We start from the raw sequence: 70,917 nt of genomic DNA, 5'->3' as shown, positions 1-70,917 counted from the left end.
GGGAGGGCAGCTCTACCGTCTTCACCACAAACCTTTCACCTCCATTTCACTGCGGTTCCTCCGGCTGCCGAAGTCTGGGAGTACATGTCCACTCCCTGCAAAGGTGCGTCTGGAGAGTGGCAGCCGTCACATCCCGTCAGCTGGCACTGAGTGACTCACATGCAGATTGGAAAGTCCTTAGTGGGCTCGGTCAGCTGGCCCGAAGCTTCCCCCAGTCACCATGAGGGGAGGAAGAACGGAGAAGGGATACGGGGGACACAAGTGGCAGGACCTGTGGAGAAGCAAGACGGAGGAGCCGGGCTGGACAGGGGAGCCGGCCCTCCTTTTTCTCATGTGCCAACCTCTTCCCCGGGGGCTCCCTTCCCCTCTTGGCCAGCACTCCTGTTGGGCTCGTCCAGGATGGCATGGTAACTCTCTCCCCGTCCACCAAAGGGCCCAAGGCGAAGTAGACAACCACTGCTCCCAAGCTTTCCAGACAGAGAACAGAAACTTAAAGACAGTTATCCCCGGGCCAAGTTTGGAGATAAGTTTGCAGGCAGGTATCCCAGGAGCAGCCTCAGCCTTGGCACTTTGGCCAGTGGCACTGGGAGCCCAGAGCTCTGCTCCGGGGCATATTCGATGATATAGGGAGGGTCGTTCAAGTCTGTATTTGCAGTCAGATTCCAGATACAGGACAGGCTTTTCCCCGGAGCGCCTTCACCAGGAGCCCATTGGAAGCAAGCAGCCACCTGTGGACGGGAGAGGCAGGCTAAGATCTGGGGTCTCCCTGGGGGGTTACGCGCATCGCTCTGCTGGCAGAAGGGTAGATAGGTCATTCTCTGAAACTCAGAGTCTTCCACCAACGAAACCAGTTCCTTCAGGAATTTTAAGGTGCACAGTGGCCTCAGGGCCGCTAGTAACTGCTCTGTCCCATGTGTCTCCGGGGGTGGGGGTGGGGGCGTGGGGATGGAGGCAGGTGCAAACCCAAGGATGCTAACCTGAGCTCCTGGTGCATAGTAAAAGCCTAGTAAACGTAGCCATTCCAATTTTGTCTGTTTCCTCTCTAATTTGTTTTAAATAAGATTCCCCAGGGCAGAGCCCACAGGACAGGCTTCATCGCTCCTCCCCACCCGGCTGGAGGCACAACGCTTCGTGCACAGGGAACCTTACACAGTGCTTTTTGCTTAGCTGATGAAAGGAGCTTACAGAGGTGCACAGACACACAATTTATAGATGAGGGAATCAAAGTGAGAAGCAAGGTGACTGTTTTTGAGCAAGGACCCAGATTCTGTCCATCCCGAGCCAGGCTGCCCGGGGCTGTCTCTCTCCGAAGGGCCTCTTTGCCCCTCTGCTGCACGTGCTGTGCTCTCCCAAGCTTTGCACAGGTCGCTCCTTGGGCCTGGGGTGTGATTCCAGATTCCCCTCGCTTACGTTGATCCAGGCTCCGACAGGTTTGTCCTCACGACACAGAGAGCCCTTCTCTGGGAAGCGCGCTGAGCCCCCTAAATGCTGGCGAGGGCTCCCCCTTCGCTATCCACAGCCCCCTCCTAAAATAGAAAAGCCCACACTGATGTGCGTTCACGCATTAACTTCTCTACAATCTCAAACCAGTCAGAGGCCGCGCCTGTTTGCTCACTGGCAGCCTCTGGCCTGGCCCCAGCACCTGCCCTCGGCGGCCGTCCCGTGGGTGTTTGCAGATCGAATGCACGGAATATTACAGCTTCCTTTTAGTAAGTGCTTCTCAAGTGCCAACTTCTGCGCCTGCCTCTTCACAGAAGGACCCCAATTCTGAAGACAAATTTATAAGGTAGATAGTAATCATGTCATATTTAAAGAACAGGAAAACATCTTTGAGTCTAGAGCGATGTAAGATCTAAGATTTAAGATTTAAAATTTAAAAACATCCTTTGTAGGGGCGCCTGGGTGGCGCAGTCGGTTAAGCGTCCGACTTCAGCCAGGTCATGATCTCGCGGTCCGTGAGTTCGAGCCCCGCGTCGGGCTCTGGGCGGATGGCTCGGAGCCTGGAGCCTGTTTCTGATTCTGTGTCTCCCTCTCTCTCTGCCCCTCCCCCGTTCATGCTCTGTCTCTCTCTGTCCCAAAAATAAATAAAAAAAAAACGTTGAAAAAAAAAAAAAAAACATCCTTTGTTTAAAAAAATGTTTTTTAATGTTTATTTTTGAGAGAGCAAGTGAGACAGAGCGTGAGCGGGGAGGGGCAGAGACAGAGGGAGACACAGAATCAGAAGCAGGCTCCAGCTCTGAGCTGTCAGCACGGAGCTTGACGCGGGGCTCGAACTGACAAACGACCTGAGCCGAAGGCGGACGCTCAACCGACAGAGCCACCCAGGCGCCCCCAAATGTAAAAGCGTCCTTAATCCTAGAGAGATTAAAAACTGACCTAAAGTCCCACAGGCAAGAAATGGTGGAGACTTGGTCTCACGCCACCAGCTACGGGCCGCTACGCAGAGAGCACATTGTGCGCGGCCGAGATGCTGCCCTGGGAGGCGGGCCTGGGCCGCCCGCAGTCCAGCTGAGGCTCCCGGAACGTGGACAGGGAGTTGAAGGAGGCCCAGGGCTCACATCGTATCCTCCATGAAGCCGTTCCGGGCCCTCGCAAAGCACACTGGTTTCTCTCTTTTTGAGTGTTGGTAATTGACCTTCCTCGACTCCTGGTTTTGCAATTGGTTGTGTCCTGTGCTAACTGGGCTACACCCATTTCTAACTCACAGAGCCCACATCCACCGGGCGTGGCCGGCCGCCTCCTGTCCCCTGTGACTCAGGCACCCAGCGGGCCGGTGGGGACCCAGGGTCGAGTGCGCGCAGTAAGCAGCCGGGCAGCCGCCCAGCTTTCTCCCACCCCACCCCTCCCGCCAGCCCCCGCATTACGTTTAATCCTTCTGCAAATGATTCAGTTTGCCTTCTTCACATGCACTTTGGGCTGCACTTTGGGCTGGAGGAAGGGATCCCCGAGGAGAAAGAAGGTCTGAACCAGAAAAGAGCCCCTGTGCTTGGGCTCCCTGGCTGTTCAGGGAAGGGGCAGCCGCAGGCGGCACCAGAGCTCTCCTTCTGGGGGAACCGTGGGTCAGGGACGTCTCAGGAGCCTGAGCGCCTAACAGGGAGCCTGTGGCCGCGACCCAGGCCAGCCAGGGTGGGACGTGCTGGGCTCCTGGGAATCCCGCCGAGGGCCGTGCACGCTGCCCTCAGCATCACACTGTCCCCGGGGGATGCCAGGCGTGTCAACCTGGGGGCTTCTGAATAACCCTCTGAGGTAGGAAACAGGATTCCAAAGATTCAAATTTCACCTGTTTCTATTCAACACATATCTGTTTAATACCAAGCAGCCAAAGGCAACCTACCTTCCCCAGATCTGACCCTTCCACTGCCTCTCTGCCAACCATGAGCTCCTGGCCTGTGCATTGACCTTGGAGGTGGAGGGCCCGGTGGCCATGCACTTGAGGCAGGAAGGGAAGGGACTCTTGATGCCCGTGCGTGAACACCTTCCAGCACCCAGTTAGGATCCACAGAGGTGCTAACCTGCCTGGATTGCAGGAAAGGTCCGGATGGTACACACTCTGGGCTTTGTGGGCCCTGTGGTTTCTACCGTGACTACAGGCAGGAGGGTTGGAGCCAGGATACGAACTGAAGGTTATCTGAACCTAAAGCCCCTGGGCTTTTCCCTCGCCTCCCCCCAAAAAAAGTGACTGCTTACACTGACATGTGCACTAATGTCAGACCTTGCTTCCGCATGTTTTGAAATGATCATATGTGGGGACACCAGGGTGGCTCAGTTGGGTTGAGCATCAGACTCTTGATTTCCACTCAGGTCATGGTCCCTGGGTTGTGGGATTGAGCCCTCCAGTGGTGCTCTGTGCTGAGATTCCCTCTCTCCAGGGTGCTTTCTTGGCTCAGTCGGTTAAGCGTCTGACTTCGGCTCAGGTCACGATTTCATGGTTCGTGGGTTCGAGCCCCGCATTGGGCTCTGTGCTGACAGCTCAGAGTCTAGAGCCTGCTTCTGATTCCGTGTCTCCCTCTCTCTCTGCCCCTCCCCAACTGGCGCTCTCTCAAAAAAAGAAAGATTCTCTCTCTCCTTCTGCCCTCCTCCCCCACTCATATGCCCTCTCTCTCTGAAATAAAATAATAAACAATTTAAAAAAAACAATTAACTATTTGATCCCCACATGTCAAGAGTGTAACTTATTTGACCCTCCCTATGCTGTAAGAATTACCTTTACATCCAGTTTAGAAATGAGGAAACCAAAGCACAGAGAGTACTAGTTACTTGCCTGGGTAACACAGCTGACCGGGGGAGCTGGGATTTGAACCCAGGCAGGCCGCTCAGAGAGTCTGGGCTCCTTAACTGCGATGTTAAAATACAGGTGAACCCAACAGCCGTCATCAAGATGTTGTGTAAGTCAGCATTAGCTTGGGTGATAAGGACCCAGCGACCTCAGAGTTTAGCGGAAACCCCATGAGGGACAGAGCTGTCAATGCAGTCCTCTTGAATGAGGGGGCAGGTGTGGGGGTGGAGGGCAGCAGGGGACAGGGACAGGCTCTGTGGAACTGAGTCATTCGTTCCTGATCCAGACACCTTCTGTCTACCCATAACCAAAATTTATTGAGCACTTACAAAGTGACTTACCTCATTAAGCACTTTCACTGTCCTAAAAGACAAATTAATCTGCTTTACTACTTAGATGATCCGAGAATATGAAAACTAAGCACGGCTTGAAAAACCACCTAGAGAGTTCCAGCTGCCGTCTTGAAGGAAAGGCTGGCTCAGAATGCCACAGGAAGCCTGACATCTGGTCTCCCACGCTGTACTGTCATTTTCTGGGATGCTTAACAGGCAAGACTTTTCCTTGTTCAGGTGGCAGAGCATCCCATTCAAAGTGGCCCAGGCCACGAAAGGAGAGCTTACTGGCCTCGTACTGGAAGGTCTAGAGCCATTCCCTCAAAGCGAAGTCAGTCCTCTCCATGAGGTGGGAACGGGCACTGACGTCCTGAGGGCAAGTGTGTCCGCCCTTCTCAAAGGTCCTGGGTAGGTGCCTCATCCTTAATTGCCACCATTTCCTCATTACCTCTGCCCCAAATGACTTAGCGCCCCAATGCAGTGAGTGTAAATCCTCTAAAGTGAGTAGTACTTTTATCCCCCACCTGAGAACTCACATTCCCGCCACCAGCTCTGGCAGGGAGTCCTTCTGGACCCGGCCCAGAACCTCAGAGGGCCTCCCTGTCAGCTCAGGCTGAGCGGCATACCCCTGAGATCTGCACGCCCCCTTTTCAAATGTGTTCCAAAGACTCTGGTCTTGGCGGCCAGGGTGGGGTGAGGGGCAGGGGGCGAGGGGCAGGTGCACAGGGCTGCCTAGTGCTGGGAGGGGGTGTCCGCCTCACGTGCACACGCGAGGCCCTCCGGGTGCAAGACAGAGCCCGGGTGGGAGAAGGCGGGGGGCCGGCTGCAGGCCAGGCGCGGGGACCCAGTCTCCCCTAGGGCTGACACGCACACTGAGAAGTCTGGGAATCCTGAATCTGAACCTGGACGTGTACCCCCTAATAAAGGTACATTTGTTCCCAGGGGCAGGGGGACAGAATTGACTGTATTTGACCACTTTTGGCTTGGTTTCTCCCTGTGGTGTTCGAGGCTCTGTGCTCTTCGATGAATGCAGTAACCACTTCTTCCTTGCGAAACGTGGAGACAGTCCACAGAGCAAAGACCAAGCAGGTGTATATGGGAAAGAAACAGACCCAAATCTTGAAAGAATGAGACATGTTGGTAGAGAAGGAACCAGAATGGAAGAGAGGAAGGAGGGAGGAGGCGAGCGGTCATGGATGAAGGGTTGGGGGTGGCAGAGAGGACCAGGGACCAGAGTGGGGAGGGGGCTTCCACATCACCATGGGGGGGGGGGCAGGTGGTACACCGCTTCTGATGTTCCCTGGGAAGCACAAGAAAATTTAACACTCACTGTGAATGTCATGTGGTTAATATTCTGTTTTCTTTGAGGGCTAGTCCAGTGGTTTCCAAGCTGTGGATCCCTGCCCATTGGTATTTACGTTAATAAATAACTACTGTTTCCAATAGACAGGATAGATCTGTAAAGAACAGACAATAGCCCATGGTAAGTATTGCTTCAAGAGATTTGTTTCCATCAGGTGCATGTATATGTATATATATGGGGTCATGATGTAAAATGTTTTTCTTCCTTGGGGCTATTGTCAAAAAGCTTGGAAGTTGCTGGGCTCTCCTAGGTGACACAGTCATGTTTATTTGTGTTGCATGAGCATTAAGTGGAATAATATGCCCAGAATGGTAGTCATGCCCGGCATACAGCTGGCACTCATGTCATTTGCACCCCCACCTACACGATGTGGAAATGGCGTCTTAGAGGTTAATTCTCAAGGACAAATAGCAGCAGAGATAAGCCTGGAATCCAGATCCCTGTTCTCGGTCTGAAGTGATGTACCCCTCTGAGGGAGGTATGACCAGCTAAGAAGAAGCTGACACTACATCCTGTGTGATTTTAAAGGTTTACCTCAGTACATGGCACACAGCAGAAAAATAGTTCTAAGCTCTAAATGATTCCATATAGGAACACTTTTCACTTTTTTATTGAGGCATAAAGTGCAAACCTTTTAAGTAGACAGCTGGATGAATGTTTGCTTTTACAGACTGCTGCATAGCCACCACCCGGATCTGTCAAATCTAGAAGCATCTCTGATGCCCCTTTCAGTCAATGCGCTTTACTACCAAAGTTCAGTCTTGCCTGCTTGTAGCTTTACATGCGCGGATTCACACCGTATGAGCTTTTTCACTCAACGTTTTGTTTCTGAAATTCATTTGCGCCATGGTCTTGCACAGTGCTTCCTTCTTTTTCATTGCTGTCTACTGTTCCATTTCATGAATACAACCTAATTTATTATCCATTATCACCTTGATGGATATCTCGTTGGTTTCTAGTCTTTGCTACTATTTATCTAGTCTTTCCTACTAAAAGAGCTTCCAAGAATGTTCTTGTACCCATGTTTTGGTGGAAACGAGTACCCACTTCTATTGGGTATTTACCCATGTCTGTAGAAGAATTGATATAATTACAGCTTTATATATAACAGAGTTCATCAATGTATTATTTGCAATACAGAAAAAGAAACAACAGAAATCAACAGGGAATAAACAGATCATTAAATATGTAGTCTTGGGCTTCTAGGTGGCTCGTCGGTTAAGCATCTGACTTCGGCTCAGGTCATGATCTCACGGTTCGGTTCGTGGGTTGGAGCCTCGTGTCAGGCTCTGTGCTGACAGCTGGGAGCCTGGAGCGTAATTCAGATTCTGTGTCTCCCTCCCTCTCTGTCCCTCCCTGCCTCATGTTCTTTCTCTCTCTCTCAAAAATAAACTATTAAAATAAATAAATAAATAAATACATACATACTACATACATACATAGTCTTGGAAACCAATACTTATATATGGATAAGTGTCAATTTTTATTTTTATTCACACCATTTACAAAATGAAAGCATCAAATCAATAAATAAAACCATAGCAGAGTACAAGAAAACATAAGCAAATACTTATGTCTGGGCAAGAAAAGAATTCTTAAATATGAATACTGTTTCTTAAATAAGCCACAATGGAAAATAAAGAAAATGTCTGGGCGCATGGCAATTTTAAACTTCTTAAGATCTATTTGATTCCCGGTCAGTGAGCCAAACCAAACAAAAACAAAACAAACAGACAAACAAAACTTCTTAAGATCCAGAGACATAATGAACTAAATTAAACTCACATAATAATTCAGAAAAAAACATGTATACATGTATACATGTGGTATACATCACAAATGGGATAACCTTACTATAAATAGTTCACATAAAGTTTGGTGAGAAAACATTAGCAACCCAAGAAAAAAGTTAGCAAAACCGGAGGAATGGATTTATAAGATAAAATACATGGTTTTTTTTTTTAAGTTTATTTATTTGCTTTGAGGGGGGGGTGGGTAGAGAGAGCCCAGGGGAGGAGCAGAGAGAGAAGATGTAAGGCTTGATCTCACTACCCTGGGATCATGACCTGAGCCAAAATCAAGAGTCTGTTGCTCAAGCAACTGAGCTACCCAGGCGCCCCAAAACACATGTGTTTAATGAACATGAAGACATTCCAACCTTACCAGGAATCAAAAGAGCAAATTAAACCATGGGGACATCATTTTTCACATACCACAAGGTACAAATACTTAGCAATCTTAACACTGAGAGCTGGAGAGAAAGCAGAGAGAGAGGCATTCTTGGAAGCTATCAGGACGGCTTCTCCGGGAAGCAACTCAGTACCAAACTTTAAAACATTTAGTCCCTTTGGACTTGCATTTCCACATTCAGGAATCCATCCCTTGGGAATAATGCAAAATGGAAACAAAAATATATGCATAACACGTTCATCAGAAGATTGTTTATCATGGCAAAATACAAGGGGAGAAGTGATACCTGTCAATCGGAAACAGAGAAAAAGGACTGTATGACCTTATGGTGACTTCATGGAGGATGAGGCAGCCATTAAGTGACACTGTCATGCAGAGGTAGGGCAACTGGCCCAGTGGCACTTCCATCACACCCTGAGGACCAGTGTGAGTAGCCTCACTGGGCAGGACAGACTCAGGACAGCAGGTGCAGTGCAGGGCCCCACCATCCATCCATCACCCTCCAGAGCAGAAGCAGCCGTCTGACCCACGCGGATGGTGGCCGCAGGACCTGTAGACCACGGGAATGGAGAATCACCACTGTGGAGTCTTCAGGACCCTGGATAGTCCCAGGGTGGTGCTGAGGGTGGAGCGAGGAAACAGCCGGGTGTGGTCCTCCCCCCTGCACTTGACACAAGGAAGTTTCTCATGGCCCCCAGGCAGTGAAGGTTGCTGTGGGTTCATCAAGCTGAGTTCCGGATGGAGGTCTGGGGGTCACACTTGCTGGGGGACAGGAAGAACTGGAGAAAGACACAGTACATATCAACAGATAAACGAAAGTCCTTAAGGGACCCCCCCCCCCCAAAAAAAAGTGTCGGACCAAACACAGCAAAGGGCTAGACATTGTTCTTTGGCAGGTGGGAGACCAAAGTGAAGTGAAGTGAAGGGTGGTCACTGTTCCTGCACTCCTCTCTTGAACTTGGTGTTGTGCTGAGCTAAGAAAATGCTCTTGGTACCCAGGAGAAAGAGGATGGAAAGAATGACACTCCCTAGCTCACGGTCAGACGAAAGGGAACAGCAGGAAACCAGCTTGCTCTTGTCCGCGGGTGCCCTCAGCTCGAACCCGGCTGTTTGCGTGACATGATACCGTCACTTGAAGTTCTTCACAGAGTTGAGTCGATGGCAGAAATCTGGCAGACTTCCCTTGCAGCAGCTTTGTACGTTCTCCCAAAGATGTGCCCAGAGGTAGCAATAACGTGTGTGGAGTCACTTCGTGCGTGTTACCATCTTTATCCACTGCATGAGCCCTATCATCACGGCTCGCATTTCACCGGTGAGTCGCTACATGCTCAGGGATGTCATCTGCCACAAGACCAGAGCCACCATTCTGCCCGAATCCAGGGACAGTGGTCCTGATGTTGTGTGTGGGCCTCTGCGGTAGTTTCCACCAACCAGAAGTGGATGGTAAAAAGTGGATGCACCTTCTAGATTTTCCACATATCAAACCTACGTTCTTTGTCAGCTTATTCCAGAGCGTCACCTGTACTTAAATCTGGAAGGGAAGGCAGATTTCTGTTCTATCCTCTGTCTTCCCACATCACAAAATATAATTTATGTGGCAAGTAAGTTTCCTTTCATGTACATGCTCAAGCAGTAAGTCATTCTTTGAAAGTTTTGTTTATCATTATTTACTTTTGAGGGAGAGAAAGAGAGAGCATGAGCAGGGGAGGGGCAGAGAGAGAGAGGGAGACACAGAATCGGAAGCAGGCTCCAGGCTCCGAGCTGTCAGCACAGAGCCTGACGCAAGCCCTCAAACCCACGAACCGCAAGATCATGTGTGACCTGAGCCGAAGTTGGGCACTTAACCGACTGAGCCACCCAGGGCGCCCCTTAAGGCTTTACTTTTTTTTAGAGCACTTTTATGCTTATAACAGCACTGCACACACAGCCTCACCATTATTACCATCACTCACCAGAATGGTACACTTCTTATCCAGGATGCATCTTGCAAAGGAGATTTCAAAATACGAGAAGTATGTTTGCATCGAAATAAGAGCTATCTGCTACAAAGACACCGAGATGATTCTACCGCAGGAGAGTGACAGGGCGGGGGTGGGGGGGGGCGGTTAACCTCTCTCTACCTGTTGACCCCCAGATGGCAGATTTGTCCCTAGCTCTAAAAAATACACAGGCTCTAGCTACCTGGAATTTAAATAAAAACTTAACAAACACATACACGCTTCGTCCTGAGCGGTTTCTGGAATTAAGAATTAGAATAAACAAATCCTACATTGCCGTAATAGCACATGAGAAATAGACTAAGATTTTGTCTATTAATCCCCTTTTTTGCAAAATTACATTTTGGCCCCTAGAGATCCTCAGCTTTTTCTTTCTGATTGGCTCCATTCATTTTTGTCCCTCTAGCGATGGTTAGAAAATAAACCATCACTTTTCTGGAACTATGCATAGAAATATTTATTAAAAACCTACTAATTTGTACTATATACCCACTTCATGCATGTTTTTCCAGAATGCACAATATAGCACAAGAAGTAGCGACGGTTTAGTCGTAAACTTTGACTCCTCCTCCAGAAGACTCAGATTCGCCAGCCTCACCCAATCCCTTCATCAGGAGGTGCTGGGATGGATTCTTCTAGAAACCTTGAGGTCAGTGAGTTCCTCTACAGCTCATAGCCCTGTAACTTGGGGTCGCACTCAGAATGTAGGTTTCCCGGATCACCTCTTTCTCCTCCTCACTCCACCCCCTCCCGGCACCCAAATCCACTGCTCCCCTTCCTGGGTCATTTGATGCCCCTTCTAGATTTTCCACACGTCGACCTAGAGAAACAAGCCTGTGTATATCCTCAGGTGTCAGCCCTCCACTCCCTAGACAGAAGGTCCACAAGGTCTCTGAATCTGTGGCCCACAGATGGTATGACACAGAATACAAAGTCATAACAAACCTTAATGACTATGTATAATGTGCCGGCCCTTTCCCAGGTCATGATCTCACAGTTCATGGGTTCGAGCCCCGCGTCGGGCTCTGTGCTGACAGCCCGGAGCCTGGAGCCTGCTTTGAATTCTGTGTCTCCCTCTCTCTCCGCCCCTCCCCTACTCACACTCTGTCTCTTTCTGTCTCTCAAAAATAAATAAACATTGAAAAAAAAATGTGCCGGCCCTTTATGATTCAAAGGGCTTAATGTATCCGTTCATTTGCGCCTTCCTATAATCGCAAAAATGTTCCAGTAGAGGAAAAAGTATGCAAGTATAGCCCAAAAAGGTAGAATAGGCGGGACAAGAATGTGTCGAGCATCAACCGTGTGGTTCCTTGACAAAGCGGATCCAGGGTAAAGCAGGAATCAACAGCGGCCCAAGGCAGGATGGAGGGGCCACGAACGGAGGTGCTCTGAGGCTCTGGGGTGAAGAAAGCCAGCCAGCCTGCAGCGGCGAGGACGGGAGGAAAGGTCGGGCACCAGTTTCCATGCCTGTTCCAGAATAACCTCGACATTCATCACGCGTGATTGGGGCCACCTGACAGTTGTCTAACGGCACGACCTCTGGAAATTCTTGACCTGAGCACTCAAAGGGACCTGCTGGTATAAACAAGTTGCATCCGCCACAGGTACTATGTGAACAAGTTCTAACAAGCTGTCAGCTTGAGTCGAGGAAAGGGATTCTGACCCATGTTCCTCTCTGCCCCTCCCCCACTCGCACTCTGTCTGTATGTCTGTTTCTCTCTCAAAAATAAATAAACATTAAAAAAAAAAAAAAGAGGGGCGCCTGGGTGGCGCAGTCGGTTAAGCGTCCGACTTCAGCCAGGTCACGATCTCCCGGTCGGGGAGTTCGAGCCCCGCGTCAGGCTCTGGGCTGATGGCTCAGAGCCTGGAGCCAGTTTCTGATTCTGTGTCTCCCTCTCTCTCTGACCCTCCCCCGTTCATGCTCTGTCTCTCTCTGTCCCAAAAATAAATAAACGTTGAAAAAAAAAATTAAAAATAATAAAAAAAAAAAAAAGAAAGAGCAAGACGACGTTGACTTTGGGGGAGAGTCGGTAATGGGGGCTCTAAGATTCACAACAAGACAGCCATGAGACGGAGGGGACAACGGAGACCCATGTCCAGACATGACAGAGGCCCACACACAACCATCAGGGGCACACACGGATCTCTCTCCGTCCCTGTCCCCCACGAGGTACCTCCTGGCTGGTGCCTCTCTGTGCACCCATGACAGCTCGTGCCGCACCCATCGTGGATGCCAGCAGAAGCAAAACCAAGAGAAGGGGACTCAGGTGCCCTCCCAGAGGCCAAGCCTCACTCCCGGCCACACAGTTCAATAAGCATCTTCACAGACACTACAAAAACTCAACCTGTCATGCATCCCACCCCTCCCACCATCCACCTGCTCCCACAGGGTCATGCTAAGTGGTCCTTGCTTTTTGACCAGCCCCATTTTCCTCCTTTGTTTCCCGAACACTTCTAGTCCATCCTTCTAAGAGTCACCCCACTGTAAACCTGAGTGTGTGTCCTATGGGAACCCAAGCTCTTGCCCTTGGTCCCCAGCTCAGCTCTCCCGCATCTGCACCTGCCGTCCTTGTTGACGCCCATGGCTTTGGCCGCACAGACCTTCCAACGCAGAAGGGAAGTGTTCTGTCCCTTGCATTTCCTCCTCAGGGACCCTGGCCCGTTTTATGTGCGTCTCTGGATTCCAACCCCTCCCTCTCCACAGATGCCCAGGACGAGATCCAGGCCTACCTCACCGGATGACTCCTCGTGGTTGTCATGACTGTGCCCGCTGCCACCCCCTGCTCCTGCTCTGCTCACACCCATGACCCCCATCCTGCTGGTCCCCCGCCTCCCGTTTAAAGACTGCTTCTTCCCTGGGCCCCCAGTGGGCTCCTCCTTCTGCCCTTCCCAATGCCAGTGTGATCTGGGCAGCTGGGCCTTCCTCTCACTCACCCTCTTGGCATGGCTCTAGCAGCCTGCCCAGGCCCCCAAACTCATCTCCTATCCAAACCCCTCCGACAGTCTGCCAACATCTTCCCTTGGGTGGCTGGGTCACCTCTCCATTCTCCCTCTGCCACCTTCTCTCAGGAGAGGGCTCTGGGGGTCCCAGTCGCCCCGCAAGACTTTCCAGTAGCCATTTCTGACTCTGCCCCTCCTCCCACATGCCCAAACTCTCACCAAGGTCTACTGAGCCCTTAGTTTAAACTAAAATTAATTATTTTCACCCCTTTGACCATTGAACAAATTCTTGTGTTACAAAATTCAGAAAACCTGTCTTCCACCCTGCCCCAGCCCAGATCCGCACTGGGACTTACATGCCCACCTTACAGCATATCCTCAAATGTGATTATGGGTCACTGTAAACAGAGCTGACACGTTCCTGTTCCCGTCACATATATCCTGCTATTCATTTACACCACTCTTACACCTACTGGGTTTTAGATGGGTGTGCCTTGTTTATAAAAGGGGCACTTGGTTGTTAGCACTATAATGTTTTAATTATTTAATTTAATGTTTGAAATTGTAATCCAGGGGCGCCTGGGTGGCTCAGTCGGTTGAACGCCTGACTCTTGATTTCAGTCATGATCCCAGGGTCATGGGATCGAATCCTGAATCTGTCTCTCTCTCTCTCTCTCTCTCTCTCTCTCTCTGTCTTTTTCTCTCTCTCCCTTTGCCCCTACCCCCTCCCTCTCCCGCTCTCTCTAAAAAAGCAAAACAAAATAAATGCTTTGAAATTGTAATCCAGTCATGATTCGGAACACCATCTGTATATTTCCTTACAGGCTAAGATGGATAGATAGGTAGGCAGGTAGCTGGAGGCATAGATAAAATTTGATCAGTTCCAAATTGTTGGCATTCAACTTGCTTCCACATTTTTCTTATTCCAGGCAAGACTGAAATGAAGATACTTCAATACATATCGTTTCACATATGAGTATTTGTCTCTATTGCAATCATCAATGCGATAAATACCCTCATAAAGAAATCACTTCGCACATGCACAAGTAATTCCTAGAAGCTAAATCATGGGTCCAGGCATGTGGGCATTTGCCACTCTGATAGATACAGTCAAGCTGCTCAGCACACGTGTTTCTGTTGGTACCACCACAGCCCTGTGTGGGAACCTTGCCCAACATTCTGGCAAACACACTGTGTTATCAAATTCTCAATCTGAGCCAATCTGATAGGTGAATGATTGTACCACTTTGTGGTTTTAATTTGCATTTATCTTATTATGTGAAAGGTTAAGCAAACTTTCATATATTTAAGACTTTCTTGCATGTATTTATGTTATCATGACATCTGTGCTCAGTTCCTTCACCCATTTTTACACTACGATTTTGGATTCTTTATTAAATTGTCTTACAGGAGCCCTTAAGGTATTATACAAAGACATAAGAATTAGCACTTTATCTGTGATGCTGGCTATGCTTTCTTCCCAGTTCACTTTCTGCACTTTGACTTTGCTTTTACTGTATTTTCTCCCTGCAGGATTGTTTCAGAAAGTCAAAGTCATCAATATTTCTTTCATTTTCTCCTACATTTTATGGTTTTGTGTTTTAATGCTTAAATCCTCAATTCAACTGACGTTTTAGTGAAAGGAGACAGGCATTCAAATTTAATGTGTCTGCAGGGGCGCCTGGGTGGCTCAGTTGGTTGAGCGTCCGACTCTTGATTTCAGCTCAGGTCATGATCTCACGGTTCGTGAGTCGGAACCCCGCGTTGGGCTCTGTGCTGATGGCTCAGAGCCCGGAGCCTGTTTCAGATTCTGTGTCTCCCTCTCTCTCTACCCCTCCCCCATTCATGCTCTGTCTCTCTCTGTCTGAAAAATAAATAAACCTTAACGTGTCTTCAGATATATTTTCCAGGTATGCAAACCCTGTTTGTTGGATAATCTGTCTTCTCCCCCAGTGAGGTAAAATGCCAGCCTTGTAACGCACTCACTCATTTCCCCTGTGTCATTGGATCTTTCTGCACTTAGTTGGCCCTTTGATTTAGCAATTTGCATGTAGTTTCTCTTCTTCGGTGAGCTTCCAGAGGGCGCTGTCGGGTCTGAAAGTGCATTTCCTCTTCCTGATGAGCTCATTGGTTAGCCTCCCCCGTGCCATGCGTGCCGGCAGAGGATGGGGGCTGCTAGGGTCAGAGACTCGTGACACAGACAACAGTGTGACTGGCTTCTTGTTCCCTCCCCAAGTACCACGGGGGTGCCATGGAGAAGCCTGGTGCATGCTACCTGTGCAGAAGGTTGTCACAGCTCACTCAACGGGCTGGGGGAACCCACCTCTTTTGTAGCAGGAAAGAAGCAAGCCTGCCGATTGTCCTGGAAGGCGCCATCGCTTCGTATCTCAGGGCGGCTGTCTGCAAACACACTCCTAGAAATGGCTTGAGGGAAGGGAGGTCGCCATGTTTATTTCTCTAACCCAGCCAGCGGTGTGGGAGCCCAAGAGACCCAGGGAACGAGCAGGCACCACCGGGTGGCTGGTGTGGGCTTACACTTTTGTGCCCACGGGACCACACACGGTATCTGGCACAAAGGAAATGCTTGAAATATATTGATAACGTTGCTCAAATCAAATATTTCACTGGGTTAGTAGGAATTGGGCACCAGATAGCATAACCAGAAAGCACGTACCCGTGTTATTTCATACTATGCAAACAGTTCCTTAGCCCACAGACTGAGGTGGGATCAGAACATGGGCTTTTTTAAAAATCAACCTAACACTGGACTTGACAGCATTAGTAATGTTTGACTAATTACAACTGATTTCCATGGAAAGAAATTTGGAGAGTGTGTTTACTAGTTTAATTCCCTAGGATGTGTTCAGTTTGGAACAGGAGGGTAGGAGGGTAGCTTCGAAAGGCATGTGCCGGTTTCAGTGCCCTTAATTTATTCTAAACGGATGGGCCTTATTTGTAAGATGGGCTCTTGGTGCTTATGGCCAAAACGTTTTAATCACGCATTTTCACGTTTGAAATTGTAATCCAATCATAACGGGGAACACCATCCGGTAAACAAAGCTGGGGAAACAAAAAGGGGTTTGGCCTCCTATGGAATGAGCTCGAGACTGCAAACACCATTCAGAAGGCGGAAAAGGGAACTGGGTTAAGAATTCAAAGGGAAGAGAAGGACCAAGAGGACTGGCAGCACACCAGCTCACTGTATTTAAGGAGCAGTTTGAGACGGGGACTTGCACGCAGGGACCATGGGGCTATGGCTCTCTACCTGAGCACTGAATCAGAACGGGGGCAGGGCAGACATGCTTCTGTGGGAGCGAGGGGAACTCCTGATGGTACAGGTGCAGGAACCAGAGGCCCTGGGAGCTGTGGTCCTGACCAACTCTCTCAGGGTCACGTGCAAAGCTATTCCCATGTTAACTGCGCAACGCCTAACATCAGTGGAACCAAATCAAATCAAATCAAATCAAAAGACACCTTAAAAAAGATTCATTTTAAAGTTGCCTCGATTCACCTCGTACTTTTCTGATGCATCCCTCCTTCCTCTGAGTGCAAACAAAATTACAATTGGAAGATCGTTTTATTTACCAAGGTGAAGTTCCGTTCTTGTTTTCTTATTTCCATATCCCCTTGTCCCGCAATTTTCCTGAACATGTAATTTGATGTGAGACCGTTGGTAAAAGTTTTGTGCTCGGAGATGAAAATCACTTTCTCCGGCACATATTCTTGGCAAGAAGGGGCTAAGATAGCAGCCTTAAGAATTAATATAAACCACTAAGAAAATGCTGGATGATGGTCATAATAACATCTAACAATTTTTGTGTCCAAGTTGTGAGACAATATTGAATAAAAGCTACAAGAGAAAAAAGAAACTTAAATGTTAATCACTTAAGGAAACAGTGCCGTATTATTTAGATAGAAAACTAAGGGCAAAGACTTACATTCTAGGTAATTCCTAAAATACATTTGATGCTTAACAAATACTGGACACATGCTTAGTAACTTGGTGATTTTTGTATTTTGGATTGAGGAAGATATCAATTCACCTGAGCAGTGAAGGATATTCCTATTTTTCTATCACTTTATAATGAAAACATAGAGTGAGTTTACCCAACGAGGTTAAGTTACTGCATGCATATTGGTTTCCTTTCTAACTCATACTATAAGGGATGTTGGTGTCATCTTGAAATTGTAATACACCTCTACGGTGTAGAAATTTTAAAGTCAGGTACCAGTTTCCCAAAATAAAAACAGAAAAATGTCAACTCTCAAAATAGCAATATATTCCATTGTCCGTTTGCTTTTCAACAGCAGCCGTAAATATGGCTTTTTAATTCTTAGTATTTGCTACATAAAAAGGCAGTCTTGCAGTACAACAAGTAATTTTAACAACATTTTTAGGGGCACCTGGGTGGCTCAGTTGGTTAAGCGGACGGCTTCAGCTCAGGTCATGATCTCATAGTTTGTGAGTTCGAGCCCTGTTGTCGGGCTCTGTGCTGGCAGTTCGGAGCCTGGAGCCTGCTTCGGATTCTGTGTCTCCCTCTCTCTCTCTCTCTCTCTCTCTCTCTCTGCCCTTCCCCTGGTCATGCTCGGTTGTCTCTCAAAAATAAATATAAAAATTTTTAAAAAGAAAATTTTTATATGGAATTCTTATTTTTGTCCTCTTTTAGCAAGAGGCTGGGCTGACATGTAAAAAAGACCTGGCAGCTGCGGGACACTGGCTGGTGTTTGCAGTGGTCATTCTGAGAACCAGCTTATCTAAACTGACTATCTGCAATTAACACCCATCCGGGAGCAGAAAACGGCACTAAACGCACCTGCATTATTTTCTTGTGAACCTCACTAATTCGTATTTCCTCAAGCTAGTGCAGTCGATATCCTCTGCTATACATGATCTAAACAAGGTAAACAGTACAATAATAATATATAAGAAGTTAATCGTGCTTCTGAAACATTGTATGTGGGTGCACAGGACAGGTTAGTGAAGCTTGCCCAGGGGGGGAATGAAAAGAACAAGATTCTATTTCCACTTGCAATGGAATCATGTATTTACAGTATCAGCATCATGGGAGATTTGTGCATATTTTACTCGTCCCACAGACTGGTGCGGATCGCATTACATAACATACGTGAGTATAGGGATGAGCTATCCTTACTAGTTATTATTATTGTTGTTTTACATATCACCACCTTTTGTCCAACCACAGAGAAAGGCACCAGAAAGGCTTGCTTGGCAGTAAAGAAAGCAAATCTTCTCATCATTTCACTCTACGTAGATAACTCACCTCTAAACGCCATTTCCTACCTTGAGTACCTCTAGTACTTACCTTCCCTAAAGACGATGAAAACAAGTAAAAAGAAAATGTAATTTTTACATTTAGAGTTGGTAAGTAAGTCGTGAGTGCGTAAGTTCACGTTATCTTAATAAAAAATAGCCACATTTGACATTTATTCACTGCCACTTATTATTTGCAGTTTAAAAATGATTTTGTTATTCTTGGCTTTTAAGATACATTTTCTTTCCCATCCGTACTTTTTCAAACGTTGCTTTTCAATATCCCTCAAGACGACTGGCTTATTCTAAAAACAAAAATTTGAGACTGACAAGTCGACCTAGTGAAGAAATGCGATAAAAAGCTTGCTTGCAAGACAAACCAATCTTGACTGTAACTCACATTTACTCCACAATAATCCTGACTTCAGATCCTTGTTTGTTTTCATTGTGTTGCCTACGAAGTTTTCCAAAGTCTTAAATGAACATTGATACTCAGTTTCATACAGTAACTGCTCTTGGTAAGTAAATATGCAAATTGAGCTAAAATATATCAGAAAATGTGAACATATGAGCTTGATACTTACCCAATCATAAAAAATAAGCTTTTAAACTGAATGTGTCCTTTCATCTGTCCTCTGATTGTGCCCCGAGTCGCTCATTGTCAGATTTATCCCAAACTGCTTCTACCCACCTATTTAGAGACTTGTGCACAGCAAGTGTAAGGTAGGTTAGGTTGTAACCAACTTTCGGCCACCTCCCTGGCTGCAGCGTCTTGCAAAAAAGCCTGTTCTGCCTTAGGAAGAAGCACGGCCGGGTGGTGGCACTCTTCACAAGAACGGGTCACATTTCGCTGTTATCTTTAGGTTGGATTTCAAAACAACTCTAGAAAACAGACTCAAAGGCAAGCCTGGGACAGCACGTGAGCTGCAGCAAAGGGGAAGGTTTGTGACTACAATCCAGTTCCACAAAACGCCGGAGCAGCTGGCAAAAAGCAGGGTGGCTTGGGTCCTGCTCACCACCCCCCCACCCCCGCAGCAGTTTACAAACAGGGCGAAAGCTCGCTCCTAGAGCAAACAGTGGGATCAATGAACACGGGCTGATCTTTCCTCCCTAACATTTGCTCTGTTCAAGGACACATGGCTCTCCTCACCGCTCATGCCCCCTCCCTTCTAGAAAATATAGCTGTGTCATTTTAGAGACTCTTTTTTTTAATGTCATCTGCTTGTGATCAACACATTGAGAGGCAGACAATTTTGCTTTGCTCTGACAGAAAACCACAGTAACACCAACCAAACAACGTTTTAACCCAGCAGCTAGAACGCGGACAGCCAATACCTACCCAGGGCACCAATCTGGTCGTGCAAAACGTGAGTTTTGTTATAGGGCCAAGCATCCCAAGAGGGTTATTCTAAGAAGAAACCCTTTTGGTTTGTTTTTGTTTTACGCTTCAGTAATGTTAGGCAGTCATTCATGTAAAATTTTAATTTCTATCATGGAAAGTCTGTGGGGGGAAGGTCTGTTTCGTTTTGAATTTAGAAATATAGTCTCAAAATTCAAACACCACAAAATCCAGAGGTGAATTAATAAAAATGTTAAGTTACTAACCATAGTCACTTTATAATTGCTGGTTTATACATTTCTTCAACATATTTAAAATGAAAATGTTGCGAGTATTGGGTTAGCTGTGCTACTACATGAGCATTTTCTCCAAGGAGTTTTGATTCAGTGCATACATTTTCCAGAAGAATTCTCATGTTTAAAGTTATAGTAGTTTGCTTCACCTTACGTGTACATGAAATAGTCATTTATTTGAGAAAATCCCTTCTCCCCAGTGAATATTTCAGAAAGACACAAATTAAGATACACAAGTACTTACAATGAGCAAAATAAATACTAAAGTGGAAACCTTCACAATGTCCAAGGAACCAATACAATCCATTAAATCTTGGTGCTTTAGATACTTGAAAAGTCATGCACAGGTAGTAAGGTATCCAAACAGCAGTTACATTCTCTCTTGTAAATCATTCTGTTGCACAGAATTAGCATGTTACAAAATTCTTGTGAAATTTCAGTTGAAACATATTAGCAAATATATTTGTGAAAAAAAAAACAGCTTTGAAAGTGCAGGAAGTCCCCTTATGAATTCTAGATGGGGAAAAGTCTGTCTCTTCCTGGTTCATTCATCAGAGAAAGAGAAATTTATTAAATGAGCTACTGAACCACATTATTTAATACGGCAAAATGTGATGAAATGCTCTACTTTTTAAAAAGACTGAACATGTCCTCTGACATAAGCCTCTGAACTTAAAATCTGTACCTTCTAAAGCACATTTTATTTTATTTTACTTTATTTTTTTCCTCATAAAGCACATTTTAAATTAAATTTAAATTTAAAAGGACATTTTAAATTGAAGCTATTCTAACTGGTCGTATAGTATGCCACTTAACTATCTGCTCAGTTAGTTTTTAGATACAGTTCATCTAGATAGAAAATACTGTCAAACAGCTACACAGGGTTAAGAATTAAAAAGAAAAAAAAAACTCACAAGCACTAAAACGTTATCTACTTTTCTCCTCCTTACGTGTGCCTTTGTTACAGGAAACAGAAAAGAGAATTAACAATGCTTACTATTATTTGCATTGTGGATTTGTGGTGCGTTTTCAACATCTACATTTTAATGAAATTGACTGCTTTATAATAGGTAATTAAATTATTCCAGTAAGGACTTTTTGTTTTAATAAAAGAGTCCTCGTGTACGATTTTATGTAAAGAAAGCAAAACAAGCAAACAGAAAAACACTCCTTGCTAAAAGATACGGCCAGTTAGTTATCTGTAAAACCAAAGAGAACTTCCAAGGGAAGGTCTTGGACCCTGAGAAAAACTTTCATCCAGGCTGCTTGTTGGCAACAGACCATGCGTGGAGAGCAGCTTGGCAGATGTTATTAGCTGACTTTTGCTGAAAAAGTATGGGGGAACAGTTGGAAAATCACAAGGTGTCGAACAAGCTTTAAATAAATAAAGCGCTTATTTGGCAATGGGAAGGGAGGAAGGCAGGGATACCTCTAATGACAGAGTTCCTTACTGTCGGTTTCATGGGCTGACTTCTTAATGAGAATGGAAATTGTACCTCCCACACTTGTATTTCGAGGTTCTAGGACTTCAGAATGACAATTAGTTTGCAATTTTGTACGAAAAGCCACAACCAAAAAGGAAAGAACGGAACAATTGCAAGAAGTACTTTCTTCCAGGAGCTCAGTGGAGCTCAGTATCCCGTTAGGCTGAGTTAGAGGTTGTGCCACGTCCCCGTCTGCTAGTTAGGGTTCCTGAACACACAGGCAGACCCATTCAGACCCTTCCTGTGGGGAGGCGGAAATCATCACAAAGCCAATAAAACTGGGCCACATTTCCCTTCCACTCCCAGATAAGAATTCCTTCATCCCTCCTTTCCCAGTAGACCTATTGCTAGGCAACATTTGCTAACGGAGGAAGGACAAGATCTGAAAGGAACAGGAAGCCGGACTACCGTGTTCACGAAGGTGCGCCCAACAGGTGCACACACAGGACACACACATGCATGCAGGCACACACGTGAAACGACATTCCCACAGGTATTATTTTTTAAAGCATGACTGAAAATGGAAGATGGACTCTAAATATACTTTTTATATATCAAACCCTCCTATGATATATGCCTCACCGATTATTCTTCCCAAATTTATGCGACTCATCGAGAATCATAACGGTGTACGTGCTGAAGAGTAAAAACGCTGTTTTTTGGGGGCACATAACATTAACTAGCAGGATCTTTAAGTCACATGCCTACAAGTATGTTAACATATTTATCACCGTTTCAAAACCTACATTTTCCTTAGACTTAAGACTTCATTGCATTTGAAATAAAGACTCTTATAAACTATAGAGGGCATTCAAAGGCAAACTTCCAGGACTTAATAAAAAATAACCAACGTTATTGTTTCCAATTATCTCATGAAGACACACGAATTAAAGAAAGAAAACAGATGAGGGCCTGTTTTGTTAGCCTTCTCAGTTCCTGCGAGACCCGGAGCCGGCTGCGGTCTGAACTCAGGGACACACATCCTCACCAGCTGCCCCCACTGTGACATTTGGGAGACGCGACCACGTGGGTTCTTATTTGCAATCGACTTTGAAAGTCACAAAAGCCGTCACAAAAGCCATGGAGACGGGGATATCGGAAGCACTTCTTCAAGGGCATCTTCAACGGCAGCGACTGCCGGCGAAGGGCGCGCAGGTCTGGAGCCGCCCACCGCCGTCCGCGCCAACGCGCGCGGGGGCCCGGAGGGTCGGGTGGGAGGCGGGCACCCGCCGCGGGCACCCGGGCTGCGGGCTGTTTTCTCGCTGGAGCCCGCCCTCTTTCCGGCACTATGGAAACTGCATTTTTGTACGCCCGCTCGTCCTCCTTCTCTTTCTCTGGTTCCATCCCAAACAGACGATTTCAACTTCCCGAGAACCTGACAAGTGAATGGCGCTGATGACGCCCCGGAAGAGCCCACGACCTGGGTGCGGGGGAAGGGCGCCCCCGAGCGGGTGGGACCCTGGGAGCCGCCCGAGGCGAGCGCGGCCCCGGATCGGGGGCGGCGGGGAGGGAGGGGGCGCCGCGCCCCTCCCCTCCTTCCAGGAAAGGGCACCGAGCTGCTATCGATCCGGCGCTCACCGGTGACTAATGTGATGCTCGTAAACAAGGCGCGGGCCGGGCACCCGGGAACCACCCAGGCGCAAACCCGCCGCGGCGGGGCGGGCGCGCGCCCACCCCGAGTTTGGGCGCCAGATCCGCTCGCCCAAGCGTGCGTGTGGGTGGGAGGGGGTTACGAGAGGGCGGCCAAGCTCATTGCCCCTTCTTGCCCCCGCGAGTGGAGCGGCAGCAGGGCGACGCGGGGCCCGAGGGAAGGGTGCTGCCGCCCCCCTCGCCGGCGCCCGGCCCCCGGCTCGGCGGTCTCGGCCCTTGATCTCCGCCGGCCCCCCGCCCCCTGCAGTGTCCCCTCCCCCGGTCTCCTCCCCGGCGGAAGCTGCGAGCCCAATTAATTGAGTCAAAGGCGGGAGGGAAGGGCCCTCCGCGCGGCGGCCGGCCCCCGCCCCTCGTGCGCGCCCCTTTTCCCGCCCTGGGTGGCATCTCCTCCGCCGGCATCCACAACGAGCCTCTGATTAATGAGGCCGGGGCCGGCCCCCACCCCGCCCGGGCCCTGGCCTCCGCGGGAGGGGGAGGGGACGGCGGGAAACGCAGCCCGGGGAGAAAGGGGGGCGGGGCGGGGGCGCGCGGCCCGCCCCCCCGCGGCCCGCGCCCATTGGCCGCGCCGGCCGTCCGTCGGGGGGCGCGGCGCCAATGCGGGCGGCGGGGCGGGGCGGCCGCGCCGTGTGTGCCTGCGTCACGCCGAGTCACATGTTGTTTTGCTCTTAGTTCAGTCACTCGGTGCGCGATGTGTTACTCGCTGTGCGGCGGGGACCGCGACGATCCCGGGTCGCCGTTGGCAGCGGCGGCGGCGGCGGCAGCAGCAGCAGCAGCAGCAGCCCGGGTGGCGGCGCGGACCCCGAGTGCCCGGGCGCACCCCGGCACCCCGGAGCGCGGCGGGGCGGCGGGACCGGTGCGGCCGCGCGCGCCTTAAGCTCGGCCCCGCGGCTCGGGGACCCCGACTCCCGGCCCAGCCAGCGAGTCCCCAGGCGCCGCCCGAGAGCCCGGGAGGCAAGCGGCCGCGGGGAGCCGGGCCAGGGGGCGGCCACCGCCCGCGCCGGGCATCCTCTGGGGCCCGGGAGCGCGGAGGGCGCTGCGCCACCGCGCGGTGCCGGCCCCCGCGGGCCTCCCCCGACCTTCCCCACCTCCTGGGCCCGAGGGACGCGGGCTCGGGCGGGCGAGCAGGGGGTAGGGTGGGGGGGCGGGGAGGGAGCCGCCCCCGCCCGCGCCCCCTCCGCTGTCCCGCGGCTCCTCCACGGCGGGCCGGGCGGCGCGGCCTGAGACGCCGGCGATGGCGAGCCCGCCGCTGCACGGGCCCCCCGGGCCGGCGGGTGGCGACGGCCCCAACCTCAACAACAACAACAACAACAACAACCACAGCGTGCGCAAGTGCGGTTACCTGCGCAAGCAGAAGCACGGCCACAAGCGCTTCTTCGTGCTGCGCGGGCCCGGCGACGAGGCGGCGGCGGCGGGCGGGGGGCCGGCGCCGCAGCCGCCGCGGCTCGAGTACTACGAGAGCGAGAAGAAGTGGCGGAGCAAGGCGGGCGCCCCGAAGCGGGTCATCGCGCTCGACTGCTGCCTGAACATCAACAAGCGCGCCGACGCCAAGCACAAGTACCTGATCGCGCTCTACACCAAGGACGAGTACTTCGCCGTGGCGGCCGAGAACGAGCAGGAGCAGGAGGGCTGGTACCGCGCGCTCACCGACCTGGTCAGCGAGGGCCGCGCGGGCGCCGGCGACGCGCCCCCCGCCGCCGCCGCCACCGCCGCGTCCTGCAGCGCCTCCCTGCCCGGCGCCCTGGGCGGCTCGGCCGGCGCCGCCGCGGCCGATGACAGCTACGGGCTGGTGGCGCCCGCCTCGGCCGCCTACCGCGAGGTGTGGCAGGTGAACCTGAAGCCCAAGGGCCTGGGCCAGAGCAGGAACCTGACGGGCGTGTACCGCCTGTGCCTGTCGGCGCGCACCATCGGCTTTGTGAAACTTAACTGTGAGCAGCCGTCGGTGACGCTGCAGCTCATGAACATTCGCCGCTGCGGCCACTCGGACAGCTTCTTCTTCATCGAGGTGGGCCGGTCGGCCGTCACGGGCCCAGGTGAGCTGTGGATGCAGGCCGACGACTCGGTGGTGGCGCAGAACATCCACGAGACCATCTTGGAGGCCATGAAGGCGCTCAAGGAGCTCTTCGAGTTCCGGCCGCGCAGCAAGAGCCAGTCGTCTGGCTCGTCCTCCACACACCCCATCAGCGTCCCCGGCGCGCGCCGCCACCACCACCTGGTCAACCTGCCCCCCAGCCAGACGGGCCTGGTGCGCCGCTCGCGCACCGACAGCCTGGCCGCCACCCCGCCGGCAGCCAAGTGCAGCTCGTGTCGGGTGCGCACGGCCAGCGAGGGCGACGGCGGCGCGGCGGCGGCGGGGGCCGGGGCGGCGGGCGGCAGGCCCGTGTCGGTGGCCGGGAGTCCCCTGAGCCCCGGGCCGGTGCGAACGCCCCTGAGCCGCTCACACACCCTGAGCGGCGGCGGCGGCGGCGGCGGCGGCCGCGCGGGCAAGGTGGCGCTGGCGCCGGCAGGGGGCGCCCTGCAACACAGCCGCTCCATGTCCATGCCCGTGGCGCACTCTCCCCCAGCAGCCACCAGCCCTAGCAGCCTGTCGTCCAGCAGCGGGCACGGCTCCGGCTCCTACCCACCGCCTCCGGGCCCGCACCCGCACCTGCAGCACCCCCTGCACCAGCCCGCGAGCCAGCGGCCCTCCAGCGGCAGCGCCTCGGCCTCAGGGTCCCCCAGCGACCCCGGCTTCATGTCTCTGGACGAGTACGGCTCCAGCCCTGGGGACCTGAGAGCCTTCTGCAGCCACCGGAGCAACACGCCCGAGTCCATTGCCGAGACGCCCCCGGCCCGGGACGGCAGCGGGGGCGAGCTGTACGGGTACATGACCATGGACAGGCCCCTGAGCCACTGTGGCCGCCCCTACCGCAGAGTCTCCGGGGACGGGGCCCAGGACGTGGACAGAGGCCTGAGGAAGCGGACGTACTCCCTGACCACACCTGCCCGGCAGCGGCCCGTGCCCCAGCCCTCCTCTGCGTCCCTGGACGAATACACCCTGATGCGGGTCTCCTTCTCTGGCAGCTCCGGCCGCCTCTGCCCGTCCTGCCCCGCCTCATCTCCCAAAGCGGCCTACCACCCCTACCCCGAGGACTACGGGGACGTCGAGATCGGCTCCCACAGGAGCTCCAGCAGTAACCTGGGTACGGACGACGGCTACATGCCCATGACCCCCGGCGCGGCCCTCACGGGGGGTGGCAGTGGCAGCTGTAGGAGTGACGACTACATGCCTATGAGCCCCACCAGCGTGTCTGCCCCAAAGCAGATCCTGCAGCCTCGGGCTGCCGCTGCGGCCTTGCCCCCCGCGGGAGCGCCAGTGTCCACACCCGCGGCCGGCAGGGCCTTCCCGGCCAGCGGGGGCAGCTACAAGGCAAGCTCCCCGGCGGAGAGCTCCCCCGAGGACAGCGGGTACATGCGTATGTGGTGTGGCTCCAAGCTGTCCATGGAGAACGCAGACAGCAAGCTGCTGCCCAACGGGGACTACCTCAACATGTCCCCCAGCGACGCGGGCGCCTCGGGGACCCCTCCCGACTTCTTCTCGGCCGCCTTGCATGGCAGCGGGGAGATGCTCAGGGGAGTGCCCGGCTATTGCCACAGCTCCCTGCCCCGCTCCTACAAGGCTCCCTACACCTGCAACGGGGACAACAACGACCAGTATGTACTCATGAGCTCTCCGGTGGGGCGCATCCTGGAAGAGGAGAGGCTGGAGCCGCTGGCCAGCCCGGGGACGGCGCCGTCCAGCGGCTGCGGCGGTGGCGGCCACGCCCAGCCTCCTCACCCAGCAGTGCCTTCGCCTGGCAGGCCAGGTGGCAGCGTTGGCGGCCGCCCAGAGGGCTTCCTGAACCAGCGCTGCCGGGCCGTGCGGCCCACGCGCCTGTCCCTGGAGGGGCTTCAGACCCTGCCCAGCATGCACGAATACCCGCTGCCGCCCGAGCCCAAGAGCCCTGGCGAGTACATCAACATTGACTTCGGCGATGCGGGAGCTCGCCTGTCGCCTCCCGCGCCTCCGCTGCTGGCCTCGGCCGCCTCGTCGTCCTCGCTGCTGTCCGCCAGCAGCCCGGCCTCCTCCCTGGGCTCGGGCACCCCGGGCACGAGCGGTGACAGCCGACAGCGCTCCCCGCTGTCCGACTACATGAACCTCGACTTCAGCTCGCCCAAGTCACCCAAGCCGGGCCCCCAGGGCGGGGACCCTGTGGGCTCGCTGGACGCCCTCCTGTCCCCCGAGGCCTCCTCCCCCTATCCGCCGCTGCCCCCGCGCCCTGCGGCGTCTGCCTCCGCCCTGCAGCCGCAGCCGCTGCCGCCGCCCCCTCCAGGCGAGCTGTACCGCCTGCCCCCCGCCCCCGCCGCCCAGGGCCCCAGCGCTGCCTCCTCGTCGTCCTCGGAGACTGGGGACAATGGTGACTACACCGAGATGGCCTTCGGCGTGGCTGCCACCCCGCCGCAACCCATCGCCGCCCCCCCGAAGCCGGAAGGTGCCCGCGTGACCAGCCCCACGTCCGGCCTCAAGAGGCTGAGTCTCAGGGATCAAGTGTCGGGAGTGGAGGCCTTCCTGCAGGCCAGCCAGCCCCCGGACCCGCACCGGGGGGCCAAGGTCATCCGCGCAGACCCGCAGGGGGGCCGCCGCCGCCACAGCTCCGAGACCTTCTCCTCGACCACCACTGTGACCCCCGTGTCCCCGTCCTTCGCCCACAACCCGAAGCGCCACAACTCGGCCTCCGTGGAAAACGTCTCTCTCAGGAAAAGCAGCGAAGGGGCGGGCGGCGGTGGCCTGGCTGGGGGCGACGAGCGCCCCACGTCCCCCCGCCAGCTGCAGCCACCGCCCCCCCAGCAGGCGCGGCCGTGGCTACCGAGTCAGCCGGGGGGCTTGGTCGGGTGCCCCGGGGGCAGCGGCTCTCCGATGCGCAGGGAGACCTCTGCCGGCTTCCAGAACGGCCTCAACTACATCGCCATCGACGTGAGGGACGAACCTGGGCTGTCGCCCGGCCCGCAGCAGCTTCCGCATCCGCAGCCGGGAGACAAGAGCGCCTGGGGCCGGACCCGTAGCCTGGGGGGTCTCCTCAGCGCGGTGGGGGGCAGCAGCACCGGTGGGGTGTGCGGGGGACCCGGCCCCGGCGCCCTGCCCTCCGCCAACACCTATGCCAGCATTGACTTCCTGTCGCATCACCTGAAGGAGGCCACCATTGTGAAAGGTGAGGCCCTTGGAATCTTGCTGACGGTAGGCGGGAGGCAGGGTGGGATGGCCCAGGAGAGGGCCGCTCTGGCTTCACCACCATCCGCTCCTTTGGTACCTGGACACAAGCGCCAAAATACTGGACGAGCCGCCTTGTTTTGCTTTCCTCTTGGCTCCCCCCGGCTTCCTTCTTCGCCCAACAGCCGCAGCGGCCCAGGGGTCTTTGAGTTGAATGTGCAGCTTCGCACCCAGGAGGCTGGGATTCGTTGTTTGGGCCCCGCCCCCTTGTTCTTTTCCCACCGCCTCTCTCCTCCTCCTTCACAGGGCAGGGCCAGTCCCGCCCCCCCCCGCCCCCCCCCAGAGTGCCCGCTGGTGGTTCTTGACCTGGAGTCCTGACTGCTCCCTCACCTTTCTCTTTGTTTTCCTGAAACCAGGTCCCCCCTGATTTCTGCTGAGCCTCAGAGTTTGCAAAAACAAGTCTGAAAGTCATTTGGAAAATGAGCATCCATTTTGGTGGCTGCAACAGGGAACAGTTAGTTAACTGTTTCAGTTTTACAAGTAAACTGCAGGGCTTTTCCTTAAGGGAGACTCTCTTTCTCCTGAGGGTCTGCAACGGTGACAGTGTTTAAATACCACACCAAGGCAGCGGTTCTCAAACCTGAGCCTGCCCGGGAGTCACCTGGTCTGTGTTTGCTAGAAACCTGGAGGGCTGGGCCATGTCAAGCCCCAGAGATTCTGATGCAGCAGGTCTAGGGTGTGGCTTAGAATGTGCATTTTTAAGAAATTGCCAGGCTATGCAGATGCTGTTGGGGGGATGCTGTGTGTGTGGGGGGGAGGGGCGTCCTCTGAGAACTCTGTCCCGTGTTCGACTCACCTGAGGAGGTTCAAGGAATGGGCCTCACCCAGGGCGCACTCAAGCAAAGCACCCAGTGGGCAGAGCCCAGGCACCAGTTCTCAGAGTTTGCCCAGGGGATGTTACCCTGCAGTCGGGCTTCAGAATCAGTGCTTTAGAGAAAACGGGCGGGAGACAACAGCACTGGTGTTTTCAAGTCCGAGAGCCTGGTGTCCCGTGGTGTTCACAGTCCATTAAATATCCATGAGGAGAGAGCGGTGTGTTTGCTCTGCTGCTGGTGGTGTAGACTGGGCTGGGGGCAGAGGGGGTGAATGTTCAATTCACAAGTTTCTAGTTATGGATCTTTCTGCAGGGTGGGGGAGGTTGCTGCTAGGAAGGTGGAAGCTGTGTGGGAACCCGGGAACCGAAAGCCGTGAGAGTGGTGTTAGGTAGATGCTGGCCTGAGGTCAGCAGTCTGCAGCGGATCCAGGGTGATGGTCGAGGTGGCTTGGGAATCCGTACACCTTTTGTCGGTAAAGTACACAGACCGGCCGAATGCTAAGTCCGCCATAAGGCTTGTAACATGCCTGGGACCTGTAGTCCATGGGATTTAACAGCACGGCTACGGAGTAAATAGCCTGTTCTAATATAAAAGGAAGAGCTCTTTACTTTTTTGTTAAAACCATAGAATGAAAGGTAGAAAGAGTCCTAGAGAATTGTCAGGAATATGGTGCTTGAGCGTGGAATTAAATCAGTTGGAACTTGTCAGACTGTGCCCCGTCAACGACGACTCTCAACTAAAGGTCACTTTGTTCGCAGTTCAGTTAGGCAGTCCAGGTACTTCTGAAAAATTGCTACTGTGCCCTGAAGTTGGAGGACGAGTAAAGTCTAGGACCCAGACCATAGAAACACACCAGCGTGACCGGAATTGAGTGGAAAAAAGAGACAAACACACAAAAGTTATTGTCGTGTGCCCAAATGGGTCTATGCCTTAGTGAACACGAAAGCACATTTTGCTGAAATCTGATTCTCATCAGAAAAGCAGCCTGAGAACCTAACACCTTTTACTGCTTTGGGTGAAGTAGGCGTCCAAAACCCGGCCTGGAGTCGGAGGGCCCCGGAGCGGGCTTCTGCAGAAGCAGGAGTGAGCAGGGGGTTTGTGTCTGCAAGCTGAAAAGGATTCAAGGCCTTTCTGATAAAGGAGATACATTCAGAAACGTGATTCATGTATGATATAATGCCCTTTCCAGACTCGGGATCATTTTAAACTGCGGGAGATAAGTCAAGCCAGAGACCTGATTTTAGCTTCTTCTGTGTTCCCACCAGTATAAAATTCCTTTCAACCTATAGGATTCAGGACTGAAGCCAGAACCGCAGTTCAGATGCCCCGGAGTGGCTGAGCAAAGATGAGATCCTATTTGGTTGCTGGTTTTCCAGAGTCTCTGTGAGCACTGTGGTCAACACCCTTTTAAGAAGGAAAAGGACTATTTTTAAGCAAAATCGAGAGCTGCAGTTGATCCATTGTGCCAAAACCGGTCTGTGAGGAGCACCCCATGATAAATGGATTTCTAGTAAGCTCCTTTGACACAGAGAACAGGAGGCTAGGAAAGACAAAGATGTGGGCTTAATTCACGTGGAACCTGAACTGTGGTCTGCAGAGCCAGGAGGGAAACGTTTAGAAACTCCAGATGAACGTCCACTGTTATTTAACTCACGTGTGGCTGTAGAAATTTTGTGCGTGGTGCTCATAAATACGAAGTTCACGGGGGATAAGCGTCCTTTGGGAGAATGATTTATAGCAGGAGGACTTGGAAAGCATTTCTTTGAAGATGAAGTGGGAAAAGAGCTCCCGGGTCATCGCATGAGCTGGCCGGGCTCTGGGAAGTGGTGTGTGTGTCCCTGCCGAGTTCCTGGAGCTCCACACGGAGACACGTCGTTAATTATGCCAGAGCAGAATAGTCTGGGGTCATTTGCATAGGGGTTGGCATTTGCATGAGTGGTAACAAAGAGGTAAGGTTCCTGCAGCCAGCCTTTGGTAGTTGTTTACCATAGAATTGAGGATGGGGGGATTATAGTGCTAGAACCAAAGACACTTGTTAATGCACCCTCGGGGTATGTGTGTGTGTGTGTGTGTGTGCGCGCGTGTGTGCATGTTCTGCATTAACACATAATAATAGCATGTATCATACAATCGTTGTGTATTGATCCAGAGCAAGTAAAAACTGAACTCTAAATTCTGCGTCTCACTAGGGAGCAAGGGAGGGTACTTACCGTGTGTTTTGTGTGTGTATGTGCAGGAAAGTCTAACCAATCTGTCAGAGTGTTGTTGTTTGGGACCTGGAAATGTAATACTGGATCTATGCTTTAAAACAGCATGTAAAAACTCATTTTATACATTTTTGTGCTATGATGATAGATTGGTGTGTATTATGAAAGGTGCTGTCTTAGTGTTCCTCTTTAGCGGGATTTTTATTCTAAAATTGGTTTTTATGTACGAGTAAGGCAGATTAGACAAGAATGACCACTGAAAGCATCTGCCATTTAAATTTTGTTTGATGTAAGGACCATATATTCATGTCCTAGGGTCAGAGAAGTTGGGGGTAAGAGGAAGGTTTCCAAAGGTACAGTACAGTCCCAATTTATGTTTAAAAAGATTGCCTGTTGAAGTCTTAAAACAAAGAACTTGAATATTTTTAGCACTCCAGTGAGATTGCTTGACCACATGCCCTGTATTTTTCTGTCGGGCGTGCTTTCCCTGCTTCGGTCGGCCAGCTCTTGTCGAAATAAGATAATAAGGAGCACCGCTCCTGCCCTGTTCCCAGGAACAGACAGCCAAGGTGCTTATGAAAACACACAGGCTTTCGTGAATGAAAGTCACGTGACTTGTTCTATTTCCTTTATTGAAAGAGAAACCTTTACGAAAATAGTACTTCGTAGAAGGAAGCATAGTATGTGGAACATTAAACCAGGAATCAGGAAACCAGGTTTCTGGTTGCTGATCTTAATGAGTCATTGTGTGACAGAGGGAAACCATTTAATCCCTGGTTCTCACTTTCTCTGTCTGTAAAATGGGGCAATTATAGCCCTCTCCCTCCTGTGTCCTTGGCTCCTGGGAGGTCCAGGAGATCATAAAAATCAGGAACAGTTAAAACGCTCTTCCAAAGGATCGTGCTGGTAAATCCAATGATGTTGTTGGTGCTACCTTGAAACCATGAGTATTTATAGGAAACTCACTTTTGTCAATGAGTGTTCTTAAAAAAACAACAACAAACAACAACTCCTAGTCCTCTGAAAATGGAGCAAATACCTTTTTAAGAATTGCATGCCTTTTCTGCTTGACTGCCGCTTCCACTCCAGTCTCCAAGAACCACGTTTTCGCCCTCTTTATTTAACTTGAGATTTTGTTCGCAGATAATTATCAATTGCAATGGAGTGGCGTTTTAAATTACATCGCAGAATAACAACTGAGGAAAATAGCATCCTCCTGCTGAAACTCCATGAAGACCGTACTTTTGATTACCTTCTTTCTATGACTTGTTTACATACCAAGACATACTGTCACCATGAAAATTGAGAACTAGAATGAACCTAGTGTTTTAATTGATAGTGTGGGCTCTTCGCGCGGGATGTATCAAAAGAAACACAGAACCCGTCAACTTGCAGCTGCTGAATCCAGTGCTGGGCCTGGGGCTTCGGTTTTCCGGTTGATTCGGTTAGGGTGGCCACTGCTGTGTGCTTTGGATTCGTTTGGTCGTCAGACACCGTGGGAACACCTCCACTGTTTGATTCGTTTACTCTTCTGCGGCCCGTGCCTCCTGAAGAGGAATTTTAATAGAGAACTAACGTGCTGTTTTCTTTAGAGTTCTCTGTATCAAGTGAATCTGTGTCTCTTTTTCTGAAGAGGAGAACTTCAGCAGTTTTAGTCACAGCATGGGCAAAGTGGGCTTTCTGTTAGAATTCCCACTAATGCGTTTTCTGTAGAGGGTAGTTCCAGGAGCTAGTTAACTAGGGTATCAGAGTTGGCAAGTGGAGAGGGTTTTGTTGTTGTTGTTTTGGTTTTGGGGGTAGTGCAGAATCCAGTCGTCCTGTCTCACCTCAGAAACTTAAGGGAAAATGTAACTTTACTCTTTTATCTTTACTCTTTTAACTTTACTCTTTTACTCTTGGCCCTGCCAAGTAGAGTCGGGGAAAAACTCAGAGGGAAATAACACGGGCCCCGAAGCCAGGTCTTGAGCAAGTCCACGAATAATAGGGGAATTCTCTGTAGATTTTCTCTCCTGCAGACATGAATAGAATGCATATTTCTGGACAAACTGAGCAAGGCGTTGTCACGTTGGCATTTTAATGAGCAAATGAAAACAAAGTGTTCTGAACCTCTAAAGTGATCAGTTACAAGCAAGCATGTTTATTGATCAGGTGGTCGGTTTCGTGAAAACAGCACCAGGGGAATCTAAAGGGGGAGGCGCCGTGTTTGTTTTATTCACCCGAATGCGTCCTTCCAGATTGCAGTGTTCTTGGTTTTGTTTTGTTTTGTTTTGTTAGTAGTTGTTCAAGGTAGATCGGTGGAGACCGGGTTCAGCGGTTGGTTCTTTTCTGACAACCGTTGAAGGGAAATGCTTCGGTCGGTAATTGCTATGACGATTCGAGTTCTTTCTAGAGAGCCCAGAGACGTGTGTGTTGACTGCACTGAAACAAGAGGCTCAGAGGGAAGTTTGAGGAGAGGCAGCTGAACTGCATGTTGTACGCTGGCATCTCGCTCCGTGAGTGTGGATGACACAGGACCCTTCTATGCGCGGTGCTTTCGCTGCTTGATTGAATTCATCGCATGCGGACGCTGAGATGGAGTTGGGCTAAAATTTCAAGGCTGCGTGTTTACCAGAGATAAAATACAGTCCGGTCAGCGGTTCCGATTTCTTGGACTAGAAAATTATAAAATTGGCACGAGGTTGCTTTTACGTGCGCAGGGACATTGTGAAACTTGACGGCATAAATGTGCCTTCAGATGTGGCCCTGTTTTCTTGTGCCGCACGTGATATTCGTGCCCCACAGACAAGATTTAAAAAACACTCCTTCCTTATTGTGTTTTTACTGAAATTTGCAATATCTGGTCAGATACTGGGGTACATCATATACTTTCAAGATAAATGACCACATGTGTAGCACTTTGTAAATACTCGCGGGTTTCTTAGTATTGATTGTAAGGAGTATCAAATTTTCCAGAAGTAAATATTGGGGGGGGGGGGTCCATTTCTCATGTAGTCATGTTCCAAGAGGCTTGGCGTGAATTTTTTTTTTAATTGAGATTCAACTACTGAATAGTGACGTGTACTCTAATCGTGTTAAAACTTTATAACCTGAAGTATAATTATAATCTTACTGCTGCTTTGATCCATCCATATGGTAGTGGTATAAACGCTTGAGTGGATTGTTAGAGTCTAGTATTAAATTTCAGTGTTTTCAATGGCTAAAAATGGGGATTATGGCAGATTCCGTTACATTATGTGATTTTAATTGTTACCTTAGGTTCCATGTTTAGCTGAGGATGATTTATGCTTTTACATGGTATTAACGCATAATCTTTAATACTTATGAACGTGATACCGAGCTCCCTCTATGCAGATTTAAAAGGAGTTACTTAAATCAGATCATCTTTTGGCTCCAAATTGCGTGTAACGATACCAAAACTGATGGACAATGAATGAATTTGAAAGAAGGCAGCTGGGGTTGGAGATGCTGAATTGAAAATGTATCCGTTGTTGTGATCAATACCGAAAGATTAATGCGTGCCCCATCCCCTTTTAGGTCAAAAGAATTGTGTAAAATCCAGAAAGTGTTTTTCTTCGCTTCATAGCGTGGAGACATTTTCTTACCTATGTTACCACATGGTATTTCATAACCCAGTGACGTGGGCTGGGCCACTTCTTGGGAATGCGGAATGTGCAGCTTGGAGAGGCCGGGGGACTCACCCAAAGGTTCCCTGAGCCACAAGGTGAACCGCGGAAGGGTTCTGATGGACCAGCATTGTCTTGCGTTCTGCCTGGGAGCACCTGATCCCCAGCCAGTGCTGTTTACATGAGGTCAGGTTGTCTCCAAGTCCTACACCCCCGGCTGTGCTTTGGAAGCTCCCAGCAATTGTTACATTAGGGTTTTATGTAGACCAGCCTCAGCGCAACTTTCAAGGTAACATTTTGTTTTTGATTGCACTTGGGTGATAGTTACTTAATTTCTCTCTTCTTTCCTCCGGGCATTTATCCATCTGGAGTACAATGCTGGCAGTCAGGCAGGAAGGGCATGGAAGGAAAGCCCCCTAATTGTTTTAAACCAGTTTTAACACCTGGCGGTGAGAAGCGCTTAGAAGTGGATAGGACTTTGACGGCTGTCATTGTGTCTGTGGATTCTCGAGTTGTTGCCAGTCGTTGGCCGCTCTTCTGTTCTGGGGGTTTCCAGTCTCCCTTTCTCGTCGTCTGCACCCACAAGACTCCTGTTCCTCTAGCTGATTTCATTTCAGCAAAGCCAACTGTGGATTATGCTTGATAAGATCCCGCCCCGCCCTGCCCTCCAACCAAATATGTTAAAAGTCTTTCCATGCGGTGTGGACACAATCAGAAGAAAATACAAGGATGCTTTGAGTGAGGGAGAAGGGCTGGGAACCATGAGTATCCTGTAACTCCCTTAAGGTTGTGAGCACAGAGGCCGAGGGAGGTCAGACGTCTTCTCCAAGGTCACCATTTAATTGGTTGGTAGAAATGTGTGTAAATATTATCAAGAAAGAACAGAGTATGCTCTGTGTCTGTGGTCCTTTGTGTGCTGATGAATAACTTTCTCCCAAGATACATCCCATTCCCTCCAGAACAACCCAGCCTCTATGGAAGTGGTATTCTGTCTTTTTTACTTTAGGACGTCTTAGTAAACTGCTTCATACACAGCCTAACGGGTCCACAGGCAGACAGAGAGACAGGCTGAGGCACCTAAATAAGGAAGTGTGGTGGAAATTAGGGAAACACCGCGGCTCACGGCCATGTGGGCAGTGTTTACTGGTGAGGTAGAAGGAGCCAAGGTTTGGCAAACATTCAAGATCATGTGCTTGCTTGTTAAAAAAAAGAAAGAAAGAAAAGAGAAGAAGAAAATTCTTAGGGTGATTCAAATGGAGAAGCCTCTATTATCTGGGAAAATGTAAGTTGCTCTTTGTGTTTGGTCCCGCCTGGCCCCGCGGATCCCGTCACCGCTTGAGATGTCTTTGTGATGTATTTATTCTAGAAGTGAAATATCATGTACTCCTCATCGTGAACGAGTCCATTAGTGGTTTTCTGAGAAACGGGCCATGAACCTACTTGATGAGTGTGGATGAAAACTAACCGGTGTAGAATTTGCCTAAGGACGGACACGTCAGCCCCTCGGGTGTTGCGAGGTGGTCGGTAATCTTCCGGGCACTGGATACTTTCACCAGTGCCCATCTTGTTTTTCTCAGAAAAAAAAAAAAAACCATGTAACTGGATTTTTATACGAGGAGAAAGGGTTCTTCTGCCTTCCTCACGAGGCGACTGTAACCCCGCTTTCAAAGGCGTAAAGGGAGGGTGTAGACAGACAAAAATTCGTAAGCTGTGCGTGTTTTTTAAAAAAATGTCATCGGGATCCGCGGGCTTGTGCTCTAGCGGGTGACTCAGGGTTTTGTTGACGTGAGCCGTCAGTCTCTCCGGCATCCTCGGAGAGACGACTTCCTTCCTAGCAGATGGCAGCCCCGGGGCCACGCGCCTGCCACTGTGAGCGGCGTGTGCATCCGTACTCCACCCGGCCTCGCGGGATCCGGGGCCACCTGCTGCCCCGGCGTCGGCCAGACCGGGAGACTCTGCTTCCTTCCATGCCGGGTTCAGGGGGGAGCGGGGTCAGAGCGCCCGGTGTCCGGCTTCTGGCCTTGCGGAGCGCTTTCGGGGTCGAATGAAGAGCTGGGAAGCAAGATCCTGATGTTCCAATGTTGCTTGTAGGGAGTCCTGGTGAAGGAAGCCAGCGGTCTTTCCCCAGGGGCCGGGTTTGGATCCCTTCCTCAGCGCAGCCTGCCTGGTGCGGGTGGAGGGAAGCCACCCAGAGCAGGGACGACTGTCAGTGGCCCAGGCCTGCCGTGGAGGCCACGCCCACGCGCCCCGGGTGAAAGGTGGGCCCGTGAGTGGGGGGAGATTGTGACGTGGGGGAGAGGTTTTGGAAATAGGCCAGGATGTTCTTACTCAGTCTGAAAACTCTGCAAATCATGCTTTAGAAACTCTGAGCAATAAACGGGATTAAACAAGGCAGGGATTAGCGGGCGCACGGCACTTTGATTTTGTGCGAAGAAAATGCGTGGAGGAACCGGGGCTTGGGGAAACCGACAGCGTTCTGGAGCTCCTGTGCTCCTGAGAGGACAGATATTGCTAGAAAGGGAGAGTCCGGTGGTCAGTTTCTTACACTACAGCCTGGATGCTTTTTTTTTTAATTAAAAAATTTTTTTAAATGTTTATTTGTACTTGAGAGGGAGAGAGAGAGGGAGAGAGAGACAGAGACAGAGACAGAGACAGAGACAGAGACAGAGACAGAGTGTGAGCAGGGGAGGGGCAGAGAGAAAGAGAGAGAGGGAGACACAGGCTCCCAGCTCTGAGCTGCCAGCACAGAGCCTGACGCGGGGCTTGAACTCACGAACCATGAGATCATGACCTGAGCCGAAGTCAGACGCTCAACCGACTGAGCCTCCCAGACACCCCTCACTAGTATTTTTTTAATGTTTAATTATTTTTGAGAGAGAGAGAGAGAGAGAGAGCACGCGAGCACGAGTGGGGGAAGGGCAGAGAGAGAGGGAGACACAGAATCTGAAGCAGGCTCCAGGCTCCGAGCTGTCAGCACAGAGCCCGACGCGGGGCTCGAACTCATGAACCCTGAGATCATAACCTGAGCCGAAGTCGGACGCTTAACCAACAGAGCCTCCCAGGCGCCCGTGGATGCATTTTTTTTTAAAAGATAAATTACTCAGGTGATTTGTGGCAATGCGTGCTTCTCTTTTGTTTTTATACGACAGTAGGGTTTTCATAAGTTGTTTTCTGGCATAAAAGTGACGTAAAATAGCACTTTGCGATGCAAATGAAACAGAAAACAAATCCGTTAGCTACTCATACTCTCTGCCAGTTAGATTTATGAAGTAAGCCCATTTCATTAGTTTGCTCAGTCAACTTCTAATGCACATACAGTTCAGTTGCAAACCTTTAGGTATGATTTTGCTATTACTTGCAAAACTGAGAATTCAATATTTCTTCCCCCTGTAGGATTATAGGGGAATGTTAGTTTACACTCAGCATCAGAAAACTAACTTCAGCTGGGTCAGTAAAAAAGTTAAAACTTGAATAACGCGTGTTGTGGAAATACTAGATAGGAAAGCCTGACAAAGTTACAAACATTAATGAATCTGAAAACATTCTTCAGAGTTTTACCTACTTCGACATTTCTTTCCAAATGAGCATTGTCGTTGAAAGTTTATGCAGGTTCCAAATGCAATGACGTTTTGGTATGGAGGGTCGTATCAGAATTTTAAAGATACAGTAGAACTGACTCACCTTAATTCCATTTTACTTCTTATCATTATTTGTAGCTTCGCTTATCAGTACGGCCAGTTTATTAGCAGTCTTTGTTCCAAATGAAATAACCACAGCAGTAAAATACCCGAGTTTCTCCAGCTTGAAGGATTTAATTAAGTTCCTAGAATAACTCTGGGTGATATGCACCCAATCCCCACGACTCTGGAGTCTGTCTTGTGTTGCTGGAATGTTCAGAATTTTTCGGGTCTTAAGCCATTTCCTAAGGTTGAAGACGGTTCAGCCAGTCTGACAGAGGTTCCGTGTGTACCAACCCCCCAGCAGCCACAGGGGCCATCTGAACCCCTCACAAAGGCTGTCTCTGGGCGGGGCCGGGGGGGTGTTGTGCCCACCCTTCATAGTGGGGTGGCCTTGCTGGAAGATTCTGAAGGAGCCGTTCCAGCGTTGAGTCCCTTCCCCCCCACACTCTTGGGGTACGTCCCATCAGGCACCATTTCTGGATCAGTTTACTTCTCAGAAACTATAGGTTTGGTTTTGCTGGATGCAAAACCCACCCAGCTCCTGGATGCGGCTCTCTAGCCTGCCCTGTAACCGTCCTGGGATTTCTCTTTGTGCCCAGTCTTTGCGTTCAGGGGTAGTCTTCCAGAAACTTCCCAACACGAGGTTATGACCTCCCTTTCCTGTGCCATCTGATTCTTCTTGGCTCACCATCCACTCCTGCTTAACAAAGATGTTGTCTCTTATTTAAAAATGTTTATTTATTTTGAGAAGGAGAGAGTGAGAGTGGGGGAGGGGCAGAGAGAGAGAGGGAGAGTGAGAATCCCAAGCAGGCTCCATGCTGCCAGCGCAGAGCCCCGATGCGGGGCTCAAACTCCTGACCGTGAGATCATGCCCTGAGCTGAAATCAAGTTGGACACTTAAGCGACTGAGCCTCCCAGGTGCCCCAAGATGCTCTCTCTTTGATTGTCTGAAGCGAGTTCTTGCCATGAACTCATTCTTTCTTCAACAACCCCGGAGCTTTCTTTTTTTTTTTTTTTTTTTAAATTTTTTTTTTTCAACGTTTATTTATTTTTGGGACAGAGAGAGACAGAGCATGAACGGGGGAGGGACAGAGAGAGAGGGAGACACAGAATCCGAAGCAGGCTCCAGGCTCTGAGCTGTCAGCACAGAGCCAGACACGGGGCTCAAACTCACCAACCGCAAGATCGTGACCTGAGCCGAAGTCAGATGCTTAACCAACTGAGCTACCCAGGTGCCCCAATTTTGTTTTGTTTTTGTTTTTTTTTAATTTTTTTTTCAATGTTTATTTATTTTTGGGACAGAGAGAGACAGAGCATGAACGGGGGAGGGGCAGAGAGAGAGGGAGACACAGAATCGGAAACAGGCTCCAGGCTCCGAGCCATCAGCCCAGAGCCTGACGCGGGGCTCGAACTCACGGACCTCGAGATCGTGACCTGAGCTGAAGTCGGACGCTTAACCGACTGCGCCACCCAGGCGCCCCATCCCCGGAGCTTTCTTAGCTGCCTGTAGGAAGCTCACATTTGAGATGTTGACTGCTGCTGCTTGTCTGCCGGTGGCTCCTCCGTAAAAAGCGAACATGTAGATTTTAGTCCCAGTCCTAACAATTTCCAACTAGCGCTGTATTTTCTTACGATACACCTTTAATGGTGTGCAGGAGGATCTGAAGCCCTTTTGAAAGCATAGATCCCGTCCTTTATATAAATACCCATGACCTAGCCAGGGATGCCCCCTCCCCTGGTTACCAGCGGCTTCCTGGGAAGTTTTCTGTCCTTCTTACATCTTCCCGCCTTTTAACTGTTCTTTCCGGAAAAAAACAAACACACACCAATAGGAACTTCGCTTAATGGCTGCTTGGGAGAGTGGAAAGATGGGCTGTGGGCAGGAGAGACCGAGGCAGAAAGGTTAGGTCTCCCTTCAACTTTCAGATTTAATCAGACTGCTAAATATGTTTTCATCACAAAGATGCCAGTTGTCAGTTGTTAAATACTTATCAAATGTTTCGCTCCTTTGAAAAATATTAGAGTGTAGGCCAGAAAGAGAGAGGTTTGGTTTCCAAGCTAAAAAGAAACACAAAAGGTACTCAGTTCAAATACAAATGTAACTTCAGGTTTATATTTGAAACCTAGGAAATACATTTAATTTTTAAATGTGTTCAGATCAGCAAGTGTTGTAGGTGGTGATAAATGCTCCAGAAAATATAGCTGGGAAGGGAGAGAGGGAAAAGGTGCTGACTTGAACGTGATGAGGAAGCAGGTCTTGTAGATATTTAGGGAGAGAATCCATTTGGCAAAGGGAATGAATAGCCGTGCAAAGGCCCTGGGGCAGAAGTTTTGCTAGTATGGTCCAGAATAAGAAGTGGATCAGTGTGAATGATGACAAGGGACATAGGGAGAGTAGTAGGTGAAGAGGGGGACATGACCAGGGACAGTGACCTGTAGAGTCCAGTCAGCCATTGTAAAGACTTCATGTCATATTTAACAGGCATGAAGTGGAACAGTCTTTGAAACGATATATAGAGCATTTAAAAGCTTTTTGACTGGAGTCATCTAATTCTGCCATTGTGTCTTTTTCTGCCTGCCACTCCTGAGTTTCCTTCTCAAAAGTAGAATGTAGACTGAGCAGCCCTGCAGGTGGGTTGAGGCACTGAGATGTGATGGGGGGAGGGGCACCGGCAGATGATGAACAAGATAAAAGCACCCGCCTATTGGCGGAATTGCATACTTGATTACACAGACATTTGTAAGGCACTTTGTAATCTCTAAAACGTTTCTAAATGTTATCGAGTCCTCAGAATCTCCTTTTGGGGGCGGGGGGGGGGTGGTTAAAGGAAACCCCTTATGTTTTAAAGGAAAAAACACCTGAGGGGGCTCCTGGGTGGCTCAGTCATTTAAGCGTCCAAGTCTTTTTTTTTTTTTTTAACGTTTATTCATTTTTGAGAGACAGAACATGAGCGGGGGGAGGGGCAGAGAGAGGGAGACACAGAATCCGAAGCAGGCTGTAGGCTCTAAGCTGTCAGCACAGAGCCCGACGCGGGGCTCAAACTCATGAACCGTGAGATCATGACCTGAGCCGAAGTCAGACGCTTAACCGACTGAGCCACCCAGGCACCCCTAAGCATCCAAGTCTTGGTTTTGGCTCGGGTCATGCTCTCACAGTTTCTTGGATTTGAGCCCTGCTGACGGCATGGAGACTGCTCGGGATTCTCTCTCTCTCTCTCTCTGTCTGCCCCTCTCCTGCTCATGCTGCCTCTCTCTCTCTCTCTCTCTCTCTCTCTCTCTCTCTCTCCCTCTCCCTCTCTCTCTCTCTCTCAAAAATAAATAAACAAACTTAAGAAGCAAACCAGCCTGAGGCTGGAGAGACTGTCTGGGCCTGGGGGGAGCTGTTGGCCTGGTAGGTTTGCTCCTGCCTGGTTCTGTGTCTTCCTGGTGAGGCCGCACCTTCTTTGGGGGGATAAAGGCCCTCAGCCTGGATGAGCCGTGGGTGCGTCTGGACCTGGGTCAGTGTGCACGCGGCCACTTACCCCCGAGCCCTGGTCCCTTGATAGGAAGGCGCTAATGGAGTGAGCCAGTAGCCAAGGCTTCCAGAACGTGAGAAAAGCTGGCGTGCCGCCCGCGTCCAGGGACCCTGCCTCCTTTGCTGTGTGTGTGAGAAGCATGGCCATCTGGCAGATGGCCTTGTGGGCAGTTCTTTGTAGCTGATGTGGTCTTAAGAACTTGGCACGGTGTTTGGGTCTGTCCTCAGGATTCAGGGTTAGTTTTACTTAGTTTTTCTGAAATAATGTGGGGGAAAAAAAAAGTCAACATACATAAACTGGTCCATTTTACCAGGACCGGTGACCTCACCTAACTACCTGCTTACCTGTCCTGGCCATCGTCGCTCCTGCTGCTCAGGGGTCCCTCCTGCCTCTTCCAGACCAGAGATGGAACATTTAGATTCTCCAAGCGCGTGTTCTAGAAAATATGCGTGTGCCCGTTGGCCTCCTTGATGTCTCTGTTTCCTAAGGTAACTCTAGAAGCTTGATGGGTGAGGCCTGGTGGCAGCCAGCAGGAGTGGGGGCAGCGGGTCTGGGGTGGGGAGGGTCCGGGCTCGCATCTGGGCCTTCGTGGGGTCCGCCCTTGTCCGTGCAGCCCCGAAGGTTCCCACACCCCGACTCACCGGCGGTCCTGCGCTCCCCGTGCACAGCGGAGCGAATGGACTCACCTTCTTCCTGTTCCCCTTTGCGTAGGTCGCTTGGAAGCCCCCCTCGTGTCGCCCCAGTACATCAAGTAGAAATTACAAAACGGCCTGTTGTTGTGTGAGGAAAATGGAGAAACTAAGAATTACTCTCAATGAATTCCTATGTGCTGAGTGTCACAAGGTGACAGAACCGGTAGCTGTTACCTGGTGGAAACGATTCCCTGGATGGGACACCCTGCTGGCGGCCGCACTCTGGAAGGGAGAGCACGGAGCCTGTGCTGTGCAGGGGTGGGGGGGAGGGGGTGATGCTGTGTGTGCAGCTTACGTCTGCTGTCGCCTTCTGTCCTGGTGGTTCCAGAGAGGTGGTCAAGGAGGCCCGTCTCTTCTAAATCCATTCTTTTTTAAAAGTTTGTTTTTAAAGTCTATTTATTTTTGAGAGACAGAGCATGAGCAGGGAGGGGCGAGAGAGACAGACACACACAGAGTCGGAAGCAGGCTCCAGGCTCTGAGCTGTCAGCACAGAGCCTGACACAAGGCTCGAACCCACAAACCTGTAAGATCGTGACCTGAGCTGAAGCCGGACGCTTCACAGACTGAGCCCCCGGGCGCCCCTCTTTTAAAGCCATTCTTAAAAGGCCTAGAAGATTCTGCCCGGGAAATGTGACGGGCCGGTGAGGCTGACAGTGCAGCCTTCTTTGAGTGCCACGAGTGATGTCTTCATACCGATTTGACTGTTTCCCCCTCCCGGGCGTCAGCAGCTGGGGAAGTTTGTCTTTCTGTGGTTGGATATTTTGCCCCTTCGTGCTTTCTTCTCTCGGGAGACAGGGAAGGGTGACGCACGTGTGTGATCACATGTGTCTCAGTGGTGTCTCCCTGGACCTCCAGGAGGGGTGGGGGGGCCAAGGTGTCCAACTCACCTGCTCTGTCCAATCTCCTAGGAGGCCTTGGGAAATCCCAGGTTGGGAGCCTGACCCAGGCATCCTGGGGTCCAGAGCCGCTGGTGCGTGAGGTCCCCCCCAGCACTTGAGCCTTTGAAATGTCTGCCAGGTGCTGCCACTAAGTTCTGCCAAGGCCGCAGAGGGGAGTCGGCAGCCTTACTCTGTTGAGACTCCAGTCGTGAGTGACCGGGAGACCCCTTGTCGTTCTGGCTGGAAAAGTGCCTGTAGGTGTTTGTCCTGCCCCGGGTGCTGTCTGGTTGTGAAGTGGGGGCTGGGGGGGCGGTTGAGGCGGGAGCAGCGCCCTGCTGTCTTACTTGGTTTTCTTTTCCAGCAGCTGAACTTTATAAAGACGGTTTGTAGCTGAGCACTTCGCGTTTGTCATTACTGGAAGGTTAACCAACAGCGTTTCACTTGGATGTGGATCTTAACTCCGGGGCAAGGGAGTTTACACGTTGCTCTGTAGGCAGGTGCACTTGCGTGCGTGAGGCCGCGAGAACGGAACCCAGCCCAGCTGGCTGGTGGCATCGTGCTTGCGGGCACATTCAGCGCGGAGGGGCATTTGTGCCCTGGTGACGGGGCAGCTGTCTGCACCGGGCGCACGCGGCCCCTGCCCGGGCGTCCTGTCCCGCCGGCAGGACATGAAGAAAGCAGCCAGGCCAGGCGTGCTGTGCCGCGTTTGGGAGCTATTAGCTTTAAATGGCCCGGAGTTACCCCCGGAAAAACAATTCTGCTTCTGTTCCGCTTCTGTCCAATTAAAACGAGCTGATTCATTTCATTCCGGGAGCTGTTTGCCGTTGTGTTTGTGCCTTCATCGGTTGTTTATTTGCTGCTTCAAGTCGCACTTGCTCGTGACGTCATTCGCGGGTATAGTTTTGAATGAAGAAAGGGCCGCTATGGCAGGCGCGCTGGGCGATGCCACAGCCGTGGCCACGCACATTAGCCTGGGGAGGGGGCGGGAGGAGTCAGGCTTCCTCTGGCAGCGAAGGGCCGCCCGGGCTCATTAAGACGAAGCCTTTGTAGTTCAAAACGAAACATGTGGCTACGTGTATACATCATTTAAAGGAGCTGGAAGAAAGTGGGGGGGGGGGCAGCTGCCTGGGGGCGAGTGGTGCAGGAAGCAGGTGTCCCTGTGCATGAGAAAAGTCCCGTGTGTCTCTAGAAGGTGTTCCACTTCCTGGTTTATAACTCCCGTACATAGAGCCTCCTTGGGTGGTTTCACGGTGGCCCAGGGAGCAACGCCAGGCGAGGCGAATGACATGCCCATTTCTGGAAGGAACAGATAGGTAAATGTTGGCTCCTGGGCCCCAGGACCCCTACTCCTGCGGGGCGGGCCAGTGACCGTCCTCACCCACATCGCAGTGAGCCCTTGAAATGGCGTTTGGCTTAAGGCACAGGGACGGCTTCACCTGAGTCATTCCTGAGCTCCTGGGATGCCTTCGAGATGAGTGACCGTGGCGGGAAGTTGCTGGGGGTGGGCAGGGTGCGACACCCAGCCTTGGCTTTGCCGGCTGTCTCTTCTCACAAGGGCTGTTCAGTGAGATCGATTCTGACCCCCCAGTGGACAATGTGGACATCCTGTACGATGTGGACATTCTAGACAGGGAGGGGGTGGCCTGTAGTTCAGGAGCAGGGACTGGTCAGGCCACCAAGCGCTTATGCACAGTGGACACTCTACCTGAAAAGGAGGTGGCTGGGCAGGGATGGGGCGGGGGAGGGGGGGACATGGTGGGTTCCAGAATTTCCCCCTGTTCTCTTTAAACATTTTTTTCTTGTGATGAAAGACAAGCACTTTATTGATTATTACGCTCTATTTTTAACACATTTCCAAATTATTGTATGTTAAATGTGAAAAACAGAGTATATTTTAGAATTCTGAAGGCGTACCGTTTTAACTATACTCACGGGTCTGTTTCCTATTCAGTGATATTATACTGGGATTTGAGCTGTATTTGGCTTAATTTCAGACTTCCAGAAAATACCTATTTCGATTTCAATAATAAAAACAAAGGAACGAAGTCATAAAACTAAAATAACCCCAGTAGCAAGTCTTAAATATTTAGATATTTAAAAGAAAGAAAGGTGCATTCGAAGTGGTCTGTAACAATAGGGTTTTGGGAGGTGGATATATTTTGAATAAATTCTTATACATTCCTTAATTCTGCAGGAAAAACACAATATTTAGGTTTGAGAACATCAGATACAAACAATATAACATTGTTATAGGATACGTAAAATACGTATTTTTTACATCAGTGTAAACTCCTAAGCGTAATAATGCATGAAATCCGAGGAACGAATCGCACTGCTTGTAGGATATTTGCAATTTTACTGCACGTCCTATCGCCTGGCTCAAGTATCCGTACTGTTTCTCGGTGCAGAAACATAACACTTACATTCACATTCGTAAGCGACCCGAGAAAGAGAAAAGGGTTATTTGGACCCCTCTTGGATTTCAGGTCCAGTGTATTATAACTTCACCTCTGTTAATGTTGAAAGAGTCGTGCCACAGGATGTAGTAATAATCATACCTGCTTAGTACTTTTGCGTTCCGTATGAAACACCGAGTAAAAGAGCCGTAGGTGAGGGAAATTACTCCCCAAAGGGTGCTGGCTTCCTAAATGATTTGATGGCTTCCTTCCTCGTTTTCAGTAGGGCCTGTAACAGGAGAGCATGGTTTTCAGCAGACAGCGTTGCATTTCTAAAGGATGCAAGTTCACAGATAATCTTCCCGGGGACTCGATGAGTCTCCGGGTGTAACCCACAGATGTTGATATGTGGCCCTGTCTTGACCACTTCAACCTTCTTCCTTCTCCTGGGTGCCTTCCCCATGCTGGGGGTGGGTGGGGGGGAAGGTTGCTGCCCAACCACAGGCCTCTGCTATTGAAATGCAGAAGCGTCATATGCGAGTGAATGAGCCTGGGTGCCAATAAAACTTTATTTACAGAAACAGGCAACAGGTCAGATTTGGCCCTGCCTTGTTGACCTCTGGCTTAGAACCCACTCTGTTGTGAGGTAAGAAGGGTTTTCTTTTCACTTGGGCCTCAGACAGTTCTAAAGTTGCCTCCTCCTTTAGAAGATTTTTTTTTTTTTTTTAAGCGTTTCTGCCTGTGAGACATGGCATCAACCACATGGGTTTTTATTTCAACTTAATTCATCAAAGCTTTAGAAAGGCTCTAACAAGCATTGTGCCAGATGCTGGGGACGGGCAGGGTTCGAGTCCTCAGCTCACTGGGGAGACAGGTGCATGTGGCAGTGAGCCATTGCCTGTGTGGTATTTTGTGTCACTGGGGAGTTTTGTAATGAGTTAATGGCGGTAAAGTGTAAACTCCCGGGGCCCAAGTGAAAGTCAGAGACCTCCTGTCCCCCTTCCCAGCCCCACCCCTCTCTTGTTACTTGTAGAAATGGACAGTGATGGCCCTAGTGGAGGGGTGCGTGCAGAGCCCTGGGGGACGGGCTGTCCTTTGCTGCTGACCTGTCACTGATGCTCCCTCACCTGGTTTCTACCTGGGAGGGTCCAACATTTCATAACTTAAGAGCAGGGTCCCCCAGCAATGCAGGGAGCACTTTTGTCCTTCAGGGGTCTGGGCTGAAGAATAATCAGTAATATTTCTCCTATGCTGTTGGACGTTGCTGCTACAGGGATGATGGAAAACTCTCACCATAGAAGCATAGCTTGTGGGATGGGCGCGTCCGGCTTTTTAATAACAAGCACAGAAAAGAAAGGAAGGCTGGAGGGTCGGGTGGAGGTCTGCTGAGGCCAGGCATTGGAGAATTCACGCAGGCCCCCGTGGGAGGCTTGGCTCAGTGGAGGGAAGGTTCAGTGCAGTAGCTCACAGGCCAGGACACCCGACGGCTCTGATGTTCGGTGATTAAGACAAGGTCTTTCGTGAAGGATTAAACAGGAGCTGAAGGAGGACAGCTACCTTTTATGAACCCCAGCCCCATACCAGGACTCGACCTTTTCCCTCTGACCCCCTGCCCCCTCCCCCCACCCCCTCCCGTCTCCTGCTGCGTCATTGCCATCAAATTGCAACTTGGTGCTGGGAAATTTCTTCAACAGCGAGCACTCAGGATGAAATGACTTCACTTGTCAGAGGAAAGGGTGATCTCAGGGCGCCTGGGTGACTCAGTCAGTTGAGTGTCCGACTTGATTTTGGCTCAGGTCGTGATCCCAGGGTCATGGGATCAGGCTCTGAGTCAGGCCCTGCACTGAGTGTGGAGCCTGCATGGGATTCTCTCTCTCTCCCCCTTTCCCTCTCTCTCCTCTCTCTCTCTCTCAACCCCTTCCCCACTCGCTCACTCTCTCAAAAAAAAAAAATTAGAAAGTGGGATCTCCTATAAAAGACATTTTTACGTCTTTCACAAGGAGAGTCGGTAAAGTAATTTACTGCCGGGAACTTCTTCCCTGTCTCTTATTTATTTTTTTCCTATTTAAATGAAAAGTTCGAGTAACCGTTTTTCTTAGAATCTCTGGCTTGTTGGTTATCACACTTAACCTTACTTTATTACTTTTTTTTTTTTTTTGGGTGTATTCACGAGTGTTTTGCTTTTAGTCAAGTAAGGAGATACTGAATTATCAGGTTTATTTTTCTAGAAATTTCTCACGTAACTGAAAAGTTTATTTCCTTTAGTAATCCTATGTTTAACATCAAAGGTTTAAGTGGGCCACAGGGTGACGTGTCTGGGCTCGCCGCGGGTCTCTTTCTTCCTAAGCGTAGTTTCCACTAGAAATAGAAATTTCGATTTGAGAAGCATGTTGTTTTATTTGTCATGCGGCTCGGTACCCGCAGCACCCCTAACTCCCATGTGCCTGAAAATGTTATGTCGTTTCTACCTGCTAAGTACGGATGTGCTTTCTTCGGTCAGGGGGCTGGTCACCAGTGGAGGGGGGGAGGCTGTTCTGTGCAGCTGTGCTGGGAGCACCCTTCCCCCCCCCCCCCCAACACACACCGTAGAGTCTGCAAAGTCCTGGGGCTTGCGTGGAGCCCTGAGTGAGGCCTTGCGGGGCCTTACGCAGATTTCCACATACGGCCCTTCCTGGGGCTCCACGTGGAATCTTGGGGGGCACCCCACGAGGCTCTCTGCAGAGAGAGAACCAGGGGTCTCTGTGGACAGCATTATGCCCTGAATTCTGGCCACTCAAATATTGACCATAAAGCCAAGCACGTCCAAACCCACATATTCATGAGAAATCAGAACGAGGAAGCAATGGGTCAGAATGTGTATCTAAAACGTTGCTTGAATTTATTTGCCCTGCTGCCGATTTCCCCGATTTGTCTCTAAAACATTCTAGACCTGATGCTCGCTGTCCTTTCCACAAATGTGTTTGTAATCACGGAGCCCAGCTCACCAGTGGCATGACGGGACCGTGTTCCAACATCTGTGCTGTCCATGGCAAAGATGTTCTGCAACTTGTTTAGTGATGTACTATTTAGTGATTTGTTTTCTATGTCTTTCCCTTTTTTTTTTTTCGTAAAGTAGCCCAGATTGAATTGAAGGTGGGGCCTTTAATGAGGGTGCTTTGCTCATTTGCATTCCGATGCTCTTTTAAATGGAAGAGAACAGGCAGGGAGCCTCCGGTCCTCCCACCCCCCCATCCTCAGGAGTGGTGGTAACCAGTGCATGGAACTGTGTCCTTCCTGTGAACATCATTTGTCATGTGTGATAGAGCAAAAACAAGATGGAGAAGACGTGGCCAGTGTGGCATGTCATATGGAACGAGTGTGAGAGTATTTTTCCCTTAAATCAACGACTTAAAAAAAATTTTTTTAACGTTTATTTATTTTTTTAGGCGGGGAGGGGCAGAGAGAGGGAGACACAGAATCCCCGGCAGGCTCCAGGCTCCGAGCTGTCAGCACAGAGCCTGACGTGGGGCTCAAACTCACAAACTGTGAGATCGTGACCTGAGCCCAAGGTCACTTAACCGACCGATTCATCCAAACATCCCTCACTAGTATTTTTTTAATGTTTAGTTATTTTTGAGAGAGAGAGAGAGAGAGAGCGAGCACAAGTGGGGGAAGGGCAGGGAGAGAGGGAGACACAGAATCCGAAGCAGGCTCCAGGCTCTGAGCTGTCAGCACCGAGCCCGACGCGGGGCTTGAACTCACGAACCGTGAGATCATGACCTGAGCCGAAGTCGGACACTTAACTGACCGAGCCACTCAGGTGCCCCTCAATCAACTACTTTAGATCAATGCTGCTGTGAGTGGGTTTCTTTACAAAGTAGTGTCTAAGCTACAGAATAGCACAGCGTGTGATCATATGACAAATTCAGTGAAGGCCGATAAGTTTAGGCTCTCTTTAGATGCGTTACCTCCGGAATCCGGCATCCGGGTACGTTGGTAACGCCTGCACAAGCAACACGTGGGTCCTCATGTATTTTGTTTTGTTTTGCCACTACACTTGACGTGTTCAAGGAATATCTCCCATTTTCACGAATGTTCGGGTGGATTGATGGTAAAATTAATAATTTGTACTTTGCTTCTACTAGAGTTAACACAGATCATACGGTATGTGAAATTTTGCTGTAATCACCATTAGGAAGCATAAATATTTAAAAGCGAGCATGTTAGGGGGCACCTGTGGGGCTCAGTCAGTTAAGCATCTGACTCTTTGATTTCTGCTCAGGTTGTGATCTCACAGTTCCTGGGATCGAGTCCCACTTCCAGCTCTGTGCTGACAGCACAGAGCCTGCTTGGAATTCTCTCTCTGCCCTTCTCCCATTTGAACTCTCTCTCAAAATAAACAAACATTTAACATAGAGTAAAAGTCAGTAAACAAATGGAAAGGCAAGTGTGCTTGGCTCTCGGGCTCTAGCTCCTGCTTCCCCTTCCTCCAGGGCTGGGGGAGCAGGGTGGAGGGGGTGGGCAGGTTCTGGCTGGGGCTGGGGGAGCAGGGGGGGGTGGTGGGTTCTAGCCCTTCCTCTGGGGCTAGGGGAAGCAGGGCAGAGAGAGGGGGTTCCAGTCCTTTCTCTGGGGCTAGGGGAGCAGGGTGGAAAGAGGGGGTTCCAGCCCTTCCTCTGGGCCTGGAGGAGCAGGGTGGAGAAAGAGGGGGTTCCAGCCCTTCTTCTGGGGCTGAGAGAGCAGGACAAGGGGCAGGGGTTTCCAGGTGGCCTGCTGGCCTGGGCTCCATGTCTGGAGCTTGCTGCCTGTGGACCCTGCAAGCCCCAGCCTCCTTCCAAGGCAACCTTCAGGTGGCCACCTGTTCCTTTGACTGCTTCCCTCCTGAGACCATGGTTCGGGGCCCCCACTAGCTGTGGGCAGCAGCCTCACGTTGGGAGGGTGTCTCGGGTCTCAGTTGAGGCAGAGGGCTTCTGCCCAGGCCTTCTTTCCATAACAAATTAAAACTTACAATTAGATTTCTCAAACCGATCCCCTTTTTCGAAACTGTGTGTGTTCTTGGTGGCACTTGCCTCTGGTCCATTTTGTCCGTATCCTTTTCCTCAGCAAGCCATGGGCCTTGTGACCTGATTGGGGGTGTCCCCAGCCTGCTCTCCGCTTCCCTTCCTTCTCCTGCATCCGAACAAGGATGCTAGATGAAACCAAGCTGTTTTGTTGGGCACGAGGCCTCCGCCGGCTCCTGGGACCGCAGCGGGTGGTGGGGGACCCAGGCACGAAGGTGGTACACCGAGGGGTGGGTGTTTGGAGCGATGCTGGGTGGCCGCGTGGACCCGGGGTCCTCAGCCGTGGGGCGCTCAGTCTCAGCCCTCCTGCTACCACACCGGGGTGTGTGTGCACGTGTTTGCTCTCGTGCACATCTGTGTGCGTAAACGTGCTCGGAGCTCTGCGTACTTCGTGCCGACCTCGGTCTCTGCGCTGGTGGCTGGTGTCTCTCCTCTTCCTGCAGTTCCCGCATCCTTCCCATGGCCAACAGCAGGTACCTGTCGCTGTGACGGTGTGTGTGTGCGCTCGGGGTCACCTCTGCAGTCATCAGGGGCCCTCCCAGCCCAAGTGTGGGATCACAGGGGGCAGCCCAGGGCCTCAGTGTCCGAGGGAATCGTGTTCCTTGCCACCCCCACCCCGCCTGGCATGCCCCCAGCTCTCTCCCTGCCGGTGACCGCAGCCTGGCCACCCTTCGGCGCCAGGCACAAAAGCTGCTTCCTCTCCCTGCCCCGGGAGGTCAGAGGCCCATGGGGGCTCCCCTCCACCCATCAGCACCCGGGGGCCTCAGGGAGGCCCCGGCCCCTGAGAAATCGCCGTGCGCCCAAACGCGCGAGCCAGGATCGCCCTGCCTGTATCCAAACTTGCCCGCGACGCTCAAGCATAAAAGTGAGGTTTTGATACTTGCACGTCACAAAGAGACAGTTACCTGTTCGCCCCGATTCGGGTGCACGGCGATCTCATGGTAGGAGTTGTTTCATGACGGCGAAGCGTCCTGACGCACGGGGTGAGCTCGGCGGCGGCTCCACAAGCCTGCTGGTCGCAGTGGAAGGTGTGTTTCTCAGTAACTGTCACCTGCATTTCTAGGACTGCACTGAAGTCTGGGAAAGTGAGGAATTTACTGGCTTAGCTGTTTTCAAGATAATGGATGTAAGGCTAACAGGGGGATTCAGCCGCGTTTAACTAATCATTAGTGTAAAAAAATAAATAAACAAACTGTGTTCGGTCAGCAGACTGACTGCATCTTGGCCACGTGCTCTGGGGTGGCTGGGGGTCCGCCTGGCACTCGGCCTCGGCGACAAAACACATACTCATTTGGGGAGACGTAAGTCCGGGGTGGATTGTAGCAAACAGCCGCTCTTTAAAGGACTCAAGCAGCTGGGTGTGGGTTCTCATGCGGTCTCTCACGGGGACAAGGACGAAATAGCCAGCTACAGGGCGCATCTTTCCCCCAGGACAGAGTTTGGCCCCTGTTTCCACTTTAGGGAAGAGTTTACCTGTTTTTTAAAGGCCATAGGGCTTTGTGAAAATAGTAAAATATGGTAGCACTGCCCCAAAAGATCACATTGTAGGGCATGTTTAAAAACACGGTCATGAAAAAGATACGTGGATGTTGGGCGTTGAATGTTGGCAGTTGACAGTGGCCTGTGTGTCCAGGCCTTTGTTTTTTGGCTGCACTCAGGACACGACTCTGGGAGCTGGTTCCAGGCCTCCAGGGCTCACTCCTGGCCACAGGGTGCGCTGGGAGTTTCCTCTTGCTGGGATCAGCCCTCTGCACTCAAGGTGAACAGAGAAGAATTAGAGCCCCCCAAAAGTAAACTGAGAGTCTGGGAGGGGCTGTAATGATTTTAGAGCAGCGTTCCAAGTGCAAGTGGGTTAGTACAACCGCAGGGCAGGGTGTGGCCAGCAGGGCCTGTGGGTGACCCTGGGGGTGGTGCACAGGGCCCACTTGGCATTTTGATCAAAAACCCAAGAAGCCTTGGGGCGTCTGGGTGACTCAGTGGGTTAAGTGTTTGACTCCTGCTTTCGGCTCAGGTCATGATCTCACGGTTCATGGGTTTGAGCCCTGTGTCTGACTCTGTGCTGACAGCTCAGAGCCTAGAGCCTGCTTGGGATTCTCTCTCTCTCTCTCTCTCTCTCTCTCTCTCTCTTTCTGTCAATCTCTCTGTCCCTCCCCTGCTCATTCTCTCTCTCTCTCTCTCTCCCTCTGTCTCAAAATAAATAATCTTAAAAAAGCAACTAAGAAGCTTAAGAAGACAATTTGCTATGAAATGTCAAAGTCTCCCAAGTTGGTCATTTTCTTAAAGAGGAACATGTTAAGTAAGAATATGCTGGAAATGATAGAAATGGGGAACAGGTTACAGAAGCTTAATCCTCGGGCCTGGAAGGGAGTGCGCAGTTAGAGCTGTTGGCGGGTCCTAACACCCTGTCGCCCACGGGGCTCCTGGGAGCACATGGCGTAACCTGGACCCGGCCGCCTGGCCAGGAGGGTTTGCGGTCAGGGTGTCTCTGCAGGAGCTCGTGCAGCGTGGTCGTTTCCGGGACAGGCGATCCTGTGCCAGGGTCCCCCGAGGTGGAGTTCAGCTCCCTTTCTCTCCCCAAGGGCAAGGGCGAGGGGGCCCCCCTGCCTCCGCCTCCCACTCGGCCCAGGGCCTCACGAAAGCACACTCACAGTCACCCTAACCTGGCTGTTCCCCTTCCTCGGACACTTGGTGGGGGGCCAGGGGTTGGGGGGGTTCCCCCTCCAAGTTGTTTCTGGAAAACGGAGTTGTGTTTGCCAGAGACACGGGCGGTGAAGGCGGCTTGAGAGGGACCTTTTCTCTCACTGGAGATTGCACTGTGCCCTCGACAGTCACCGCTGACTCTTTTCCTTTCTTTTCCAGAGTGAGGATCTGTCTGGCTTTATCACCGTGACGTCACGCATCAGAGAATGACTTTCAAAGAAGATGCTCACTATTTTGTTTTTGTTTTTGTTTTTTTAAAATCTGAAGCTGCTTACAAATTTTCTTTTGGATCTGAGCAATGACTACATTTTGGAACATCTACGACTGTATTAGACTCTGAACCCCCCAGGCGAGGACACCTGCCTCTCCCCCCCTGGTTCCCACAGGGGGCATTCGTCATTCTGCTGCTCGTGCTGTGTTTCGTTTGTTTTTTTTAACAAAATTCGCCGAAGAAGGTATTCTCAAGAAAATCGGATGTTTCCATTGGCCCTTTAAATTGTGGCCGGTGTCTTAATTTCTTCTCACTTTCGTTTTGGCAAAGCAGATTTATCCCTCAGCATGCTGGGAGATGCTACCAACACCCATGGAAGTGGGGCAATCTGGTATTTACTGGCATGCACTCAAAACTACCACAGTCCTACCTCAGTTCCAGGTGAAGCCGGATTTGTGTGGCCGGGGGCCGGCAGGACCTCCTGTACATAGATGTCTGCTGAGTGTCTCGAGTGCGGCCTTCAGCCTTATTTAACTGGTCCCAGGAAACAGCGGCTCCGTGGATCCAGTCCAGGTACCTGCGTGTTTACTCAGCCAGAGCCCAGCGTGGGACTGACACTTCTCAACGGAAATGCAATTTGGGATTGGACTTTGAAGATGGATTCATAAATAATAATAATAATAATTATATGTAACTGAAGCAACCTACTTTTGAAAATCATCAACTGTATTGGGTAGCGGGGGGGTGGGGAGGGGTTTGGGGAGGGGGTGAATATATCTTTTTACCTTTAACAGACTTGTTTAATCTTCTCTGCGTAGACGTTTATGTAGGTACATCAGATTGCAAAAGCCTTTGATCCTATTTATAAGCTCAAATGTCTCTGCTACCCTGACTCTCGAGCCTGCGTTTCCTTAACCAAAAATTCACGTAGGCATGCTAGCGATTCACGGGTGGTCGTGGCTTTGGCAGATTTTACAAAAATGTGTTATCTTTACTCCACGCTACCGTGTCGGCCAACGAGGCTGCCCTGAGCAACAATACAAAAAAAAAAAAAAAAAAAAAAAAAAGAAAAAAAATTAAAAAACGAAAGGGAAGGAAAGAAATTGATAAAAGAGGTATTCCGGCCCCTGTGTCGTTAAGGGAAGAAGAAAGAAAAGACGACAGAGAACGTCACGTTTCATGTGACTTGTCGAGAAAACTTCCTGACGAGACTACCCTCATTTTATATTTTCAGTGTTCTGAAAAGATCGGTGTTGCGGTAATCATTGCAGGGGTCATCCGAAACTGCTAACCTTGACCGGCAGAATGTCCCGTCGTCTTGCTGCCCCACGTGACAGAGGGCTATAGACCTTCCTCCCGCGGGCACGTCCGTGTCCGTGCTCCCCATCTGCTCGGATGGTCCCGGAGAGGCTACACTAATTCATTGGAGATGTGAGCTTTTTTTTTTTTTTTTCTTTTTGGAGAAAAATATATATAAATATATAGATATATATCACTATAGAATAATGCATTAATAAAATGAGGCTTTTTTAGAGGAAGACCAAAAAATTCAATGTCTTAAAAATATATTTAATGGCAATGCAAAAGTCTTCCTGCTTCCGTGCTGAACTTTTAGAACAGAGGATTGTATTGCAAGACAAAGTTGAATGTAAAGTGACCCCCCCGAACATTTTTAAAGTTTTACTTTTCTAAAATTACACATCACAACAGTGTGTAGACCATACGATGTTAGTTTGAAGGTCAATTTCAGTGTATAATACAGATACTTTATTAAAATGTATAAAAACGCCCCAAAGTTTGGATTTCGTTTTGGGACTCGGGATCGATGGGTGGTATTTGCTATGTAACCCGCCCCCCTCCACCCCACCCCCTCCCCCGGGTACAGTGGGACTGACTCTGGACCCTGCTGGATACAGTGTATGATGTGTATTTAAGTAGTCCTCTATACTTAGAGTAGTCACGCCTCTATACAAATGGTTCACGTTCAGACTGCCGCTTACAACAAGCAAAATAAAAAGTTGGTAATATACTAAATTTTCCTCCATCCTGTACATTTCAAAAAGAAAAAAGGCATATGCAATATTTACACTTTTAATTTAGTTTACAGAATGGAACCAAAATGTATAAATGTTATGTTTGCTAAAACTTCGCAATGTATATTGGGTCTTTGTACATTTTGCCTGACTTACCTTAAATTTAAAATATTTTTTGCTATATAAACTTTAACAGTTATTAAACAGTGTTTTCTTTTTGGGTACGTATTGTTTCTGGATATCAAGATGTTAAATATATTTCTTGCTATTGTGATATGACAAAAGACTTAACCTTGGTCTGTCTTCCATTGTACACGCTGTATATAAGGGTCGATGTGACGTTGCTGGAGACAGCAATAAATGGAATTAGAATAGTGCACTGTATTTAGTCTGTCTTGATCATGGATGCTCTCCTTAACAGCCATATGCAATAAAATAAAATACGTTATTTATGAAACGGATAAGGCCTCGAGGAGGTTTTTTTCCCGCGTGAGGATTCTGAGTTCAACATAAAGCCACTCACCTCCTGGTGTTTCAGAGTACAAACATGAAGCTCTTGAGATACTTGGACGCCTCCTCTCATTTAAATATTTTCATTCTGGCAAGCCAAGAATATTCCCCAAGTCACAGAATTAATGAAAAGTACGCGTACGAAGGAAACATTGTACAGGATGTAGGATGCTCGAGGTTGCTGGACGGGCGCTGTCCCCAGCGCTGTGCTGACGCGAGCTCCTTTACGGTGGGCAACAACCGCGGGCGGTGGGAATCGCCCTCCCCTTTGTACAGATGGGGCGGCCGGGGCGCAAGAGATGAAATGACTTTGCCAGAGGGCACATGGCTCTGAGCGGCAGGAGCCAGCGTCCAAGCCGACCCGCAGCCCCCCAGGGGTGCACACAAACCATCCACACAGAGTCATCACGGCCGGGAGGTGCCCTTCCGGGGGCAGCAAATAATGGAAATGATGACTGTAGACTTTCATCAAGGACTGTTTCCCCTCCTTGTTAGAGATAATTCCTCTGCGCCTGCACTTTATCCTAAAATTAAAGTAGCGCCATAACATGGGTGTCCCCTCTTTTGAACAAATGAAGCCAGAGCAGTTTGGAAGATGGTTTTCAATGTCGGCTTTTTGTTTGTTTTTTTAACATTTATTTGAGAGAGAGAGAGAGAGAGAGAGAGACAGAGTGCGAGTGGAGGAGGGGCAGAAAGGAGACAGAATCCGAAGCAGGTTCCAGGCTCCAAGCTGTCAGCACAGACCTGGCATGGGGCTCGAACCCACAAACTGTGAGGTCATGACCTGAGCTGAAGTCGGACGCTTAACCGACTGAGCCACCCAGGTGCCCCTCAATGTTGGCTTTTAAGGCATGAGACTGGCAAAAGCTGTGTGGTGTCGGGGGGGCCACACAGCCTGGTCGTGCCGGGACAGGTTCCCCTCAGGGGTCCTGTTGGACACAGAGGAGGAGAAAGGCCTCCAGGCTGGATACCCCTGAAATCTAACTATTTTAATGGAAGGGCAGCTAAAAGCTGCCATTGTAGGGGAGTCGTACAAGGCAGAAATCAGCAAATGTCTTTACCCAAAAGCCAGTTGGAAACGAAGAAGTGTGGAGTTGTCGCAAAGGTCCACAAATGCCACGAATGTTCGCCCGAGCACCATTTGGAAACTTTGAAGAGAAGGCTGAGTCCCATATGACCCAACGATGGGGAGGGTGGGGATCCCCCTCTGTTGATCTTGGAAGAGTGCAGTTCTCACCTATGGATGGTCTCAGTAGCCAACTTGGAGGACGCAGACTGGCTTCTGGCCTCTTGCTGTGCCCAGTGTGTGAGCTGTCCTGCAGGACCTGGGGTCCCCGGTCCCACATCCCTGAACGGGTTTCCCAGCGGGCCCCGGCAGACGGGCCACTCGCTTATGCGTGGATATTGGACGGGGCGTGCTAGCTTCTGAGTGGAGCTGGCGTGCCACGTTTATCACAGCCACGCTTGGCCCCCCGTTGAAGGGCGGAGGGGTCATAACTGCTCCTTTGAAATGGGCGGTGTGTCTTTTCCACCACGTTCCCTGTGCGGGTCTCCCACATTTCTTTGATTTCTACGACTCACTGCGGGGTGGAGATGGTCCTTGACACAGACCTGTGTGGCCTCGTGCCCTTGGGCAACGCCAAACGTCCCTCCAGGATCTGGTTGGGTTTTCTCTCCTCCGGCCGGTGTCTCTTCTGCTACTCGGCTGGCTTGCACTGCTCCATAGGGTGCTGTTTAACTCTTGGGTGGTTCCGCACCTGCTTGCTGTTAGTACCTCCTTGATTTGGGGCTAAAATGATTTCCTTGAATCCAGCTCAACTCTCAAGTGACCCATGGCCTTGGCCACTACACATAGAGAAAGTTCTGGGCTCTTTTGGGCACTGGCTCCCCTGACCTGAGCTGTACCTGCTGGGTTTTCTTTTTCTCTATTCCAGAATCGCCTCCTTTCATCTGGGACAGGAACTCTAAAACCTCTAAATTGTCACAAAATCCCTTGCACCTTAAGGAACCTACCTTGAGCCAAGCAGCCTGCCTGAGCTCAGCCCTCCCTTCTGAGACACTGCAAGTTCCCGGATGACTCCCACATGAGACATAAGACAAAAAGATCAAATGGACCGATAGCGTTTCCCGGAAAATGCGCGTATTCATCAGGATGGTGTTGGCTGCAAACAGTAGTCCAATTCAGTGGTTTAAACCAGTCCTCCAGAGTGCGGGCTGATCAGAATCTTCTGGAATGCTTCTTAGGCCAGATCGCTGGACTGTCCCCAGACTTCCTTTTCGGTGATCTGCGGTGGGGCTCAAGAATTTGTGTTTCTAGCAATGTCCCAGGGGATGCTAAGGCTACCGGTCTGGGACCAAACTCTGAGAGCCTCTGGACAGTAAAGGCATTTATGATGTCACAAACAAGAGTTCAGGGCGGGGTTATGTAGGCAGCTAAATGGCATCATCAGGGCCCCAGGACCTTGTCACCTTCTATCAGCTGCCCTCAGCAGCTTGGCTTTTCTCTCTCAGACCTGTCTCCTCATGTTTATAAGATGGCCGTCGCGGTCCCCAAAGGCATATCGTCCCATAATAATATCCCATAAGACAATCTGTCCTCTTTGGGGACTTTCTGAAGGGACACAAACGGTCCCAGAGCCACCCACGCCCAGCCAGCTGGGCCTCACTCCCACTGACCAAGTCTGGGTCCCTGCCCACAGGGATCCTGGTCACTGGAGAGTCTGTGGTTGGTTTGCACTGAACGAGGCTCGCCCTCTGGGCCTGGGAGCCCTCAGCATCCTGTGAAGTGTGAAGCTGCAAGACGGTGAGCGGAGCCGGGTGCTGGTGACAAACACTGAGGTGGGGTCGTGTCTCGCAGGGAGGGGCCGACAGTGGCTGTACCAGCAGCAGGCAAGGGACTCGTGATTGGAACCCTTGCAAACGCCAAGTACGGGAAAATCTCGGCTTGCGAGCATAATTCGTTCCAGAAACACGCTTGTAATCCAAAGCACTTGAATATCAAAGGGAATTTCCCCATGAGAAATCATGGAAACTCAGATGGTTCGTTCCACAACCCCCAAATATTCATATAAAAATGATTACAATTGTAATCTAATACAAAATGAAAGAGAGAACACAAAATATAAAGAAAAATAAAGTAACCCGCACTTACCTTTGAAAACCTTTGTGGCTGGTGCGAGGGAGACAAGAGAGAGGAGGGTTATTGCGTAGGACGACTTTCACTGTCACCAGTGGATGTTGACTACGGTTCAGTATTAATAAACGCTTGTCATATGCTGTATTGAATGTAAGTGGCAATAAGGCAGCAGAGGAGAGGGTCTGTATCTGCAGGCAGCCTGACCTGGAAGGAGGGAAACGTTCCTAAGCTTATTCTTGTCTGGAAAAGCAAAGGACTGTCCCTGGGTGCCTCTGAAGTGACAAAAAACACACCAGTGCCAGTTGGGGGCACCTTCCAACGTCCTGAAAAATCACGGATTTCTGCCAAACACTGCGCCCTGAGACCGAGCATCCGAGCATGGGAGACGATCACCCACAATCTTGCAGAGAGAGAGAGAGAGAGAGAGAGAGAGAGGAGAACCATTGGCTCGGTTGTGATCGTGTGACTTTCAGCATCACGTACGACTCGTATTGCAAGACATCCTTCTTTTTCCAAGTTAAAATTTACAAGAAATGTTTGCTCGTCTTGCAGAACACCCGCAGGACAAGTTACTCGCGATCTTGGGTTTTCCTGTGTACCTCAAATGAGCTATCTCCACTCCCGTTACACATCCCCCCACCTCCAGGGACTTCGAAAAGGGGTTCCTAATAAAGCACAAGTGGAATGAAGTGATAAATTTCGCATGATCAAAAACATAACAGCGAAGCCGGCCTATATTTACAGAATTGTTGTGGCCAAGAGCCTGGACATAACTCCAACACCATGTTCTTTGAGTATGTTTGTTTTTGGTACTGATTTCGGTCACACTGGAAGCTATTTCATGCAAGATCAACATACAGAGGATGGAAAATTGGACCTTTGAAGGGGCATTAAAAGCAAACACTGTTTAGGTTGCAAAAGAGACAGCTGCAGTGATTTATCCCCATTGGTTACATTAGAGGCTATGATAAGAAAAGAGATTTGTCACCGACCTTCCTGAAAGAAGGCAGAACCGGAAAAAGGGACGGAAGGCTATGGAAAAACTACGTTCATTTTCCACAAGGAATAATTTGATAATGGTGAGGATTATTGAATGCCAATATTGACGTCAGAAGAATTTTCGATTACACCGTACGGAGGCCTGAAAAAATAAGACTTTTCGGGGAGAAGGGCAGGTGGGCCGTACAAACTCAACCGGCCCTTCCTGCCGGGGCCCGGCCGTCCTCCGCTCGGGGAGGGCGGGGGCGCCCCCCACCCCGGCACCCTCGTCAGCAGCGCCCTGGACCCGTGGGCACAGCTTGCAAGCCCCTGGAGCCTCCCTCCTTTTCTTGTCTGGCGTCTCTGAAGATTAGGACACGAGTTAGCACCGGATGTAAGCAGGACATAGAGAACGATTGTGCCCAGTGTAGTTTGTGGCGAAAGCACGAAGCCGAGTGGCGTTTAAGGATCTGACATAAAGATCTAGAGACCCGAGGGGAGGATCAGGATCTTAGGGGGGTCCCGACCATCACCCACCTTTGTCAGGCCATGCTGAGGGAGCCCCTCCAGTGGCAGGCCATGCTGAGGGAGCACTTCCGGTCGACGGGTTATAAAACTCGGTGTAGCCAAAGTGACGGAGGGATCCTTACAAAATCCACACGGGACCTTATCTCCACCTTGGCGGAAAAAAAAAAAAAATCCCCGGCCCCTCCCCCACCCCACTATCTCATAGGAAAAGTCAAACCTCCTCAGCCTGGCGGACACATGCGCTTCATGCTGTGGCTTCTTTGGCCTTCCTGAGGCTCATCGTGGCCCCCGGGCCATGCCCAAGCCTTAGCCAAAGTCTGGGAGCTGCACCCAGCTCACGCACAGACAGACACATAAAGACACCGAAGATCAGAATGGCTGGGCTGGAAATAAATGTTTAGTTGCCAAAAGATGTTACTTCCTAAAATATTAGAAGTCAGAAGAATTTTTAAAGACATACATACATGAGGCATCACACTTTAGTCCTTCACATCCTTTGAAATCTGAGACCATTCTGAACCTCATTTCCTCCCAATGACCCCGTCTTCTTCCCCTCCCCCCTCCCCTCCTCTTCCCTCCCCTTCCTGTCTTTTTGGTTTTTATGATACTTTATTGGTTTTACACTCTCAACATGAAGAGATTACATTTCCTCCGTAATATAATTCGCATGACTTTTAAAATATTCAACCTTTCTGTAAACTGATTAATTTTCTGCCACTGGACCTTTGGGCATGCTTATGTTTTAATCCATTTGTTAATTATCTGGATTTGGGACTTAAACAGAAAACTCAAAAATTTCTTCAAGAAACCTTTTCATTTGCTATGTTGCCTGAGTTTTCTCGTATAGGAGAATATTTGCCTCTTGTCTTTACAGATGAACAACAAATTGGGTCAGGTAGAATGTTTTCAAGTCTTTTCTCAAGGACTTTATATGCATTTCTCCACTGCCTCCTGGCATTAAATGCCGGTGCATAGAACTCTTGCCTAACCTAATTTCTTACTCTTCCAGTGTTTTTCTTTCTGTTTTGATGCCTGAAAAGCTGTCTTTATCCTTGAAATTCAGAAGCCTCACCAGTATTGAGCATTGTTTTTCAAATGCTCTGGGCAGTTCAGTGAACTCTGCATTTTCAGACACTGATCTTTCTTTATGTCAAGAAAACATTCTTGTATTATGCTGTTAAAGACTCTTTATTCTGAGCGTATTGAGTTCTACTTTAAGGGCAGCGATTATGGGACGGGCCTTACTTCTGACACATGTCCGTATTCAGATCATTAGCTTCGCTGTACATGTCTTCATTTCTCCTTTTTATCTGTGTGTGTTCACTGTGGTTGGTCGGACTTTCCTCCATGTCGGCAACTCCAAGTTCACCCACGTCCAACCTGCCGTGTATGTTCCTAACACGTTCGTGCTGTGTTAGTGCCGCTTTAGGACTTTATTCCCCTTTTGATCGGATTCTGATTTCTGTTTACAGAATCATTTCTGAGCTCTTAACTTATTGAATCCAGAATGTTTCTGAGTTTGAATCACTTCGGGGGAATTGGCCTTGTACAAGTTGGCTTATACAGTCTGCCCCCACGCGCGTCTTTGTCCACGCTCCCCGTGCCGGGGAACAGTCAACACTGAACTCGTTACCGACGTGAAGCCTTTTACGCCTCTGTGGCCCTTGCATAAGAAATTCCCTTGGCCCGAGAGCGTTGAGGGCTCCTTCTTTACCTGGACACCTGTACTCGGTCTTCAAGACAGGTAGCATCACCTGGATCAGTCAGGATAAGTTAGGTGACGTTGCCATGATGAGCAAGCCCCACATCTAAGAGACCTATTTCTCGCAGTAACATCTCCAGTGTGAGCGGGGGGAGGGCGGAGGGAGGAAATCCAGAAACACGCGGTGAGCTGTCTTAAGGACAACACGACCCATTTTCCATTCGCCTCACTTCGCATTCACTTCTCTGGATTCCAAGGCTCACTGCTCTACTCTGCCACCTTCCACACTCCACCGCGGCACCTGCTTATGTGCGTTTTTCTCCCACGAGGGAGCTCCCCGAAGGACAGGACCACACTGAGGACATAGGGGCTGTCAAAACTCTGTTTCTGTGACTGCCAAGCCACTGTCCTAGGACATTTGCCTCCATTTTCACATTCACCTGTCACATTCACAAACCCCAAGGGTTAGGTGTTATCCAGAGCGCCGAAGCTCAGAGATCACACATCTTGCTCGGGGTCACACGGCTAATAAATAACGCATCAGAATTCAAAGCGCTTGTTCCGAATGTCGGCGTGTTCCCCCTGTGCTTTGGGAGGGCTAAGACAACACACGGCACATAGTAGGTACTCAACAAATGTTTGCTGAGTGTTTTGAATGGACGCACTTGTCTTGCGTACTACTCTAACCACCAGTCTACGTGAGTTCATTGTTTTGAAGATTGTACCATAGACTTACATACCTCTCAATATTTGCCTCGTTTATTTGCTTTATGAATGCATAACATTACTCAGGGGATTAAAGTACATCTTCTGAATTATAACAAGTGACTGACATCCAATCCCAGTGCTTCATCAATACCAAGCAGATTACATGTAGCTCCCTATAACAGAAAAGCCCAAACAACAATGGTTCAAACATGGAAGGGTTTATTCTCTCAGGTAAAATGAGACCAAATGTGGACACCTCGAGGCCAGTACAGTGTCTTCACGAAGTTTCTCAGGACCGAGGCTCGCTCTGTCATTAGGCTTTGCCATCCTCCGTGCACGTCTTCTGTCCTCAAGTTTTCTTCATGGTGCAACGTGGCTTCTGCAGCTCCAGCCATCACACGTGCTTTCCCAACCAGGAAGGGAAGGGGACGTACGAAACAAATCAGCTGCTTTATAAGTGAACTTTCTGTGTAGGTCGCACGGGCTGGACTTTAGACACTTGTAAAAAGTTCCAGGAGAAGCTGGGAAACAGACTTTGAAGTGGAAGCTTGCCCCCCACCCCCCCCCTCCAGAACGGAAGCAGGCTCTCGGTCTAAGAAAGAGGGGCAGACACATCACGTTTGGAGATCTGATTTCAAACACAGCTGCTTCTTTTGCATTCACGTGATCCTTATGTTCTGACTTTTAAAATCTATACCTTTTACTGGACTTCCTTTTATCTCAAGGGTTTTTAAAACAGCATGACTCTGAACTAAACGGAGGACTGAGTACAAAGGCTCACGGTGCCCGTGGACAAGTGCCAGAAGCATCACGCACAGCAGAGCGACGGCTTAAGGAGCGCATATTTACTGTGGCGCATGCGATGCTGGAAAGGAGGTACCTGTGTGGATACGTCTGTTAAAAATCGCACGGTGACCACACCCCAGCTTTCTCCGGGAAAAGCGCACACGTTTAAAAAGACTAAGATCCCATGTGAGCCCCCGTTCTGGCGGACGCCCTTAGTTCCGGTCCCTCCCTCAGCTCCCTGGAGGCAATGGGGAGTTTGCTCGACACCAATTCACGGCGAGAGTCCCTGGACCTTCCAGAATTCGCTCCGTTTTTCCCACTCAGAAGATGTAGGCGAGCCCAACCATCCCTGTCCGATGGTGACAGTGATGGTATAGGCCTTGGAGCAACTGAGAAAGCAAGAGGCTATTTGTGCCTGAGTTTTTAAAAAATGTTTAAAGTTTATTTATTTTGAGAGAGAGAGAGCAAGAACGAGCGAGAGAGAGAGAGAATCCCAAGCAGGCTCTGCATTGTCAGTACAGAGCCCAATGTGGGGCTCGAACTCACAGACCACAGGATCATGACCTGAGCTGATACCTAGAGTCGGAAGCTCAACCGACTGAGCCCCCCGGGGACCCCGTGTGGCTGCGTATCTGAGACAAGTCACTGAGCATCTTTCCTCTTTTCCCGCTTTGTTTTTTCGACAGCGTTTATTGTGTATCTCTCTCCTCCACGTCGGGCAATCTTACAGGCGCCGGGGACAGTGTGGTGAGGGAACACGCATCTCGGCACTCACAGAACTTCTTCCGTTGCAAGGAAGTCAACACACACAAAACGTGACATGAGACAAACAGGACAGGGAGTCCTAGAGAGAGGGCTAGGTTGGGGGAAATGGCGGGACCATGACATTCTATGGTGGTCAGGAAAGGCCTCTGTGTGGAGGAGATTCAGAGAAAGAGCATTGAAGGCCTAGGGACCAGCATATGCAAAGGCCCTGCGGCAGAAACATACTTGACAAATTTGAGAAACAAGGAGGCCATAGTGTCAGTTCCTGCTCTACTATTTCACTTTCTCAACTGACTATTGAAGTCTAATGTTTATTTTTATTTTATTTTATTTTATTTTATTTTATTTTATTTTATTATTTTAGAGAGAGACAGAGAGAGGGAGACAGAGAGAGTATGTGCACAAGCAGGGGAGGGGCAGAGGGAGAAGGGACAGGGATGTTAAGCAGGCTCCACGCCCAGCCTGGAGCCTGACTTGGCGCTCGATCCCACCACCCTGGGATCATGACCGGAGACAAAATCAAGAGCTGGATGTTTGGGGCGACTGGGTGACTCAGTCGGTTAAGCGTCTGACTCTTGGTTTCAGCCCAGGTCATGATCTCGCAGTTTCGTGGGTTCAAGCCCAGTGTCTTGAACTGGGATTCTCCCTCCCTCTCTCTCCGCCCCTCCCCTGCTCATGCTGTCTCTGCCTCTCTCAAAATAAATAAATAAACTTTAAAAAAGGAAAAGTGTCTGATGTTCAACTGACTGAGCCCCCCAGGCGCCCCTTAACTCCCATGTTTCAATGAGAATCAATTATGCAAATTGCCCAGCAAAATTTATTGTGTTTCTTGAAAGCTTTGCTTTACTGCCTGATACACAGAACGGGTGGAACAGGAGGATGAACAGCATTAAGCAAACGGCGGAAACTTCCATCGGCTTCCAAGGGCTGTTCGTTGGGGGTGACGGGCCGCTCCAAGTGAAAGGGAGGGACATTTCCGGAAACAGCAGGTCGCCGCGGGTGGGTGCGTGCTGATGCTCTGTTGTCTCAGCCCCCGTGGCCGGGCCGGGCTCTGCCACGGGCACATGTGACATCTCCTCCCCGGGCGGTCACCCGGGGGCCCCCAGGGAGGCCCAAAGTGGACCTGAGGCGGGCGCCACGCCTGCCGGGCGTTGGTGCTGTGTCCATCACCCCACGTTGAAGGCGGTTAATTTCACGAGTCGGCGCAGTCAGAAATCGCCGGGCGTGTAGTGTCTTTATCCACTGATGTAATTACTGTCATCGCATTACCATCATCAGTGACATCTGTTGCAAACGTCCGTGCTGCCCAGAGAAAGCAAAGCCCAGAACACTGTCACGATTCCGTTCTCAAGGGGCGGCGGGCATTTGCTGACACGCAGAGCCACGGGGGTCGGTATGTCCGGCTCAGCTGAGCGAGGATGGGGTGTTGGGAAGATGCCCTCTCCCCAGCTGTGTTTCCTTACGGGGAGTCTCACTCCACCATCCGGTGCCGCCTGAGGCCGCCCAGAAAGAGTCACTCCCACGGCAACTTTGTAAGGTTAGAGGTTTGGTGTTCAGCTGCGTGGCGCTGGGTGGGGGCGAGCAGGCTTCCCCGGAAAAGCGACAGAGGCCGGTTAACTTGCGCACACGGGTGTCCATCTCCGCAAAGCTCTCTCCTCCTTGGAAGAGGTGTTGGTGCGCCTCTCACACTCCTTGCAAAGGAGGAGGGGGGCCCTGGGATGAGAGCCCGGGTGGTGAGGGGACCCAGGCGAGGAGGGGTCGGCGCCCGCTGGCCAGAGCTGGGGACGCTGCCGCCTGGCTCTGCTCTGCTTCCCCGTCTCTGCTAAGGCTGCGCGCCACGTCTGGTTTACCCCAAACCGGACCCGCCCTGGCCGCTACCTCCCCACGGGGCCTGGGAAGGGGAGGGATGCCCACCGCCGGCTCCCCTCAGCCGCCGGAGCTTTCGAGGACCTGCCGGAGACATCTCCTCCCAGGCAGGCAGCCCAGACGTTGTTTACGGCTCTCAGAGCAAACTCGCGCTCCTTTCTGCCGTCCGGTCTATTCTCTGGAAACACGAAGCTCTTGGCTCCAAGGTCTTGCTTCCTGCTCTCATCTGAACCCACGACATCCGGCCGGCACCAGAGCCAGCCCCCTTTGCGGGCAGTGCCACTGTCCCGGCCGCCGGTGCCCAGAGGCGGCTCAGCAAGGCCGGGCTTGGCCTTTAAGGAGCTGTGTGCTCCCTTTGCCCATTAAAATCCACCAGGACTTCCTCAAAGTCTTTTTTAATGTTTATTTATTTTTGAGAAAGAGACAGAGAGACAGCGTGAGCGGGGAAGGAGCAGAGAGGGAGACACAAGATCCGAAGTGGGTTCCAGGCTCCGAGCGGCCAGCACAGAGCCCGATGCGGGGCTCGAACTCACGAACCGCGACATCATGACCCGAGCGGAAGTCGGACGCTCAAACGACTGAGCCCCCCAGGCGCCCCAAAGCGAGTACACTTTTGAAGACTCAGGATGAAGGCAGTGTGTCTAACTCGGACCCTGGTGACAGATAATAACACGTCTGTCTCCAGTTTAATCGTGTTATCCAATCCTGGGTCCCAGCATGCTTGCAAAGTAGCCCGGTCCCTGGGATTTGTCCCCCAAGATCTCCTGGATGCTGGCTCTGGTGAAGGAGCCTTCTTTCCAGCCTCCTCGAGAGCTAACTGAATACCACAGGCAGCAGGCACGGGGGCCTTCGGTGTCCCCTCCTCCTTTCCAGTGTGCACCTGTCCAACCAGAAGCCAAGCTGCTCCATTCCAAAGACAGTAAGTAATCGCCTCCCTCTGCGTACACATTCCGATTATTCACAGGTATGCGGTTTCCCTGCCACTGAGAGTTTTCTCCCGGTTACCTGCAGGCATCCAGGTGTGGCTGAAAACATACTCAGGCCAGGGAGTAAATATCTACACCCGAGGGCAGCCATGGGCAGAGCAAGGAGGCTTGTGCCCCAGGCTGATGCCCGCAGCGCCTGCCGTTATTACCTGGTGACTCAGGCAGGATGCAGGGGCTGGACGGGGGGCCAGACGGCACGCTGCACTTGAGTTTGATTGCTGGAGAGCAGGTTCACCAGAAAGGGGACCTCGTGCCATCACCCTTCCTGCAGTCCCAGAGTCCGCAACACTGCTCTCTAGGCTGCTCTCTTGAGGGAGAAAACAAAACGTTTAATTGTGTTTCTCCTTGCATCCAAGGTCAGGTAGCAAGGTGTGGCTGTAATTTTTGAACCGCACCAAAGCGCAGTAAGTTCAAAGTAGCTACTGAAGTCGTTTTTGTTTCGTTTCCTATAAAATCGCTTCTCAACTTTGTCGCTGTAGACTGAAGGTGTGTGTCCCACCCCTGTGCCCCCCACCCCCACAGATTAATTTGTTGAAACCTCAGCCTCGAGGTGATGGGACGGGAGGTGAAGAGGTCCTGAGTGGGACTAGTGCCCTTAGGAAACAGGCGGAGGGGGCGCCCTGGCCGCACTCCCTGCATGGAGACCTGCCTAGTCTGCACCCCACGAGAGACCCTCGGCCGAGTCTGGCTATGCCGGTGACCCAGTCTTGGAGCACCAGCCTCCAGAAGCGTGGGGAGTAGATGTCTGCCGTGGGGAGACCACTTGGTTCCCAGCGACTTTGCTCTAGCCACACGAACAGACCGTGACATTTGTAAGTGTCCACCTGGGACCAGTGTGCACAGGTGCTGAGAGGAGGCACACAGTGGCTCACAACTGGGACACAGAGATGATAGGGAACTACCCAAGAGCGCAAGGCATGAACCCGAAGCCTCTGTCCGCGCCCTGCACTGCTGGCTTTGACAGGTGCCACCACCTTCCCGAGCGGTAGGCAGAGGGGAAGAGCCCCAAGGTCCCTGCTGTGCCCACACACAGTGATGGTGCCCGAAGCCACTCTTTAAAGGGTGAACGAAGCCACGTCGGCCACTAAGGTCACGGTCAGCATCTGCACAGCTTCCCTTTGAGTCTTCAGGGCACCCTCAAAATAAGTCAAGCGAGCCTTTTATGAAAAGGGAGGAGTCTCATTAGTTCCTCCAAAAGCTTTTCTTTGGAAAACCTCTAGCGAACGTCATTTAACAATGTATGATAATGCTTCCCAAATGTTAACGTGCACACAGAGTCTCCGGGGATCGTGTTAAAATGCAGATTCTGGGGGCGGCTGGGGGAATCAGTCGGTTGAGTGTCCGACTTCGGCTCAGGTCACCATCTCGCTGTTTGTGAGTTCGAGCCCCGCGTCGGGCTCTGTGCCGACAGCTTGGAGCCTGGAGCCTGCTTCCGATTCTGTGTCTCCTTCTGTCTCTGCCCCTCCCCTGTTCACGCTCTGTCTCTTAATGATAAATAAACGTTAAAATTTTGGTTCTGCCGTCAGCCTGTGGCTCTGCGGGTCTCACAGGCTCCCAGGTAAGGCTGATGCTGTGGGTGCAGGGACCATACTTTGGGTGCAAGGGCAGATAATGTGTGAGCAGGAGTGGGACACACACGCTGGCAAGAGGAACGAACTCTTGAGTAATCTCTACCCCCAACATGGGGCGCAAACTCACGGCCCCAAGATCAAGGGTCCGATGCTCCACCAGCCGAGCCAGCCAGGCGTCCCAAGGGGCTAACTCTTAAAAGTCGTGGTCCCCCACATTTCCATTCTCCCTCACGCCCTGCTGTCCTTAGGAACAGGGCTAGCGAACAGAGTAAGAGGGTCAGTCATGACGTGGTCGTTGGCTCTCCAAGTGTCCTTGCCCGGAGACTGAGGTGAGGAAGGCCGTGGTCCCTCCGGACAGCTTCCAAGGTGGGATAGCCTGGATCCTCCTGGCAGGAATCATTCGGTTGTCCCACCAGTGCCACCGCATAGCGGGAATGACCTCTGTCCAGCCCTGAAATAGGACGAGGTCCTGTTATTTTGGAACGCATGGGGACCAGCATTCCCGTGTTGGGTAAGGAAGGACAGCGACACTCACCCAGATGTGAGGAAGCTCTCCCTCCAGGTTAGACTTTTGTGATGCGGCTCCTTTCACAAGTGCGTCTCCTCTCCCCGTCCTCGAACTCCGTGTTCCTCTCCATCCCGATGCTCGTCACCTCGACCCCTTTGCCTGGACACCTGCACGCGCCCTCATCACTGCAGGTGCACACCTGTGTGCTGGGCACTGACCTCCCCTACCTCAACTTCTTGGACACGACTTCCGGCTGGGACACCTCACCGGACGTGCCTCGGGCACCCGTGCTCAGTGCCTCGGAAGAGAATCTTCCTGCCGAGGCCTGCGGATCCCCTTGCGTCCCCCATGCAGCCGTTCTTGTCAAACACTCTCTCCGTCCTCCTCACTGCCACCTCCCTCCAAAGCAGGAAATCTGGGATGGCAATCTCACAAGATCACAGGGCCCCACATCCAGTCTACATTCCAGTGACTCACACCCACTGAAGCTCTCCACCCGGATGTCTAGCACCTGCCTTCAAATCAACACGATCAAAGAAAGACCTCTTGGTTTACCGCAGCCCGCCCTGCCCACCCGCGTTACCCAAGAGCAGCCCTGCCCCCTGAACACCGGGGCCAACAAGCTGGGAGCCCTACCCCGCATTCCATCCTTCAGCAAATCCTGGTG

The 70,917-nt window shown here is 50.9% G+C and overlaps 1 protein-coding gene across 2 annotated transcripts; it reads left to right on the top strand.

The window, feature by feature from the left end:
* The first annotated feature begins 23,828 nt into the window (after nucleotides 1-23,828).
* IRS2 (insulin receptor substrate 2) lies at nucleotides 23,829-56,663 on the top strand. 2 transcript variants are annotated; one of them, XR_007154166.1, is made up of 3 exons: nucleotides 23,829-28,361; nucleotides 54,122-54,746; nucleotides 55,408-56,663. XR_007154166.1 is itself a non-coding variant. In XM_047868040.1 (2 exons), the coding sequence occupies exons 1-2, from the start codon at nucleotides 24,368-24,370 to the stop codon at nucleotides 54,124-54,126; spliced, it is 3,999 nt and encodes a 1,332-aa protein (XP_047723996.1). In that variant the 5' UTR covers nucleotides 23,829-24,367; the 3' UTR covers nucleotides 54,127-54,907. The 2 variants fall into 2 exon arrangements, 1 of the variants encoding a protein (XP_047723996.1); XM_047868040.1 differs by lacking the exon at nucleotides 55,408-56,663 and having other exon boundaries at nucleotides 54,122-54,907.
* Nucleotides 56,664-70,917: the final 14,254 nt, after the last annotated feature.

Source organism: Prionailurus viverrinus, chromosome A1 (assembly GCF_022837055.1).
Source record: "Prionailurus viverrinus isolate Anna chromosome A1, UM_Priviv_1.0, whole genome shotgun sequence".
Classification (NCBI taxonomy): domain Eukaryota; kingdom Metazoa; phylum Chordata; class Mammalia; order Carnivora; family Felidae; genus Prionailurus; species Prionailurus viverrinus.
This window is presented reverse-complemented; position numbering and strand designations above follow the sequence as displayed.

Excerpts from the sequence above, each read along its gene's own strand:
- IRS2 (XM_047868040.1), top strand. The coding sequence starts at position 24,368 with ATGGCGAGCCCGCCGCTGCACGGGCCCCCCGGGCCGGCGGGTGGCGAC.